Raw genomic sequence first — 72,089 nt, 5'->3', positions numbered from 1 at the left:
TGACTCGGTGAGTTGGGTGCGAGTGGACTCAGAGTTGTTGGAATCAGCAAGTCTCGGGATGACTCGGCGAGTTAGGTCGCGGATTGAGGGAAGTTCTGAGCTTGGGGACTCAGCGAGTCATCGGGTTGACTCGGCGAGTAGAGTCAGTCAGGGGTTGACTTTGACCTTGTCCAAGGGTTGACCAGTTGTCTTCCAGGGGTATTTTGGTAATTAAGGGTATTTATTGAGTTGAGTGTTTTGGTGTTCAGTAGAGGAGTTCATGTCGGAGTTTGGATCAGCGGGATCTTATCCTTTCAGCCGACAGTTTCGAGGTGAGTTATCCTTACTATATCAACAGGGTCTAAGGCACCAAGGCCGGCCCTTTATCGGATTGAGATCCGGGTATCTGTTGTTATGTTTTTGCTTTGATATGTTTGCATCCGAGTAGTTAGGATGGTATTCGTTAGAGACCTGGTTAAGGTCGGTATCCTGGTAGATAGGATGATGCTATGCTAGTGACCGGATAGGTCGGTATCCTGTTAGAGTATGTTGTGTTATGTGATCTGCTAGATCGGTTTGCCTGAATATGAATTGTTATGTGATTGTATGTTTATGTGCACATGGTTGTTTGGACTGGAGTTGGGTTGAGGCGGGTCCTGCTTCGTGCTGTAGGCCAAGATACCCAGGGCGGACCAGTTGTTCCGAAGGCCCAGCGAGCGGTCCGAATAGGCTGTAGGCCCCACGAGGGTGGACCAGACGTGCCGAAGCTTGGAGAGTGGACCAGGCCGACTGAAGGCCCGATGCGGGCGGACCAATCATACTGTAGACTCAGAGAGTGGACCAGGTGAGTTGAAGGCCTGGTGTGGGCGGACCAACCACACTGCAGACTCGAGGGACATGAATGGACTCGGAGGGTGGACCAAGTGGACTGAAGGCCCGACAAGGCGGACCAGTACAACAGTAGACCCGATATGCATGACTGTTCTGTGACTCGTTATGAGATAGCATGATATGTGTATGGTATATGTGGTTGGTATTTTGGGGGTATCTCACTAAGCTTTCGGGCTTACAGTTGTGGTTTAATGTTTTTCAGGTTCTTCAGGAGACCGTGGCAAGGCAAAGGCGTGATCATACCACTCCTCATGATTTTGTAGTAATGTGATTTTGGGAATACTCTAAATGATTTGTATTGAAAACCTTTTTGTAATAATTTAATGAAATCGGGTTGTTTTTGAAAAATTTAAATTGGTTGGATTTTTCGGTCGTTACAACATATATATATATATATATATATATATATATATATATATATATATATATATATATATATATATGTATATATATATATATATATATATATATATATATATATATAATTAGAATACAAAATAAAAAACAACAAAATAAGCAATAATTTATTAGATTCCTTGCCTTGCACAAATGTCGCCAAACATCTCTAAATATTTCAATAGGATTGTAATTTGCAAGAATCTCAAAATTATCATTTATCTCTGTGATAACGTGGCCAGTTTTTCTTGCAGAATTTACCGATGCTTCCCTAGCATCCCTCATTCTAACCCTATAGCGATCTTTCAGTGTATTCTCAAAACCTTTACGAATTATCCCTTCTTCATTTAGATCCCACAGTTGTTGAGTTTGTAAAATATAAAAAGTAAACGTTTAAAATTGCAAAATAACAGTGAATGAGAAATAGATATTAAAAATAAATAATTAATATATTACCCTGAAACGCTCAAACATTTGAGTGGCAACTTCTTTCGGAATTTTCTATAAGTAGTCCACGGTTAATTTATAGACTGCTAAAATATCTTTAAGATCGTCCGATGAATACTTTGTCTCCCAAACCTACAATATTGAAATAACCATATAAGGATAATTATAACATCAAAAACCATAAATTTATAATAATAAAAAAAAAGACTTACTTGTACCATTTCGTGTGATAAATGGCCTATGAGAGCTATTCGAATCTGCATCATTTGATCCACCATGTGTACCCGAATAATGGGGCATGTGAACCATTGGTGATTCAAGCTCATGCACAGACTCATGCCCATGCTCAGGCTCATTTTCATGCTCAGGCCCATTATAGAAAAAATCACTAACAGGGTCTTCATTGTTGTCTGTCATCTCATAACCATATACAATACCATTTCCAACATTCTATACCACCCCTGTATCTGCTATAGCATTAATCAAGCCCATGTGGGTATTTATGTCACCCATGCTACTACTCCCTGAGAATCCTGACCTTGTCGTGCTAACTGAAGTGTGTGAAAGGCCACTTGACAAAGGTAATCTGTAGGTAAATACCTACGAATTGCCTACAGATAAAGGTAATCTGTAGGCATTTACTTACAGATTATCTACTGTATTTTTTTATTTTTTAATTTTCAAAGGTCAAATATTGTTTTTTTCGTTTTGTTTTTTTTACAACTTAATTATACTTTGATTGCTTTCTTTTAACCAATTTATACATACCATAAACTTACAAACAAACGTATGCATCATTAGAAACCATTACTATATACATAATAAACAAAAAACTATTTATGTTTGCCTTTAAGCTACAATTAACATCATTAAACAAATACACGATATACTAAACATAGTACATACATATGGTGTGTATGTAAATGTGTGTACTTATTTCTGTTTGTGTTTAGAAAATAACTTTGATTAAAAAAAAAAAAAAAAACTTCTAAATGACTAATGGGTTCTAATGATACATACGTTTGTTTGTAAGTTTATGTTATCTATAACTTGGTCAAAACAAATAGAAACAAGAGAATTGTTGATGACCCATATTACTGATGGATTTTAGACCTTCGTCAATATCTTATTATCGATGTAGAAGAGACAAAGCTCACATTATCATGAACAACTTGGGATCAGATAATCCGTCACTTAAGTCATCGTTAAGGAAAAAATGCCCCTTGTTGATATTAGTGTTTTGGCTTGGCTCTTTTTCATCGCAATGTTGGTAATTAGAAACGTTTTTACGAGAGAATTATCGGTTGGATACCTTATTTTCTAATAGGGTATTTATCGATAGTACTATTAATATGAGAAATGTAAGTGACATGCTATTCTCCTTTCATAGCTATGCATATTAATATGTATTTTGTATTGTTAGTTAATTATATTATTTGTTTCTTATAGTCGTTAACAAATTATAGTATTTGTTGTGCATGTGCTTGCTCTACACATACTACTGGTTGTGTGTTGCTATTTTTGCATCACATCATTTAATTCGTTAGGGGAACCTTTGAAAATAGAAACATGTTATGTAACTTGGTATTCGTTATGGTTTCTAGGTGGAACCGTGTAATTTACTTCATACTAGACTTACTAGAGGTTGGTAGTAATTGTTGTCACTTAAATAAACCTTATCGAAAATGGTTCTACTAGCAGCAACACGTCATATAGGTTTTAATGCAGTGGTAAACCAAGTTTTATAATGGGCTCACATTCATTGACTTTACATTTGGCACAATCGTGATCTTGGGTCATACACTTCAATCTAGCCGAGTCATATGAAAATGGATTTAGTAATGAACGAAATGTTCTGCACATATTGTTTACCCAAGATGAAAAAATAACCAATTGATATCGGGAATAAATTGTTATATTTTATTCAATGATGTACCTCCTCAAATGAATTTAATCAACTCACTATAACCTATCTAATGATAAGTTGTAGGAAAAAAAAAACACTTTAGATCCCTCAAACTTGAATTGTTGAAAAAAATTGTTTGAAATGTTCCAAGCTTTAACATTTTGGAAGATCAGCCGGTGGAGGTAAGAGCTTTTGGTTAGGTAGTTCTCCATCCAAGACGAGCCATGCCATCTTCAAACCCCAACCGGTATGAACTTCCAAATGACAATGCATGAACCATACCCCTGGACAATATATACGAAGAATAATATATCAATAACAAACTAAAATACATCATATATATATGCACCAAATGCAAGAAACCAAACTGAAATTACATGCATGAGTAACAAACCTGGGTTGTCCGCTAGAAATCGTATAGCAACCCACCCACCAGAAGGCACACCAACCGTGTTTCTTTCAATAGGGTCCACAAGATTGAAGTTCTTAGGGTCCTTCTTAGGATCGTAGTTTCCAAACCCTTGACCAACAACAAAGAAATTGAAGCCATGGAGATGAAGAGGGTGGCTTTCAGCACCAAGAATGTTGGTATCTTGCATCACCAACTCCACACTAGTATTAAAAGGAAGAACCATGAGTTTTGTACCATTGCTCACAAAGGTGTTATTTGGAGGAGTTCCGGTATAATTAAACCAATGCAAAGGGTTGACTGGGAAATAAGGACTATAAACACCCTTCGATTTATTAAAGAAGTGGGACTGGAGAAGGGCAACACTTGGTTGTACGAACGACACATTATTTATGGATGCAGCGAATCTATCCCCATTCGGTCCTTGGCAAGTTCTATTTTGCGCACAAGGGGTCGTCCCAAGTCCTACTGTGAAAAATAAATGGTTGTCGATCTTCTGTGGGACATTAGCAGGAAATTTAGAGTTTGCTAAGCTTCGAAGTCTATTTGAAAACTTTGACACGAATGAAGTGTCATTTAAAGATGGTAATGTTGGTGTAAAGAGTGGAAGATTTTTCATCGGAACAGGCGACTCATATTCGAGAATACCAGCAACTGTGGAATTGTCGAAGGTTCCTTGACCCGTTACATATGGTCTAGCGGACATGAGAAAGTTGGCACCTGGAAATTTGGATTTGGTTTTAAGGAGGACGTTGGTGGTTTGACCAGGAGATAGTATAAGCGTTTCAGTTTTGAAAGGTTTTACATAAATGGCATCAGCCTCAACAACAGTGAGGGTGTGGTTTGCTATGCTAAAAAAGAGTTCATCATTGAGTGCTGCGTTGATCAGTCGAAAGAGGTACGTCTTCCCCGTCTTTACCTTCAGCTTGAATGTGTCTGCAGATTTCATGAGTCATGGTTTCTTTCAATACATATGTATACACGTATTCTATATAAATATGTATTCCAGGGGTGTACGTACGTACGTATGTAACAAAGGCTAGAAATACGGTACCTTTAGCAGAGCACTTGTACAAAGGTCCGGGAAGCCCATTGAAGGTATAGGCATCGGAAACATTTGGACCCCCACCGGTTTGTGTTGCTTGCGAAATTATAGCCTCTGGATCAGTATTGAACCACTCTCCTGTAGACATATAAAATTGTAATTACTCTCATGCATGCAAAACTGATGTAATTAATTAAGTACAACATAGCTACATGCTTAGAGATTAAAAGATTCAACAAAGTATATATGTACGTAGTTTTACCAAAGATGATGGGAACTTCTTTATAGGGCTTGGTAAAAGGGTAGGGGACATTAAGCTTTGGAAGAATGATGAGAGGGCCATAAACACTTGCTCTTAACCATGATATATGTGCATGCCAAAACAATGTTCCTCTTTGTCCAATAACAGTGTAGTTGTAGACATAACTCTGGCCAGTTTGTATGGGGCATTGAGTTATGTAAGCTGGCCCATCGGCCCATCCACTCCGAAGTTGTCTAATACCATGCCTGCATGTGTATATAGCATGCATCAGAATCATATATAGTACGATGAGGTTGTATCTAAAGTAATAATAATATATATCTTATAGAGCGTTAATTAGAAAATACAAAATGTACAGCTCTTAATTATACCAATGGATTGTAATGTTACTGGAGACATGGTTAGTAACTTTTATAAGAAGCCGATCACCCTCTCGAGCGACAATACGTGGACCTGGATATTTTCCATTGACCGTAACCATGCTTTTTGTGTGGCACAGTCGTGTCACGTTTTGCAGCTCGATCTGCATGAAAAAATAGATCAAGTTGTTGGACTACAAAAATGATAAGCATCATGGATATCTTATGTAATGAGACATACGTTAAACTCATAGCTCCTGGTAGTTCCACCAATTGTATACATAGGAAGCAGTGAAGTTATTGCTAACAATAACAAGAAAATTCCACCCATATCTTTGTCTCTCTCTTTCGTTGAAGAATATGAAAGCTTTTGCTACAGCATGAACCCAGCTATGAAATCTGAACATATATATAGGTTGATGTCTAAGGATGATTTTGGCAGAGTCAACAACTATTTCTATTGCATCACCAACCTTTGTTAAAATGCAACTTTAGAGTGCTATCAAAGAGATCATATTCATCTGTCCTTTCAAAACCTTTCCTTTGTCGTAAGGACTAGGTCCCAATCTTAATTGAATATAACATAATACTTTATCTAGTCAAATTGTTAAAAATAAACCTACTTTTAAAACCACCTACTAGAAAACTTGAAAAATTGAAAATACATATAATTAACAATATATATATGTTTGATCCCTTATTTTCGGGGATGGAGTAAGCCACGGATTTGTTTGCTGTTGCTTACTTCAGGAGAAAATAGCAAATACAACAAATACTAACAGAAATAACTCAAATAAATCAATTAATGTAATACATACACATAAAAAATTACAATTACGATGAGGTGATCAATTAATTTGATTATCTATAGGCTAGTAAAATAGTACCTGTTCCTTTCAAACAATCTTTTTTTTAGCATGCATGTGCCTACAATGTACATAGGAGGAAAACACACACAACCAAGTGTTTATATATATATATATATATATATATATATATATATATATATATATATATATATATATATATATATATATATATATATATATATATATATATATATTATTTTTGTTTTTTTGGATTTGATTATTAGAATTTTTATGTGTATTCCCGCACGGAGTAGATTTTTAAAATTGTATGTATTTCACATGTTCACTACTAGAAAACTAAGTAATTATCTACAATAGAATTGGGAGTAAATTCGTAGGAACAAGGCGTTACCTACCGATTTCCTACAAAAAACAGGTTGTAGGAAAAACCCTCGTGGGTAATTTTTTTCCTACAAATTAGCTACAAACGTTCCTACCAGAGCCGTTCCAAATGTATTTTGGGCTCAGGACGAGAGAAAAAAATGGGCCCTTAAAATACATAAATATCGTCAAGTTTATTATAATAACTCAATAATCAAAAGAAAATTATTTATGCTATCTTCTCAATATAATAATTTCCATAAAAAATTTGGGCTCTTTTGAAAGATAGGCGCTGGACAGTCGTCCCTATTGCCCACCCTCTGGGACGGGTCTGGTTCCTACAATATCTACGGAACACGTTAACTACAGAGTACTTACATATTACCTACGGGTTATTTAAATACGAAACTCCTACAAAATACATATGGATTAGTTTCCTACGAAATACCTACAAAATGATTTTCCTACAGAATACATACCAACTACTTTATCTACAGATTACCTACCAACATTTTTTCCTACGGAATACCTACAGTTTTTATTGGATTTTATTTACTATAGAATACCTACTGAATATTTATTTCCTACAAATTTTTTATGAATTTTGTACCAGTTTTTATTGCTCTATTAAATTTATAATTCCTACAGAATATCTATTTCTACAATTCAGTCAAAAAACTATTGTTATGTTAAATTTATAATTTAAAAAATATCAAAAATTTTTGCTAAAAAACCGAATAAATAATTAAAATAATAGTCATATAACATTACATTCATTACCATTAAAATAGTTACTAACATACCATTCATACATTCAAATACTCAAAATACCATTACAAAAACTAAGAACAAATCAATAACATAACATTAATTTAGTGTTCTAAAACAAAAACTAAGAACTACTTGGTGGATTACTGGACGGATTAATTTGTTTCATAAAGACCGCCAGTTGTCATTACACTTGCAATTCCATTTCATTTTGCATTTGTTGCATTTACAAATTCATTTCACTTTGCTTTTCTTCCATGGCTTGTTCCATGTTTGACATTTGTTGCCGCAACTCATTTACCTAAATATAGCAACACAAACACATGCAGTTAGTACATGTAATTCAACTTTAAACCATGATAGCAATATACTTTACTTTTAGTTCAATATAAAAACACACTATTGATAATAAAAATGTACATTGTTTTTAATATCCATAATAATAACTTTTAATATGCATAATAATAACATACTATATTTTTATCCATTATACCATTGTACTTCACATTTCCAATCCATAATATCAATGTACTTAAATTATTCTCAATAACAACAATTACTTTACCAAATATCAGTAATAGCAACATATTATAATTTTCACCCATTATAGCATTATGTTTTACCTAATTTAATAATAGCAACATAGTATCATTTTCAACCATAATAACAATACACTTTACCTAATATTAATAATGACAATATATTTCAATTTGCACCCGTAACAACGATGTACCTAACCAATATGAATATATTCTTTTTCAGCCATATTAAGTACCTCTTTAATTGATTTTGTTTTCTCTATAATATATTACGTAAATAATAGTACCTTCTGTTGTGACTTTGCAAAGTCAGCAGAAGCTGAAGTTGACTCATAAGAATATGCATCCGTCATCAGAAAGTGAAGATCTGAGTATGCTGCCCCATAGATAGGACCTTTTTGTTTCCCGCATTTCCTAAGCAATTGTGTTTGGGTCCACAATTCAGGATCATTCACATTATGTTGAGTCGGATCATCACCATATTTTTGAGATAAGGTTGTGTTATATGATTCCTACATTATACCAAAAGAAAGTTTTTGTTATCGTACTAAAAAGTAAAAACTAAAATTTGTAAATATATAAAAAGATAAACACAACTTACGATTGCCACCCTACATGTCACATTCACAAAATCCACTGGCGCCTCTTTATCTCCCCTAAAATATATATTTTTTTTTTATTCGGCGGTAAGATGTGTCTTATAATAAAGATCAATGAATGAGGGGTCTTCACCCATCAACTGTTTCTATATAAACGACACAACATAATTGATGTAATTAGTGGTGAAAGAAAAATGTATCACTAAAATCTATAATTAGGATTACTTACCAATTTAAGACGGGGCTCCTCAAATCCAATGCTACCACTCGTATGTCTGGCTGCCCCCCTCAAAATCAGTGTTACGATTTTTTTTTCCGCTTTTGGACAACTTTTTCCACTCATCTGTGTCCCATTTCTGTAATATATATATATATATATATATATATATATATATATATATATATATATATATATATATATATATATATAACATCCCAAAATATCAAGAGTAGAGTTGCAGGGCTAAAAGTATAAATTTTGAAGGGCAACTCGGCGAGTCCATGGATGGACTCGGCGAGTAGGGTCGCGACTTTTGTCGCGTGTCAAGTGGCATACTCGGCGAGTCCAAAGATGGACTCGTCGAGTAGGTGCTGAGTGGAGAAAACCCTAATTCTCGGGGTTGAGCCCTATATAAAGAACTTAACATCCATTCCCCTAGCCTCTTTACTCATCCTCAAGTCCAGAAACCCTTAGCATTCGTGTGTGAGTGGATCAAAGTGCATTTGGGAGCTTGAAGGGTATTTGTTAAAGGAATCTTGGGAGTTTGGAGGCTTGGAGCAAGGGGATTTGCTTGGATTTGAGTTTCATTGCAGTTGGGGTGTTCTTTTGAGGTAATATCTCGTTCTTGGGCTGTTACTCATATGGATTCATCATTTTAGGGTTTATGGGGAGCTTATCTTGGTATGTTTTGGAGTTTGGAGGTTAGATCTGAGGTTGCTATCTCAGATCTGGAATGGGGAAGGTCTAGAGTGCATTAAATCCCTGTGTTTGAGTGCTTAGTGAAGCCATCATGTCCCAAACCCTAGCTCTAAAGTGTATAAGGCCTAGATCTCTTTGGATTCACGTAAAATTTGCCACTTTACGTGATGGATGGGTTGTAGGAGGCTAGATCTATGTGTTTGGATCAATTGCATGGCCTGGAATGCTTCTGTATGGATTCAGACCGGTGGAACTCGGCGAGTCACATGGGTGGACTCGACGAGTTGCTTGAAGATGAGCTGGAACTCGACGAGTTGGATGAACAACTCGGCGAGTAGGTTGAAGATAGCCTTAGACTCAACGAGTCGGTTCTTGAACTCGACGAGTCTTGTCGAAGAGTTCCAATATTTTCTGGTTGAGTCTAGAATCGGTGAGTCAAGGGATGACTCGGTGAGTTCGGTGCGAGTGGACTCAGAGTTGTTGGACTCGGCAAGTCTTGGGGTGACTCGGCGAGTTAGGTCGCGGATTGAGGGAAGTTCTGAGCTTGGGGACTCAGCGAGTCATCGGGTTGACTCGGCGAGTAGAGTCAGTCAGGGGTTGACTTTGACCTTGTCCAAGGGTTGACCAGTTGTCTTCCAGGGGTATTTTGGTAATTAAGGGTATTTATTGAGTTGAGTGTTTTGGTGTCCAGTGGAGGATTTCATGTCGGAGTTTGGAGCAATGGGATCTTATCCTTTCAGCCGACAGTTTCGAGGTGAGTTATCCTTACTATATCAACAGGGTCTAAGGCACCAAGGCCGGCCCTTTATCGGATTGAGATCCGGGTATCTGTTGTTATGTTTTTGCTTTGATATGTTTGCATCCGAGTAGTTAGGATGGTATTCGTTAGAGACCTGGTTAAGGTCGGTATCCTGGTAGATAGGATGATGCTATGCTAGTGACCGGATAGGTCGGTATCCTGTTAGAGTATGTTGTGTTATGTGATCTGCTAGATCGGTTTGCCTGAATATGAATTGTTATGTGATTGTATGTTTATGTGCACATGGTTGTTTGGACTGGAGTTGGGTTGAGGCGGGTCCTGCTTCGTGCTGTAGGCCAAGATACCCAGGGCGGACCAGTTGTTCCGAAGGCCCAGCGAGCGGTCCGAATAGGCTGTAGGCCCCACGAGGGTGGACCAGACGTACCGAAGCTTGGAGAGTGGACCAGGCCGACTGAAGGCCCGATGCGGGCGGACCAATCATACTGTAGACTCAGAGAGTGGACCAGGTGAGTTGAAGGCCTGGTGTGGGCGGACCAACCACACTGCAGACTCGAGGGACATGAATGGACTCGGAGGGTGGACCAAGTGGACTGAAGGCCCGACAAGGCGGACCAGTACAACAGTAGACCCGATATGCATGACTGTTCTGTGACTCGTTATGAGATAGCATGATATGTGTATGGTATATGTGGTTGGTATTTTGGGGGTATCTCACTAAGCTTTCGGGCTTACAGTTGTGGTTTAATGTTTTTCAGGTTCTTCAGGAGACCGTGGCAAGGCAAAGCTGTGATCATACCGCTCCTCATGATTTTGTAGTAATGTGATTCTGGGAATACTCTAAATGATTTGTATTGAAAACCTTTTTGTAATAATTTAATGAAATCGGGTTGTTTTTGAAAAATTTAAATTGGTTGGATTTTTCGGTCGTTACAATATATATATATATATATATATATATATATATATATATATATATATATATATAATTAGAATACAAAATAAAAAACAACAAAATAAGCAATAATTTATTAGATTCCTTGCCTTGCACAAATGTCGCCAAACATCTCTAAATATTTCAACAGGATTGTAATTTGCAAGAATCTCAAAATTATCATTTATTTCTGTGATAACGTGGCCAGTTTTTCTTGCAGAATTTACCGATGCTTCCCTAGCATCCCTCATTCTAACCCTATAGCGATCTTTCAGTGTATTCTTAAAACCTTTACGAATTATCCCTTCTTCATTTAGATCCCACAGGTGTTGAGTTTGTAAAATATAAAAAGTAAAAGTTTAAAATGCAAAATAACAGTGAATGAGAAATAGATATTAAAAATAAATAATTAATATATTACCCTGAAACGCTCAAACATTTGAGTGGCAACTTCTTTCGGAATTTTCTATAAGTAGTCCACGGTTCATTTATAGACTGCCAAAATATCTTTAAGATCGTCCGATGAATACTTTGTCTCCCAAACCTACAATATTGAAATAACCATATAAGGATAATTATAACATCAAAAACCATAAATTTATAATAATTAAAAAAAAGACGTACTTGTACCATTTCGTGTGATAAATGGCCTATGAGAGCTATTCGAATCTGCATCATTTGATCCACCATGTGTACCGAAATAATGGGCATGTGAACCATTGGTGATTCAAGCTCATACACAGACTCATGCCCATGCTCAGGCTCATTTTCATGCTCAGGCCCATTATAGAAAAAATCACTAGCAGGGTCTTCATTGTTGTCTGTCATCTCATAACCATATACAATACCATTTCCAACATTCTATACCACCCCTGTATCTGCTATATGTAACAACGCAAATTTTCAAACAAATTTTCCATTGCAAATAAAGTGACTTTATTCAAATTAAATATAATTATTCCAAGTTTTAGGTCAAAATATAATCATAAAATCCCCAAGATCTCAAAATATCAAACAGTGTGTACGCATCACGCCGGCGCCTTCCCACGGTCCTCGCTAGTACCTGAAACACATACATAACAACTGTAAGCATAAATGCTTAGTGAGTTCCCCAGTATACTACTTACACATATACGCCTTTCCAGGCCCTGACCTTCCGGTCCACAACACAACGCCTTCCGGCCCGTAACATAATCGCCTTCCGGCCCATAACATATTCGCCTTCCGGCCCATAACATATTGCCTTCCGGCCCATAAAACATACACAACACATATAATAATTAACTTACCACATATAACACATATATCACATATCATATCCGACCTTCCGGTCACACAGTCAAACCCTTCCGGGTACAGTATAGTGAGAAGACTCACCTCGTGAATATCGAAAGCTAGCAACTCCTGAAATCACTCGTACTCGATCCGCCGAGCTACAGACTCCCTATAATATCATATATACCTTATTAACACTTTTATCATTCAAGACAACTGCCCCTAAGAAATCACATGTAGGTCAACTCTGGTCAACGGTCAACGGTCAACTTGACCGGACTCGGCGAGTGCTATGGCGACTCGGCGAGTCTAGACGTCTTCACCAATTCCCTGATGTTCCCTTTCTACTCGTCGAGTATCCTTCTTGACTCGACGAGTTCCTCGTGGAAGAATCGCGGGGCCACCCCGACTCCACTCGCCGAGTCTGAAGAACAGCTCGACGAGTCCCAGTTATTCTCCAAGCTACTCGCCGAGTCTGTTCATTGGACTTGGCGAGTCCATGCCATGCAGTCGATCAAACTGCTTCCTAAGATCAGTATTGTCCCGACCATTCATAGATCTGGTCCTCCTAAGCTGGTCCATCACGTAAGGCCTTCATTTAGGTGCTCATGCTACACCCCAAGACTTATAATTTACATTTTGACTTAAGGCATAAGGATTCCAATCCAAAACCTCTCTTAATTCCCGAAATGCACAGGCATGGGACATTCTGGACCTCTAAAGGTCCCAGTACAGGGTTCCAATCGTTTGGGGACTAAGGTACATTCAATCTAGCCACCAAAAGGGTTCCATAAACCCTAAATCGATATACACATCAACATGGAAGAGTGTAATTCGATTTATTACCTGAATAACGTGTTGTCTGCGTCCCCAAACCTCAGAACGTGATTCTCTTACTGTTCCTTTAGCAAAGCCCTTCTCTTCCTTGCTCAACAACTCTTCCAAACTCAACAATGATCTTCAATCCTTGCTCCAGATGCACACAATCGGTTTAGGGTTCTTCTCAGTAGGCTAAAACGGACAATGACGGCCTATAAGTCCATTTTATACGTTCCAAAACCAAACGGCTAGGGTTTCCGCTGAACAGCGCAGACTCGCCGAGTCCATATCTGGACTCATCGAGTCCAGTCGCGAACCCGCGACCAGGTCTGTGGTCCTACTCGGCGAGTCTGGCTCCAACTCGCCGAGTCCCCTCTTAAAACACCCCAAAAACATAATTATAACAATACCTGAAATTCCGGGCTGTTACAACTCTCCCCCACTAGGACTAGACTTCGCCCTCGAAGTCTCACTCTGCAAATAACTCCGGATGCTACTCCCGCATCTCACGCTCCGGCTCCCAAGTCATCTCCGATCCTTTCCGGTGTTGCCACTGAACCAACACCAAAGGTACCTCCTTGTTCCTCAGAACCTTGATCTTCCGATCCCTGATGGCCACTGGTCTCTTGGCGTAATTCAGGCTCGCATCCACCTGAATATCCTCTAATGGAACCACTGCCGATTCATCGGCTATACACTTCCTCAACTGCGATACATGAAAAGTATTGTGGATCTATCCCAACTCTGCTGGCAACTCCAACCGATAGGCTACCCGGCCTACCCTTGCAATCACACGAAATGGACCTATAAACCGGGGCCCCAACTTGCCCCTATTCCTAAACCGGATTACTCCTTTCCAAGGAGAAACCTTCAGGAGAACGAAGTCGCCAACCTGAAATTCAAGCTCGGACCGGCGTCTGTCCGCATAACTCTTCTGTCTAACCTGCTGAATCTACTCTGTCGTCTGAAGTACGATCTCTGTACTGCCCATCACTCTCTGTCCCACCTCTCCCCAGCAAATGGGGGTCCGACACCTCCTACCATACAACAACTCAAAAGGTGGCATACCAATGCTCGAATGATGGCTGTTGTTGTAGGAAAACTCTGCCAAGGGTAAATACGCATCCCAGCTACCCCCGAAATCTAACACACACGCTCGAAGCATGTCCTCCAGTGTCTGAATCGTCCGCTCGCTTTGACCGTCTGTTTGGGGATGGTATGCGGTACTAAAATGCAGTTTAGTACCCAGCTCCTCATGGAATTTCTTCCAGAACCTGGAAGTGAAGCGTACATCACGGTCCGAAACAATCGAGATCGGCACTCCATGCCGAGATACTACTTCCCTCACGTATATCTCCGCCAACTTCTCAGCTGATGAACTCTCGCTGATGGCAAGGAAGTGTGCACTCTTCGTCAACCTATCCACAATCACCCAAATTGCATCGACTCCCCTCGTAGTTCTCGGTAATTTGGTGATGAAATCCATAGTAATCTGTTCCCACTTCCACTCAGGAATCTCCAAAGGCTGCAACTTGCCATGCGGTCTCTGGTGCTCGGCCTTAACTCTACGGCAGGTCAAGCACCTCTCAACGAACCAGGCGACGTCTCTCTTCATACAGGGCCACCGGTATTCCTTCCTCAAGTCCAAATACATTTTCGTAGCACCGGGATGGATCGAGAATTTCGATCTGTGAGCCTCTTCCATCAAAGTAGCACGCGTGCCGCCCACGAACGGTACCCAAATCCGACCCTGAAACGTCAGAAGTCCTCGACCATCCTTAACGAACTCTGAAATTAACCCAACGACTCGCTCTTTCTTCTGCATCTCGGATCTCACAGCCTCGGCCTGTGCCCCACGAATAGCATCCAATACCGGAGTCATCACCGTCAGTCTCAGACATACATCTCGCAATGGAGTGCTCTCCGCCCTGCGGCTCAGTGCATCGGCTACCACATTAGCCTTGCCCGGGTGGTACAGGATTTCACAATCATAATCCTTGACCACATCCAACCACCTCCTCTGACGCATATTTAGGTTGGGCTGATCCATCAAATACTTCAAACTCTTATGGTCCGTGTATATCGTACATCGAACCCCATACAGGTAGTGACACCAAATCTTGAGAGCGAACACTACTGCCCCCAACTCTAAATCGTGCGTGGGATATCTCGCCTCATGAGGCTTTAGCTGTCTCGATGCATAAGCTATCACATGACCTCTCTGCATCAACACTGCACCCAGTCCCGAAATCGATGCGTCGCAATATACGACAAAATCTTCCATCCCTTCCGGGAGAGCTAGTACCGGGGCTTCGCACAGTCTCTGGCGAAGTGTCTCGAAGGAAGTCTATTGCTCGGGTCCCCATGAGAATGCAACACCCTTCCGAGTCAATCTGGTGAGCGGCACTGCGATCTTGGAGAAATCCATAATAAACCTCCGATAGTACCCCGCCAACCCAAGGAAACTCCTGATCTCAGAAGGTGACTTCGGTACCTCCCAACTCATCACAGCCTCCACCTTGGCCGGATCGACCAATATCCCTGCCTGATTAACAACATGTCCAAGAAATTGGACCTCCCGCAACCAGAAGTCACATTTGGAGAACTTTGCATATAGCTTCTCCGACCTCAGTACCTCAAGGACCTCTCGCAAATGTCCCTCATGCTTCTCACTAGATCGCGAATACACTAGGATGTCATCGATAAATACAATCACAGACCGATCCAGCATCGACCTGCATACCCTGTTCATGAGGTCCATGAACACCGCCGGGGCATTGGTGAGCCCGAAAGGCATCACCACAAACTCGTAATGCCCATATCGCGTCCTAAATGCTGTCTTCTGGACGTCCTCATTCCGCACTCTTACCTGATGGTACCCTGACCTCAGATCGATCTTGGAAAACCAAGATGCCCCTTGCAACTGATCGAATAAATCATCGATCCTCGGTAACGGGTAACGGTTCTTGACCGTCACTTTGTTCAACTCCCGGTAATCAATGCACATCCGGTGTGAACCATCCTTCTTCTTGACAAACAGAATCGGTGCTCCCAACGGCGAGCTGCTCGACCGAATAAATCCCTTCCCCAGCAACTCCTGGAGTTGCGAGGACAACTCTTGCATCTCTGGAGGTGCGAGACGATAAGGCACCTTCGCAATAGGTGCAGCCCCCGGAATCAGGTCGATACCAAACTCTACTTGCCTCGCAGGAGGTACTCCCGGCAGCTCCTCGGGAAAAACGTCAGGAAACTCGCGCACCATTGGGACCTCCTCCACTGACCTCGGTCTCTCGGAAGCCTCCCGCGTATCCATCACATACGCCACAAAACGCTTACATCCCTGCTGTAGACATTGCCTCGCCCTAGCGGCCGAACAAAAAGCTGATCCCGAACGGGTACCCTCGCCGTACACCGTAAGAACTCCCCCACTAGGGTCTCGTATAGTCACCAGCTGACGCTCACAGTCGATGACAGCGCTGAATCGACTTAACCAGTCCACGCCCACGATGACACAGACATCACCCATCGCAATAGGAATTAGGTCAATCGGAAACTCAACCCCGAAAATCTCTAGTACGCATCCCCGAAGAACCTCTATGGCACAAACCACCCTCTCGGCCGCTATAGAAACGCTCAGAGGCCGACTTAACGGCTCACGACTAATGTTGATATGCTGACTAAAAGCTAAAGATACAAAGGACCTACTCGCACCCGAGTCAAATAACACTAGAGCAGGCATAGAGTTCACAAGAAAAGTACCTGCCACAACATCGGGCGCAACGCGGACCTCCTCCGCAGTCAGCTGAAAGGCTCTTCTGCTAGCCCTCGGGGCCTCGACCTTAGCCGGTCGAGTCTCAGTAGTCCTGGTAGTAGGTGTAGATCCCTGACGAAGCTGCAGGCACTCGGCCTTCCGATGGCCTGTCTGGTTGCAATGAAAACAAACCATAAACCCCTTAGGACAATCCCTGGCAATGTGTCCTTCCTTGCCACACTTGTAGCAACCACCAGCTCGACACGCCCCATCGTGACCCTTGCCGCACTTTCCGCAAGTGCGGCCCTTCGGACCTCCCGTCCTCAAATCGGCGGACTTGGTCCGCTTGGCTGCCGGCTGAGACTGAGCCGGCCGCCGGTCCATCTGCCGAGACTCGGCCTCCTCCCTGGCCTGGGTCTCCAACTCGATCTCGTGTTTCCTGGCATTCGCCTGAAGCTCAGTAAAAGTACGATAGGTGGAGTTCGACACAAACTCCTGGATATCCCTCCTCAAAACACCCAAGTACCGACTCATCCGCGACTGCTCTGTAGACACCAGCTCGGGGCAGAACATCGCCCTCTCATGAAACTTCCGCGTGACCACCGCAACCGAATCAGTACCCTGCTTAAGGGTCAAGAACTCCTGAATCAATCGTTCCCTCTCCACTGGGGGAACGTACTCGTCCCTGAACATGGCAGTAAACCTCTCCCATGTCACTGCTGTAATCTCCGCCAAAGTGAAGTTCGTCGTCATGAACTTCCACCAATCCTTCGCTCCCAGACGGAGCTGGTTCAAAGCGAACCGTACTCTCAGGTGCTCCGGGCATGAGCAAGTGTAAAAGCACCCTTCAATATCGGTGATCCACCTCATTGCAGCAATCGGATCCTGTGTCCCATCGAACTCAGGGGGTCTCGTGTTGCTGAATTCCCGGAATAGCAACGAGTCGCCCCCTTGTGGCCTGGCAGCGGCCACGGCTGCGGTAGCGGCAGCGGCTGCAGCTTCAGTTAGTGCGGCGTACCGCTCTTCGAACGTCTCCATCAGGGTGGTCTTAATAGACCCAAACATCTCCGGGATCTCAGCCCGGATCGCTGCAGCTACCTCCTCTTGAATCATCTGACGAATATCCTCATCGCTCACACTGCTCGAACTCGCCCCGTGGCGTGTTGTAACCATGATGTCTCTGAAATACAACATAAAATTATCAGAGACTCTATCAAGTACAATTGCACTCGATAACGCAACCCTACTCAGTCTCCGATATCCAGGGATTCTTACTTGGGTCTCCCACCGACCCGGTGTCTTCGGTAGTACGGGCCCAATACTACCGACCACACCGTATCATCATTCGTCCCAAATCTTCCTCCCCAAACCCCGAAAAGTGAGTACTCTACTTTTGATATGCACTATCTACCTGCACGCTATCAAATATTTCATATCGGCAAACTCCCTAGACTAAGGCATCACAAATCAGGCCACTCTAGTCCTATCATGAATACCTAGTCTTATAGCATGCATAACAATTCATAATTCATTGCATAACATAACATTGTAAGGTATTCTGGGGATCTTTACCGTTCGGGCGCTGGCTGATCGTACACACTGCTTGTTTCTTGTTTACCACATGATCATTTGTAAAAGTTTACGCCTTTATTTATTTATTTTTTTTTTAAATTTACCTCGAATCCTCGGTTTGAGTTCAGTTACACCCGAAGGTACACCCGAATCCCTCAAACCTAGGCTCTGATACCAATTGTAACAACGCAAATTTTCAAACAAATTTTCCATTGCAAATAAAGTGACTTTATTCAAATTAAATATAATTATTCCAAGTTTTAGGTCAAAATATAATCATAAAATCCCCAAGATCTCAAAATATCGAACAGTGTGTACGCATCACGTCGGCGCCTTCCCACGGTCCTCGCTAGTACCTGAAACACATACATAACAACTGTAAGCATAAATGCTTAGTGAGTTCCCCAGTATACTACTTACACATATACGCCTTTCCAGGCCCTGACCTTCCGGTCCACAACACAACGCCTTCCGGCCCGTAACATAATCGCCTTCCGGCCCATAACATATTCGCCTTCCGGCCCATAACATATTGCCTTCCGGCCCATAAAACATACACAGCACATATAATAATTAACTTACCACATATAGCACATATATCACATATCATATCCGACCTTCCAGTCACACAGTCAAACCCTTCCGGGTACAGTATAGTGAGAAGACTCACCTCGTGAATATCGAAAGCTAGCAACTCCTGAAATCACTCGTACTCGATCCGCCGAGCTACAGACTCCCTATAATATCATATATCCCTTATTAACACTTTTATCATTCAAGACAACTGCCCCTAAGAAATCACATGTAGGTCAACTCTGGTCAATGGTCAACGGTCAACTTGACCGGACTCGGCGAGTGCTACGGCGACTCGACGAGTCTAGACGTCTTCACCAATTCCCTAATGTTCCCTTTATACTCGTCGAGTATCCTTCTTGACTCGACGAGTTCCTCGTGGAAGAATCGCGGGGCCACCCCGACTCCACTCGCCGAGTCTGAAGAACAGCTCGACGAGTCCCAGTTATTCTCCAAGCTACTCGCCGAGTCTGTTCATTGGACTCGGCGAGTCCATGCCATGCAGTTGATCAAACTGCTTCCTAAGATCAGTATTGTCCCGACCATTCATAGATCTGGTCCTCCTAAGCTGGTCCATCACGTAAGGCCTTCATTTAGGTGCTCATGCTACACCCCAAGACTTATAATTTACATTTTGACTTAAGGCATAAGGATTCCAATCCAAAACCTCTCTTAATTCCCGAAATGCACAGGCATGGGACATTCTGGACCTCTAAAGGTCCCAGTACAGGGTTCCAATCGTTTGGGGACTAAGGTACATTCAATCTAGCCACCAAAAGGGTTCCATAAACCCTAAATCCATATACACATCAACATGGAAGAGTGTAATTCGATTTATTACCTGAATAACGTGTTCTCTGCATCCCCAAACCTCAGAACGTGATTCTCTTGCTGTTCCTTTAGCAAAGCCCTTCTCTTCCTTGCACAACAACTCTTCCAAACTCAACAATGATCTTCAATCCTTGCTCCAGATGCACACAATCGGTTTAGGGTTCTTCTCAGTAGGCTAAAACGGACAATGACGGCCAATAAGTCCATTTTATACGTTCCAAAACCAAACGGCTAGGATTTCCGCTGAACAGCGCAGACTCGCCGAGTCCATATATGGACTCGTCGAGTCTAGTCGCGAACCCACGACCAGGTCTGTGGTCCTACTCGGCGAGTCTGGCTCCAACTCGCTGAGTCCCCTCTTAAAACACCCCAAAAACATAATTATAACAATACCTGAAATTCCGGGCTGTTACACTATAGCATTAATCAAGCCCATGTGGGTATTTATGTCACCCGTGCTACTACTCCCTGAGAATCCTGACCTTGTCGTCCTAACTGAAGTGCGTGAAAGGCCACTTGACAAAGGTAATCTGTAGGTAAATACCTACGAATTGCCTACAGATAAAGGTAATTTGTAGGCATTTACTTACAGATTACCTACTGTATTTTTTTATTTTTTAATTTTCAAATGTCAAATACTGTTTTTTTCGTTTCGTTTTTTTTTTACAACTTAATTATACTTTGATTGCTTTCTTTTAACCAATTTATACATACCATAAACTTACAAACAAACGTATGCATCATTAGAAACCATTACTATATACATAATAAACAAAAAACTATTTATGTTTGCCTTTAAGCTACAATTAACATCATTAAACAAATACACGATATACTAAACATAGTACATACATATGGTGTGTATGTAAATGTGTGTACTTATTTCTGTTTGTGTTTAGAAAATAACTTTGATTAAAAAAAAAAAAAAAAAACCTTCTAAATGACTAATGGGTTCTAATGATACATACGTTTGTTTGTAAGTTTATGTTATCTATAACTTGGTCAAAACAAATAGAAACAAGAGAATTGTTGATGACCCATATTACTGATGGATTTTAGACCTTCGTCAATATCTTATTATCGATGTAGAAGAGACAAAGCTCACATTATCATGAACAATTTGGGATCAGATAATCCGTCACTTAAGTCATCGTTAAGGAAAAAATGCCCCTTGTTGATATTAGTGTTTTGGCTTGGCTCTTTTTCATCGCAATGTTGGTAATTAGAAACGTTTTTACGAGAGAATTATCGGTTGGATACCTTATTTTCTAATAGGGTATTTATCGATAGTACTATTAATATGAGAAATGTAAGTGACATGCTATTCTCCTTTCATAGCTATGCATATTAATAAGTATTTTGTATTGTTAGTTAATTATATTATTTGTTTCTTATAGCCGTTAACAAATTATAGTATTTGTTGTGCATGTGCTTACTCTACACATACTACTGGTTGTGTGTTGCTATTTTTGCATCACATCATTTAATTCGTTAGGGGAACCTTTGAAAATAGAAACATGTTATGTAACTTGGTATTCGTTATGGTTTCTAGGTGGAACCGTGTAATTTACTTCTTACTAGACTTACTAGAGGTTGGTAGTAATTGTTGTCACTTAAATAAACCTTATCGAAAATGGTTCTACTAGCAGCAACACGTCATATAGGTTTTAATGCAGTGGTAAACCAAGTTTTATAATGGGCTCACATTCATTGACTTTACATTTGGCACAATCGTGATCTTGGGTCATACACTTCAATCTAGCCGAGTCATATGAAAATGGATTTAGTAATGAACGAAATGTTCTGCACATATTGTTTACCCAAGATGAAAAAATAACCAATTGATATCGGGAATAAATTGTTATATTTTATTCAATGATGTACCTCCTCAAATGAATTTAATCAACTCACTATAACCTATCTAATGATAAGTTGTAGGAAAAAAAAACACTTTAGATCCCTCAAACTTGAATTGTTGAAAAAAATTGTTTGAAATGTTCCAAGCTTTAACATTTTGGAAGATCAGCCGGTGGAGGTAAGAGCTTTTGGTTAGGTAGTTCTCCATCCAAGACGAGCCATGCCATCTTCAAACCCCAACCGGTATGAACTTCCAAATGACAATGCATGAACCATACCCCTGGACAATATATACGAAGAATAATATATCAATAACAAACTAAAATACATCATATATATATATGCACCACATGCAAGAAACCAAACTGAAATTACATGCATGAGTAACAAACCTGGGTTGTCCGCTAGAAATCGTATAGCAACCCACCCACCAGAAGGCACACCAACCGTGTTTCTTTCGATAGGGTCCACAAGATTGAAGTTCTTAGGGTCCTTCTTAGGATCGTAGTTTCCAAACCCTTGACCAACAACAAAGAAATTGAAGCCATGGAGATGAAGAGGGTGGCTTTCAGCACCAAGAATGCTGGTATCTTGCATCACCAACTCCACACTAGTATTAAAAGGAAGAACCATGAGTTTTGTACCATTGCTCACAAAGGTGTTATTTGGAGGAGTTCCGGTATAATTAAACCAATGCAATGGGTTGATTGGGAAATAAGGACTATAAACACCCTTCGATTTATTAAAGAAGTGGGACTGGAGAAGGGCAACACTTGGTTGTACGAACGACACATTATTTATGGATGCAGCGAATCTATTCCCATTCGGTCCTTGGCAAGTTCTATTTTGCGCACAAGGGGTCGTCCCAAGTCCTACTGTGAAAAATAAATGTTTGTCGATCTTCTGTGGGACATTAGCAGGAAATTTAGAGTTTGCTAAGCTTCGAAGTCTATTTGAAAACTTTGACACGAATGAAGTGTCATTTAAAGATGGTAATGTTGGTGTAAAGAGTGGAAGATTTTTCATCGGAACAGGCGACTCATATTCGAGAATACCAGCAACTGTGGAATTGTCGAAGGTTCCTTGACCCGTTACATATGGTCTAGCGGACATGAGAAAGTTGGCACCTGGAAATTTGTTCCTTGTTGCTTACATGAGGAGAAAATAGCAAATACAACAAATACGTACTAACAGAAATAACTCAAATAAATCAACTAATGTAATACATACACATAAAAAATTACAGTTACGATCAGGTGATCAATTTGATTATCTATAGGCTAGTAAAATATTACCTGTTCCTTTCAAACAATCTTTTCTTTAGGCCATCTCCAATGCATTGAACTCTTAAGAGTTCAATGGATTGCCACATCAGCATTCCACTAACTATATCATTTAACCTATTAAATTCTACACTCCATTCAACTCTTAAGAGTTCAATGGATTTCCACATCATCATTTTAATTTTTTTATAAATAATATTAATAAATAAAACTAGAATACTACATTAATTAGAAATTCAAAGTTACAATTACTAAATATTAATTAAAGATTACAATTTAGAAATTAAAAGTTACAAATAATACACTAAATAAAAAGTACGATATCTAAAATACAAATTTTACTTCATATTGTATTTTATCTTAATCTCGTCACAACGATTTCTCCAAATTTCACGTCCATCTTCCGACATGGTAGTGGGATCCATGAAAATGATTGAAATTTCATCATTCTTTACCTTTTCTTCTTTAATCTTCATCTTTCTTTCTTTCAATGCATTTTTCATATCCAAAGAGTTTTGATAGCGTTCAAAAGTCTTTTTATTTTCTTCTATATGTTTTTCAAGTATTTCATCAAGCCTATTACCAGATGACGAAGTGGAATTGGTAGCTTTCCCTTTTGCTGCTTTTTTTGCTGCATTCCTACCAATTGGACGAGTTGTAACTTCATCATTATCCAGGTTAATGAAAGATTCCGTATTTGATGAAGACATAGATGCCCCAGATGCAGTGAACCTTTCCATTTATGTTCATTTTTAACGATATTCCAAATATGTTCGTGCCTAAAATCGGCACCATATCTAGCATGATAATGCTCAAAAGTTGCACGTTTGAGATCATCCTCAGACCATCCACTGAGGTGTTGACTTTTCAACACTATATACATTTGATTAAATGCAACTGCAAATGGGTTCATGTAATGCCAATGCGTTTTGAGGTTGGCTTGAGTTCTTGCAACGTTCGACGTGTTGCTTTTTTCATAGTATGCAGTAGTTCGTCTCCAGAACTCTTTATCACGTTGTTGACTTCCAGTAATGCTATCTTCTGAAATTTGTAGCCAAGCTTTTGCCAACAACATTTCTTCTTCTTTGCTCCAGTAGTTTTTTTTTTTTTTTTTTTTTTTTTTTTTTTTTTTTTTTTTTTTTGTCGTTTGTTGGTAGGAGTTTCTGTTGGTGTTGGCTCATTTTCTGGAATATGGGGAGGATCCAGGCTGGTAGAATCTTGGTATGCATTTTGGTATGAATGTTGTGAATGATTATTTGGATTTGGGTATGGATATTGCGGATAATTGTTTGGACTTGGATATGGATATTGTAGATGATTGTTTGGATTTGGGTATGGATGTTGTGGATGATTGTTTGGATTTTCGGGATCATAAGAAGATAACAAGTGTGTATAGTAATTCGGATTCATGATTGGTGTATCAGATGGTTGGTAGGTGTGAATGAGAATATAATATGTTTGTCTTTATTTATAGAGTTGAACATCTTGTATGCATTTGCCTTTAATTTGGATTTCATTCCACTTTAATTTCAATTTCATTTGACTCCAATTTAAATTTTATTTAACTTTAATTTGGATTTCATTCCACTTTAATTTCAATTTCATTTGACTCCAATTTCAATTTTATTTAATTTTAATATGGATTTCATTCCACTTTAATTTCAATTTCATTTGATTCCAATTTCAATTTCATTTAACTTTAATTTGGATTTCATTTCACTTTAATTTCAATTTCATTTGACTCCAATTTCAATTTCATTTAACTTTAATTTGGATTTCATTTCACCTTAATTTCAATTTCATTTTACTTTAATTTCAATTTCATTCGAATATAATTTGGATTTCATTTTACTTTAATTTGAATTTCATTTGACTCTATATTTTTGCTATAAAAGAATACAACGTTTTTATTATTTCATACCTACCAATTCAAACTATTTCTTATATCTTTCTTATACGATGTCATCATCATCCTCAGACGATTCTGCTTCTGAATTCATAATCAACCATCTCACAAGTAATTTTACATTTCAACTATATAAGGAGCTAAAATGCTTGGAAGCAGAACAGTCGGATGCTGAAAGTTCAAGACGTCCTGGGCAAAGTCGAAGATATATAGATAGAAATCGTGAAGAAGGGCATAAACGTCTTTGGAAAGACTATTTCGATGAGCATCCTGTTTTCCCACCTCAAACGTTTAGACGAAGATTTCGAATGGGGCGAGAACTATTTGTTCAAATAGTTAACGGTATCTCTAACCATTCTATTTATTTTCAACAAAGAAAAGATGCCTTAGGAAACAATGGTCTTTCCCCTTTGCAAAAATCACTGCTGCCATATGCCAGTTGGCATATGGCACAACTGGTGACCTCTTTGATGAATACATACGAATTGGTGAATCAACTTCAATCGAATGTCTACAAAACTTTTGTCGATGCGTGATTGAGGTTTATTCAAGCCATTATTTGAGAAAACCAAATGCTAATGACATCCAAAATTTACTACAAAAACATTCAGAAAAGCACGGGTTTCCTGGTATGCTTGGAAGTATTGATTGCATGCATTGGCCTTGGAAAAATTGCCCGGTTGCATGGCAAGGTCAATATACTCGAGGTGATCAAGGTTGTCCAACAATTATGTTGGAAGCAGTTGCATCACAAGACCTTTGGATATGGCATGCATATTTCGGGGTTGTCGGGTCTAACAATGACATTAATGTACCTAACCAGTCACCGTTATTGAATGATGTATTACAAGGTTATGCTCCTGAATGCAATTTTACTGTTAATGGAAGAACATACACAAAAGGATATTATCTTGCAGATGGTATATATCATGAATGGGCTACAATGGTTAAAAGTTTTCCACATTCAGACAACCCAAAAAGGATCAAGTTTAATAAAATGCAAGAGGCTGCAAGAAAGGATGTGGAGAGAGCATTTGGTGTTCTTCAATCTCGTTGGGCAATTGTACGAGGTCCAGCAAGATCGTGGCAACTTAAAAACATAAAGGATATAATGTATACATGCATTATATTACATAATATGATCGTAGAAAATGAAGGAAATGCAATTAGTAATTTGTTAGATGATGTTGATCCTCCTATACGTGTGAATCGAGGACCTGTCGAAGAAGTTCAATATCAAATTCAAAGAAACTATGAACTACACGATAATGCCGTACAAAATGCTCTTCGACATGATTTAATTGAGCATATTTGGGAACGTTTTATTAATATGTAATATCACTATGTTGTATTATAATAAATAAGATGTTATCTTTTTAAAATGTTTTTAAGATTTATATTTTTTTTATTGTTTAGAATAAAAAATATGAAGTAACTTCATAAATTAAATTATTGAATATAAAACAAAATAAAGTATGATATATATATATATATATATATATATATATATATATATATATATATATATATATATATATATATTGTTTATTGTAAAAAAAATATTAAATATTACTTTCTATTGAGAAAGAAAAAAAAAATGTTTACAATAAAATGAGAAAAAAAAAAAAAAAATAAGCTTATATAATAAATTGAGAAAAAAAAAAAACATAAAAAAAACCATACCACGGTTGAATGGGGATTAAACCCCTCATTCAATCAACCCACTCCACAATGGTTTCTATATCCATTCAACTGCCACATAGGTTTTTTTTTTCCCATTAAACTCTCCATTAAATGCCCATTGGAGATGGCCTTAACATGCATGTGCCTACAGTGAACATAGGAGGAAAAGACACACAATGAAGTGTTTTTTTTTTTTTTTGGATCTGATTATCTGATTATTATAATTTTTATGTGTGTTCCCGCACGGAGTAGATTTTTTAAATTGTACGTATTTCACACGTTCACTACTAGAAAACTAAGTAATTATCTACAGCAGAATTGGTAGTAAATCCGTAGGAACAAGATGTTACCAACAAATTTCCAACAAAAAACGGTCTGTAGGAAAAACCCTCGTGGATAATTTTTTCCTACAAATTAGCTACAAACGTTCCTACCAGGGCCGTTCCAAACGTATTTTGGACCCAGGACGAGAGAAAAAAATAGGCCCTTAAAATACATAAATATCATCAAGTTTTTATTATAATAACTTAATAATCAAAAGAAAATTATTTGTGTTATCTTTTAAATATAACAGTTTCCATAAAAAAATTGGACCCTTTTGAAAGATGGGCGCTGGACAGTCGCCCCTATCGCGCACCCTCTGGGACAGGTCTGGTTCCTATAATATCTACGGAACACATTAACTACAGAGTACTTACGTATTACCTACAGGTTATTTAGATACGAAACTCCTACAAAATACATATGGATTATTTTCCTACGGAATACCAACAAAATGATTTTCCTACAGAATACCTATCAACTACTTTACCCACAGATTACCTACCAACATTTTTTTTCCTACGGAATACCTACAGATTTTATTGGATTTTATTTCCTATAGAATACCTACTGAATATTTATTTCCTACAATTTTTTTATGAATTTTTTACCAGTTTTTATTGCTCTATTAAATTTATAATTCCTACAGAATATCTATTTCCTACAATTTAGTCAAAAATCTATTGTTATGTTAAATTTATAATTTAAAAAATATCAAAAATTTTTGCTAAAAAACCAAATAAATAATTAAAATAATAGTCATATACCATTACATTCATTACCATTAAAATAGTTACTAACATACCATTCATACATTCAAATACTCAAAATACCATTACAAAAACTAAGAACAAATCAATAGCATAACATTAATTTAGTGTTCTAAAACAAAAACTAAGAACTACTTGGTGGATTACTGGACGGATTAATTTGTTTCATAAAGGCCGTCAATTGTCATTACACTTGCAATTCCATTTCATTTTGCATTTGTTGCATTTACAAATTCATTTCACTTTGCTTTTCTTCCATGGCTTGTTCCATGTTTGACATTTGTTGCCGCAACTCATTTACCTAAATATAGCAACACAAACACATGCAGTTAGTACATGTAATTCAACTTTAAACCATGATAGCAATATACTTTACTTTTAGTTCAATATAAAAACACACTATTGATAATAAAAATGTACATTGTTTTTAATATCCATAATAATAACTTTTAATATGCATAATAATAACATAATATATTTTTATCCATTATACCATTGTACTTCACATTTCCAATCCATAATATCAATGTACTTAAATTATTCTCAATAACAACAATTTACTTTACCAAATATCAGTAACAGCAACATACTATAATTTTCACCCATTATAGCATTATGTTTTACCTAATTTAATAATAGCAACATAGTATCATTTTCAACCATAATAACAATACACTTTACCTAATATTAATAATGACAATATATTTCAATTTTCACCCGTAACAACGATGTACCTAACCAATATGAATATATTCTTTTTCAGCCATATTAAGTACCTCTTTAATTGATTTTTTTTTCTCTATAATATATTACGTAAATAATAGTACCTTCTGTTGTGACTTTGCAAAGTCAGCAGAAGCTGAAGTTGACTCATAAGAATATGCATCCGTCATCAGAAAGTGAAGATCTGAGTATGCTGCCCCATAGATAGGACTTTTTGTTTCCCGCATTTCCTAAGCAATTGTGTTTGGGTCCACAATTCAGGATCATTCACATTATGTTGAGTCGGATCATCACCATATTTTTGAGATAAGGTTGTGTTATATGATTCCTACATTATACCAAAAGAAAGTTTTTGTTATTGTACTAAAAAGTAAAAACTAAAATTTGTAAATATATAAAAAGATAAACACAACTTACGATTGCCACCCTACATGTCACATTCACAAAATCTACTGGCGCCTCTTTATCTCCCCTAAAATATATTTTTTTTTTATTCGGCGGTAAGATGTGTCTTATAATAAAGATCAATGAATGAGGGGTCTTCACCCATCAACTCTTTCTATATAAACGACACAACATAATTGATGTAATTAGTGGTGAAAGAAAAATGTATCACTAAAATCTATAATTAGGATTACTTACCAATTTAAGACGCTGCTCCTCAAATCCAATGCTACCACTTGTATGTCTGGCTGCCCCCCTAAAATCAGTGTTACGGTTTTTTTTTCCGCTTTTGGACAACTTTTTCCACACATCTGTGTCCCATTTCTATAATATATATATATATATATATATATATATATATATATATATATATATATATATATATATATATATATAACATCCCAAAATATCAAGAGTAGAGTTGCAGGGCTAAAAGTATAAATTTTGAAGGGCAACTCGGCGAGTCCATGGATGGACTCGGCGAGTAGGGTCGCGACTTTTGTCGCGTGTCAAGTGGCATACTCGGCGAGTCCAAAGATGGACTCGTCGAGTAGGTGCTGAGTGGAGAAAACCCTAATTCTCGGGGTTGAGCCTTATATAAAGAACTTTACATCCATTCCCCTAGCCTCTTTACTCATACTCAAGTCCAGAAACCCTTAGCATTCGTGTGTGAGTGGATCAAAGTGCATTTGGGAGCTTGAAGGGTATTTGTTGAAGGAATCTTGGGAGTTTGGAGGCTTGGAGCAAGGGGATTTGCTTAGATTTGAGTTTCATTGCAGTTGGGGTGTTCTTTTGAGGTAATATCTCGTTCTTGGGCTGTTACTCATATGGATTCATCATTTTAGGGTTTATGGGGAGCTTATCTTGGTATGTTTTGGAGTTTGGAGGTTAGATTCGAGGTTGCTACCTCAGATCTGGAATGGGGAAGGTCTAGAGTGCATTAAATCCCTGTGTTTGAGTGCTTAGTGAAGCCATCATGTCCCAAACCCTAGCTCTAAAGTGTATAAGGCCTAGATCTCTTTGGATTCACGTAAAATTTGCCACTTTACGTGATGGATGGGTTGTAGGAGGCTAGATCTATGTTTTGGATCAATTGCATGGCCTGGAATGCTTCTGTATGGATTCAGACCGGTGGAACTCGGCAAGTCACATGGGTGGACTCGACGAGTTGCTTGAAGATAAGCTGGAACTCGACGAGTTGGATGAACAACTCGGCGAGTAGGTTGAAGATAGCCTTAGACTCAACGAGTCTGTTCTTGAACTCGGCGAGTCTTGTCGAAGAGTTCCAATATTTTCTGGTTGAGTCTAGAATCGGTGAGTCAAGGGATGACTCGGTGAGTTGGGTGCGAGTGGACTCAGAGTTGTTGGAATCAGCAAGTCTCGGGATGACTCGGCGAGTTAGGTCGCGGATTGAGGGAAGTTCTGAGCTTGGGGACTCAGCGAGTCATCGGGTTGACTCGGCGAGTAGAGTCAGTCAGGGGTTGACTTTGACCTTGTCCAAGGGTTGACCAGTTGTCTTCCAGGGGTATTTTGGTAATTAAGGGTATTTATTGAGTTGAGTGTTTTGGTGTTCAGTAGAGGAGTTCATGTCGGAGTTTGGATCAGCGGGATCTTATCCTTTCAGCCGACAGTTTCGAGGTGAGTTATCCTTACTATATCAACAGGGTCTAAGGCACCAAGGCCGGCCCTTTATCGGATTGAGATCCGGGTATCTGTTGTTATGTTTTTGCTTTGATATGTTTGCATCCGAGTAGTTAGGATGGTATTCGTTAGAGACCTGGTTAAGGTCGGTATCCTGGTAGATAGGATGATGCTATGCTAGTGACCGGATAGGTCGGTATCCTGTTAGAGTATGTTGTGTTATGTGATCTGCTAGATCGGTTTGCCTGAATATGAATTGTTATGTGATTGTATGTTTATGTGCACATGGTTGTTTGGACTGGAGTTGGGTTGAGGCGGGTCCTGCTTCGTGCTGTAGGCCAAGATACCCAGGGCGGACCAGTTGTTCCGAAGGCCCAGCGAGCGGTCCGAATAGGCTGTAGGCCCCACGAGGGTGGACCAGACGTGCCGAAGCTTGGAGAGTGGACCAGGCCGACTGAAGGCCCGATGCGGGCGGACCAATCATACTGTAGACTCAGAGAGTGGACCAGGTGAGTTGAAGGCCTGGTGTGGGCGGACCAACCACACTGCAGACTCGAGGGACATGAATGGACTCGGAGGGTGGACCAAGTGGACTGAAGGCCCGACAAGGCGGACCAGTACAACAGTAGACCCGATATGCATGACTGTTCTGTGACTCGTTATGAGATAGCATGATATGTGTATGGTATATGTGGTTGGTATTTTGGGGGTATCTCACTAAGCTTTCGGGCTTACAGTTGTGGTTTAATGTTTTTCAGGTTCTTCAGGAGACCGTGGCAAGGCAAAGGCGTGATCATACCACTCCTCATGATTTTGTAGTAATGTGATTTTGGGAATACTCTAAATGATTTGTATTGAAAACCTTTTTGTAATAATTTAATGAAATCGGGTTGTTTTTGAAAAATTTAAATTGGTTGGATTTTTCGGTCGTTACAACATATATATATATATATATATATATATATGTATATATATATATATATATATATATATATAATTAGAATACAAAATAAAAAACAACAAAATAAGCAATAATTTATTAGATTCCTTGCCTTGCACAAATGTCGCCAAACATCTCTAAATATTTCAATAGGATTGTAATTTGCAAGAATCTCAAAATTATCATTTATCTCTGTGATAACGTGGCCAGTTTTTCTTGCAGAATTTACCGATGCTTCCCTAGCATCCCTCATTCTAACCCTATAGCGATCTTTCAGTGTATTCTCAAAACCTTTACGAATTATCCCTTCTTCATTTAGATCCCACAGTTGTTGAGTTTGTAAAATATAAAAAGTAAACGTTTAAAATTGCAAAATAACAGTGAATGAGAAATAGATATTAAAAATAAATAATTAATATATTACCCTGAAACGCTCAAACATTTGAGTGGCAACTTCTTTCGGAATTTTCTATAAGTAGTCCACGGTTAATTTATAGACTGCTAAAATATCTTTAAGATCGTCCGATGAATACTTTGTCTCCCAAACCTACAATATTGAAATAACCATATAAGGATAATTATAACATCAAAAACCATAAATTTATAATAATAAAAAAAAAGACTTACTTGTACCATTTCGTGTGATAAATGGCCTATGAGAGCTATTCGAATCTGCATCATTTGATCCACCATGTGTACCCGAATAATGGGGCATGTGAACCATTGGTGATTCAAGCTCATGCACAGACTCATGCCCATGCTCAGGCTCATTTTCATGCTCAGGCCCATTATAGAAAAAATCACTAACAGGGTCTTCATTGTTGTCTGTCATCTCATAACCATATACAATACCATTTCCAACATTCTATACCACCCCTGTATCTGCTATAGCATTAATCAAGCCCATGTGGGTATTTATGTCACCCATGCTACTACTCCCTGAGAATCCTGACCTTGTCGTGCTAACTGAAGTGTGTGAAAGGCCACTTGACAAAGGTAATCTGTAGGTAAATACCTACGAATTGCCTACAGATAAAGGTAATCTGTAGGCATTTACTTACAGATTATCTACTGTATTTTTTTATTTTTTAATTTTCAAAGGTCAAATATTGTTTTTTTCGTTTTGTTTTTTTTACAACTTAATTATACTTTGATTGCTTTCTTTTAACCAATTTATACATACCATAAACTTACAAACAAACGTATGCATCATTAGAAACCATTACTATATACATAATAAACAAAAAACTATTTATGTTTGCCTTTAAGCTACAATTAACATCATTAAACAAATACACGATATACTAAACATAGTACATACATATGGTGTGTATGTAAATGTGTGTACTTATTTCTGTTTGTGTTTAGAAAATAACTTTGATTAAAAAAAAAAAAAAAAACTTCTAAATGACTAATGGGTTCTAATGATACATACGTTTGTTTGTAAGTTTATGTTATCTATAACTTGGTCAAAACAAATAGAAACAAGAGAATTGTTGATGACCCATATTACTGATGGATTTTAGACCTTCGTCAATATCTTATTATCGATGTAGAAGAGACAAAGCTCACATTATCATGAACAACTTGGGATCAGATAATCCGTCACTTAAGTCATCGTTAAGGAAAAAATGCCCCTTGTTGATATTAGTGTTTTGGCTTGGCTCTTTTTCATCGCAATGTTGGTAATTAGAAACGTTTTTACGAGAGAATTATCGGTTGGATACCTTATTTTCTAATAGGGTATTTATCGATAGTACTATTAATATGAGAAATGTAAGTGACATGCTATTCTCCTTTCATAGCTATGCATATTAATATGTATTTTGTATTGTTAGTTAATTATATTATTTGTTTCTTATAGTCGTTAACAAATTATAGTATTTGTTGTGCATGTGCTTGCTCTACACATACTACTGGTTGTGTGTTGCTATTTTTGCATCACATCATTTAATTCGTTAGGGGAACCTTTGAAAATAGAAACATGTTATGTAACTTGGTATTCGTTATGGTTTCTAGGTGGAACCGTGTAATTTACTTCATACTAGACTTACTAGAGGTTGGTAGTAATTGTTGTCACTTAAATAAACCTTATCGAAAATGGTTCTACTAGCAGCAACACGTCATATAGGTTTTAATGCAGTGGTAAACCAAGTTTTATAATGGGCTCACATTCATTGACTTTACATTTGGCACAATCGTGATCTTGGGTCATACACTTCAATCTAGCCGAGTCATATGAAAATGGATTTAGTAATGAACGAAATGTTCTGCACATATTGTTTACCCAAGATGAAAAAATAACCAATTGATATCGGGAATAAATTGTTATATTTTATTCAATGATGTACCTCCTCAAATGAATTTAATCAACTCACTATAACCTATCTAATGATAAGTTGTAGGAAAAAAAAAACACTTTAGATCCCTCAAACTTGAATTGTTGAAAAAAATTGTTTGAAATGTTCCAAGCTTTAACATTTTGGAAGATCAGCCGGTGGAGGTAAGAGCTTTTGGTTAGGTAGTTCTCCATCCAAGACGAGCCATGCCATCTTCAAACCCCAACCGGTATGAACTTCCAAATGACAATGCATGAACCATACCCCTGGACAATATATACGAAGAATAATATATCAATAACAAACTAAAATACATCATATATATATGCACCAAATGCAAGAAACCAAACTGAAATTACATGCATGAGTAACAAACCTGGGTTGTCCGCTAGAAATCGTATAGCAACCCACCCACCAGAAGGCACACCAACCGTGTTTCTTTCAATAGGGTCCACAAGATTGAAGTTCTTAGGGTCCTTCTTAGGATCGTAGTTTCCAAACCCTTGACCAACAACAAAGAAATTGAAGCCATGGAGATGAAGAGGGTGGCTTTCAGCACCAAGAATGTTGGTATCTTGCATCACCAACTCCACACTAGTATTAAAAGGAAGAACCATGAGTTTTGTACCATTGCTCACAAAGGTGTTATTTGGAGGAGTTCCGGTATAATTAAACCAATGCAAAGGGTTGACTGGGAAATAAGGACTATAAACACCCTTCGATTTATTAAAGAAGTGGGACTGGAGAAGGGCAACACTTGGTTGTACGAACGACACATTATTTATGGATGCAGCGAATCTATCCCCATTCGGTCCTTGGCAAGTTCTATTTTGCGCACAAGGGGTCGTCCCAAGTCCTACTGTGAAAAATAAATGGTTGTCGATCTTCTGTGGGACATTAGCAGGAAATTTAGAGTTTGCTAAGCTTCGAAGTCTATTTGAAAACTTTGACACGAATGAAGTGTCATTTAAAGATGGTAATGTTGGTGTAAAGAGTGGAAGATTTTTCATCGGAACAGGCGACTCATATTCGAGAATACCAGCAACTGTGGAATTGTCGAAGGTTCCTTGACCCGTTACATATGGTCTAGCGGACATGAGAAAGTTGGCACCTGGAAATTTGGATTTGGTTTTAAGGAGGACGTTGGTGGTTTGACCAGGAGATAGTATAAGCGTTTCAGTTTTGAAAGGTTTTACATAAATGGCATCAGCCTCAACAACAGTGAGGGTGTGGTTTGCTATGCTAAAAAAGAGTTCATCATTGAGTGCTGCGTTGATCAGTCGAAAGAGGTACGTCTTCCCCGTCTTTACCTTCAGCTTGAATGTGTCTGCAGATTTCATGAGTCATGGTTTCTTTCAATACATATGTATACACGTATTCTATATAAATATGTATTCCAGGGGTGTACGTACGTACGTATGTAACAAAGGCTAGAAATACGGTACCTTTAGCAGAGCACTTGTACAAAGGTCCGGGAAGCCCATTGAAGGTATAGGCATCGGAAACATTTGGACCCCCACCGGTTTGTGTTGCTTGCGAAATTATAGCCTCTGGATCAGTATTGAACCACTCTCCTGTAGACATATAAAATTGTAATTACTCTCATGCATGCAAAACTGATGTAATTAATTAAGTACAACATAGCTACATGCTTAGAGATTAAAAGATTCAACAAAGTATATATGTACGTAGTTTTACCAAAGATGATGGGAACTTCTTTATAGGGCTTGGTAAAAGGGTAGGGGACATTAAGCTTTGGAAGAATGATGAGAGGGCCATAAACACTTGCTCTTAACCATGATATATGTGCATGCCAAAACAATGTTCCTCTTTGTCCAATAACAGTGTAGTTGTAGACATAACTCTGGCCAGTTTGTATGGGGCATTGAGTTATGTAAGCTGGCCCATCGGCCCATCCACTCCGAAGTTGTCTAATACCATGCCTGCATGTGTATATAGCATGCATCAGAATCATATATAGTACGATGAGGTTGTATCTAAAGTAATAATAATATATATCTTATAGAGCGTTAATTAGAAAATACAAAATGTACAGCTCTTAATTATACCAATGGATTGTAATGTTACTGGAGACATGGTTAGTAACTTTTATAAGAAGCCGATCACCCTCTCGAGCGACAATACGTGGACCTGGATATTTTCCATTGACCGTAACCATGCTTTTTGTGTGGCACAGTCGTGTCACGTTTTGCAGCTCGATCTGCATGAAAAAATAGATCAAGTTGTTGGACTACAAAAATGATAAGCATCATGGATATCTTATGTAATGAGACATACGTTAAACTCATAGCTCCTGGTAGTTCCACCAATTGTATACATAGGAAGCAGTGAAGTTATTGCTAACAATAACAAGAAAATTCCACCCATATCTTTGTCTCTCTCTTTCGTTGAAGAATATGAAAGCTTTTGCTACAGCATGAACCCAGCTATGAAATCTGAACATATATATAGGTTGATGTCTAAGGATGATTTTGGCAGAGTCAACAACTATTTCTATTGCATCACCAACCTTTGTTAAAATGCAACTTTAGAGTGCTATCAAAGAGATCATATTCATCTGTCCTTTCAAAACCTTTCCTTTGTCGTAAGGACTAGGTCCCAATCTTAATTGAATATAACATAATACTTTATCTAGTCAAATTGTTAAAAATAAACCTACTTTTAAAACCACCTACTAGAAAACTTGAAAAATTGAAAATACATATAATTAACAATATATATATGTTTGATCCCTTATTTTCGGGGATGGAGTAAGCCACGGATTTGTTTGCTGTTGCTTACTTCAGGAGAAAATAGCAAATACAACAAATACTAACAGAAATAACTCAAATAATAAAAAATTACAATTACGATCAGGTGAATTTGATTATCTATAGCCTAGTAAAATAGTACCTGCTCCTTTCTTTAACATGCATGTGCCTACATTGTACATAGGAGGAAAAGACACACAACGAACTGTTTTTTTTTTTTTTTTTTTTTGGATTTGATTATTAGAATTTTTGTGTGTGTGCCCGCACCGAGTAGATTTTTAAAACTGTACGCATTTCACATGTTAATTGGAGGAACAAACTAAAATTTGGCGGTTTTCATGTTAACGACGCTTTGTTGGCATGATGGCATACATGCCATATCATCTATGCATAGATATTATAATTATTTTTAATTTTTTCAAAATTTATAAAACCATATTAACCCTAGATGAGTGGCCTCCTTCACACCTTTCTTCTTTGCGGCTCCTCCTCTAAAGACCTCATCATCTTTTCTACTCCTCCCCATATATGACAATGTCTCCTTTCTAGTGCCTATTTGATCCCATCTAGGAGAACTTGTCAATTGGAAATCCTACTGTGTGGTACTTATTCAATCCTTGTACAACGTATGTTTTCCTTGTGAGTTAGGTATAGAGAAAGAGTTAGAGGGAGAAAGTGAGTGAGCTCAAAACAGGTTCTTCCTATGTGAATCTTTAAGGTGTTTAGATAATCTAGAAATGTCGTATTTTTATTTTTGATAATCTAAATCATAAAAAAAAAAAAACATGAAATTCAATGAGGAAAAGAAAAAAAATTAATAAAGACATTAAATCCCACTCTCCAACTAAGCTTGGATTCAAACCCATTACTGGATTCAATAAAGGTAATGGATCTGGGTCTTAATTTTTTTTTTTGTGGTGGATGGCGATGGTGAAATGTAGTGGTGGTGATTAATATATATGTTTTAATCTTGTTATTTTGAGTTACCAATAGTTCAGAGGAGACATTTTTTACTTACAAGTTGGTAGGGACCACTTTGAGATGGTTAACGTCCAATTGTACGGCTAATTCGAGATGAATACCCTTCCGAAGAAATAAGAAACGAGAATATAGATACTTTACTAAAAATAATTCTCCTTTTATAACACAATGACATAATATTTAATTAGTAATGGAAATGCTAGAAATAAGGGATTATTGGTGTAATAGGATTCTATGATCCTAGCTAATGAGAAAATGCTACGTAATTAAGGTGGTGGGGAATTAAACTCCATGCAAAGATACAACGACAACCATAAAAGTGTCACTAAGTTGTTTCACCAAAGAATTTGACCATGGAGGTTGCCAAATGTATAACCTCAGACACATATCAATTCCTTGATCCTTAAAACAGACCATGTACTCGAGGCCTAGGAAGTAAGCTCGAATATTAATTAGAGTGGGAAATCAATGGTTGTACAAACAAAAAGGTGAGGTTGACCATTTGAACATGTATCTAGGTAGTTTTGAGAAGCGACTACTAGAGTGGTTACTTGTGTGATGGGGTTGACAATGATCACGGTCTCGATCGAGTTCATAGTGGTAGGGGTGATTACTTTGTTGATAGGAGTGAAGATGCTATGGTTGTTTTGAGGGGGCTATTGGTGGTGTAGGTGGTAACGGTTTTTGTTTTCATTGTTGGTAGAGACATTGTGGTTATGGTAACGAGGGTGATGACGTAGTACTCGTCGTAATGAGGAAATGTTACGTAATTAAGGTAGTGGGGAGTTAAATTTGATGCAAAGATATAACGATAACCAAAAAATACCACTAAGTATATTGATAGGAAAGGGTGAGCTGCTTAACTACTTGGAAGACATGGTGGGCAGTCGTGTTACCATAAGGCAAGAAATCAAGATTGAGAAAGTTCGGTCCATTTGAGTTTGAATTTGTCGTAAACTTTGTTTTTGACAAATTCACATGGATAGAAACACATACACCATTAAATCTAAGTATCATAAGATTTCCTCCTTCATGAAAATGACTGTGAGGAAATGCTTTCACTGAAAAGAGATTTCAATAAGATAGTGAGTGTGAAAATTGGATTCTCGAATTCGATTATGGTTACGGTATCCCTTTCCATGATTCGAATTGTGAGATTTGACAATTAGTCTGAATTGTTTAGACACACATATGAGTTATCTAAGGCAAATGTGTATAAGTTTGAGAAGCTTTGATAAAGGATTATCATAGCATTAAGTATTAGAAACATGAACTTAAGAAATTTAATAGATATTGTTTTTCTGAAAGTTAAGCTGTTTCTGAATACATGTCAAAGCTAGTGGGAGCATAAGTGTTATGTTTATAATAATCATCATGATAGTGGGAGCATAAATGTTATGATTGTATGATTATTAAGGCAAGTATTGCAAGTTAGCAATATTAATTATAAAAAACAAGAGTCATACTTTGCAAAGTAGTAAGGATGTAATGTTGTTTTGCTATAATTAAGGGAGTGAATATTATGCTTCGTTTCAAATCTAAAGGTTTAGGTTGTGGAATGTTAATAATTTTAGTCAAGGATATATGGTGTGTTCTTAAATTTCAATTATGATTACGGTATTCCTCTTCATAATCCGAATTGTGAGAACATAGTACATAAAATATTATGGCAGAAGATTGATAAAGTATCGAATCCTTATGTAAGACATTATGCATCGTGTCCCATACGCTTCGGGTATAGGATCGATTGCAAATACTATAATATTTGACCATTCTAAAATTTTCCAAATGTCTAGCGCATTTAGAGGGAAAAAGGAATAGAATCGGTTTTGACTAAGATAATTAAACAACTATCAAAGGACGATACAAAGCTTACTGAGGATTGGTCGCTTGTGAGTTGTTGGAAGTATAGTATTTGATGGACCATATCGACATTATTATGAATAGATAAGATTCTATTAATAATGAGTTGTCATATGGAAAATATGGAAATGTTTCCATATTGGGAGTTAGATATTGAGAATCTATGTCTAGATTATAAACTTTTATGCAAAAGGATGTTCAAAGAAAGGTACTTTGAGTGAGAGACATCATATCTATGGAATTATCTTGTAATAATTTCCGATAGAGAGCTTTGTAATTTCGTTGGCAATAGTCATTGTGACTTTTGTGCTATGATATTACGAAAGGATCATTATAAAAAATGTTAGAATCTAGTATATTCTATAAGTGGCAAGAATTTGATATTCTTTCTCTTGTAGAAAGGATTGGGAGTTGTGAAATGAGTATGATTGGTAATGTGTTCATTTGATTTATTTCACAAAGTAAGAACCATAGGTAAACATTGTGTGCATGCTAAGAGCATGGGACAAGTGTGGTAATAATTCAAGTAAGTAGTTGATTACCTGAAACGACAAATAATGAGTAATCGATATGTTGATAAATAAAAGGTATTTTATTTATACTCAAAGGTTTGAGGCCATATGGGATTAGTATTATCCTTGTGTTTCACTTTGCATGTTTTGACTTCCTGAATAATTTAAATGGTTAAGAACAGTGAAATTATTCGAACGAACCACAGTCGTTCATATGTTGGAAGTAGGTATGAATGAATAGTGTCGTGAATTGGTGTGTAGATTGTCTAAAGAGCATTAGACATAAGCAAATGTTTGTTGCAACGTTCATGAGTGCTTATGAATATGATTTGAGCATTGGATTAAACCCACGCTCACTTGGATCATTTCATGGATTTTATCACGAGTGATTGGTGAGATGATAACATCTTATATTCTTGAAACCGAGATGTGTGAGTTGTATCTTGCGAGTCGGTTGCACATTGATAATATGTAAACGCACCAGTAACTCGGTGTTATAGAACATATTATTGTGTGTGATTTGGTGAGTGAGTGCAAGCGAGCATTGAGTTAAAGTTTATCCGTTCCTTTTATCCAAGTAGGGTAAAAGCGATATCTGTGGGTCCCTCGATGATTTAGTGATGGCACCTAAGCGCTTGGCCAAGCCGAGACTAAATTGATGTGTTCAATTGTAGTCTGTTGTCAGTCGTCATGAATCTGAATTTGGGAAATAGCACATAGACAGAGAGAATGACTTAGATCCATGTCTCAGTCTATACGATATCTAGAATGGAGGAATATATGATCCATTATCTAAAGGACACGCGTATCTGATAAGATCAGAGTTGACAGCGGCTTTAGAAAGCTACGATTGTAGATCAGGATCTGAAGTCATACGCATAATAGTTGTTAGACTTATCCAAGTGGGAGATTGTTGGATTAGTGTCTAAGTCCATAACTATTTTGGTATGTACTTGACCCGATAGTGCATGGTCCTTTTGGGTTGCCTTCACCAAAGCAACTTGATAGGATGAATTATGGAGAGAGAGAGAGAGAGGATTAATTATGATTTATTAATATATTATAACAATAATATATTAAAAGAGAAATCATATTGTTTAATTAATATTAGTCAAGAATTAATTGATAATTAATTTTGTGGCTAAAAGATATTAATTAAACTTAAGGGACTGAAACTGTAATTATAAGATAATTGCATTTGGGCTATGGATTACTTAATAATATATAAGTTGGACGAATTCTATGGGGAAGCCCATTAGAAATTGTCCAAGAGATATACCAAAGGAATCCATGGGCTGCTTAGGGCTTAAGCAGTCAGAATAGGGTTTCCTAGTTTAAAACCCTAATAGCCTACATGTATAAATAGGACCCCTAATCCCCAAAAATGTGGTGATGAGATCCTCTAGGGTTTTGGACGATTTTGGGTAGCCTCCCGTCTCCTTGTTCTTCATCCTCTTGCTCTTGGTGTTTGTGAACCATTAGAGGAGTGACATTTGTGACTCTAAGCTTTCTAAAGTCATTACAAGAAGGAATTGTGATTGTTATTGCTACACAACAATCAAGGTATGATCTAAACCCTTATTCATATGTTATATTGATTATCATATACTAGATCTAGGGTTTATAGTCTTGGATGAATTGCATGTACAATAGAGAAACCTAGATCCAAGCATTAGGGTTTGTATGAGCACATAGGATGTTCTTATGGCTAAAACCCATCATGTAACGACCCAAAATTGAAGACCAAAAATTTCTTTTAATAAAATATTACTTTAAGCAAAGTCATCATTCCAAAACATAATCTAAGTATAAGTTTTCAAAACACATGTTCATTATCAGAGTAAACATTCCCAGGTTGTCTAATCTATGGTGTGTGTCATGCGATCACCCCGAGCTCTTCCCTCCGCTACCGGCAATACCTGAAACCAAAACTGAAAACCGTAAGCACGAAGCTTAGTGAGTTCCCCCATCGTACCACATACCATACAAACACATAACATACATACTGACAGGCTATTCTGGGGTGCCTGACTACCCGGTACAGCCATTCTGGGGTGCCGACTACCCGTGCGGCCATTCTGGGGTGCCATCCTACCCGTGTCAAGCCATTCTGGGGTGCTGACTACCCGTGCGGCCATTCTGGGCTGCCTTCCTACGCGTGTCAAGCCATTCTTGGGTGCTGACTACCCATCGGTCCTAACAACCGATCCTCGGGGACTATTTCACCCCCCCTACTGCTACTTACACATATATCATACATAACTTGTTATCATACATATCTGGGTATCTGGGCTACCCTTCGGTCCTAACAACCGAACGCGGGGACTGGTCCCCTCCTACTACCTCTATTGCATATAACATAACAAGCCAGCATGCAACCATATCATCACATACTATCAGACGTACCTAGGGTGTCTGACTACCCTTCAGTCCTAACAACCGAACTCTACTACTATCACATACAACATATCATGCTAGCATATAACATATCAGGCCGTAGCAAACCTAGATGATATCACAAAGACAATCATCTATCATACGTCTCCTATTGGTGGGCCGGCATTGTGGCCTTAGACCCACCGCTACTGGAAGGTAACTCACCTACACTTCCTGAACTAGCTGATGATCTCACTAGTTGCTGCCCAGCAACTCACTGAACTCCTGCTCCCCTTGCTCCCCGAACTACCAATATCACAGCAACATTGAGTCTAACTGACCCCCAAAAGACAACCAAGTCAACCCTGGTCAAAGTCAAAGTCCTGGTCAAAGTCAACATTCCAGGTCAACCCTACTCGCCGAGTCACCCTACTGACTCGTCGAGTTCAAAATGTTCAGATTCTTTCCATTCGCTTCTCGACTCGCCGAGTCAGTCCATGACTCACCGAGTCTACCGATTTCTGAGTCCTGACCTGTCCAACTCACCGAGTCTCCACCCGACTCACTGATTCGAGTCTCAACTCGAAGGGTTTGGGGTTTCGCAACCTGACTCGCTGAGTCCAAGAACAGACTCGCCGAGTACAAGGCAATCTTCATCTAACTCGACGAGTTGTTCATCCCACTCGTCGAGTTGCTCAACAACTTCATGCTACTCGCCGAGTCCACTCAAAGGACTCGCCGAGTCTGTTCAAATCCCTTTACATGCAGAGGACTTTTGAGTCATGCATCAACTCCAAACTGTAGATCTACCCTTCCCAAGCCCATTCCTCATGTAAAGTTGCAAACTTTACGTGTAGAGAATGAGATCTAGGCAAAATACGCCATGAACTAGGGTTTAAGGCAAAGAGGCTCCATGATCCACTCAAGGGCTGATACTTTACGGGATTTTAGACCAAAATAAGCATGGATCTGAGGTAGCAACCTTAGATCTGAACCCCTAGCTTGAAAGGTTACTCTTGTGCCAAGAATGCCCAAAACACACACATAGATCTAGGTGTAAAGGAGGGAAAATAGCAGCTTGTTACCTACAAGATGAACACCACTAAAGTAGATCTCGGATCTATGCCTCCTCCTTTGAAGCAACCTTCTTGATCTTCAAGTTCCTTTCCCAAAGTTTCCTTCCTCCAAGCTATTTCTCTATAATGATGGAAGCTCACACGAAATCAAGGGTTTACTGGTCCTCTAGGATGATATGGGGGCTGAGGGAGGGACATAACACCCTTTAAATAGGATACAACTCCCAAGATTAGGGTTTTCCTCGTTCAGACCAGACTCGCCGAGTCACCTTGGCCGACTCGCCGAGTCGGTCACTTACTCCTCGACCCGGATCCCGCTCGGACTCGCTGAGTCCCTCCTTGGACTCGCCGAGTCGACCCTTAAAATTAGGGTTTTCTTTCCTTTCTTGGCCTTCAAAACTTTGGGTGTTATAACTCTCCCCCACTTAAATTAAACTTCATCCTCGAAGTTTGCTATGCTCCACTGCCTACGATCTGCCTCCGATACCCCACCAATTATTCTAACACCAGCTGCCTACCATCTATGGCCTTCCGTTCAGTCATTCAGACTAACGTCAACCCTTGCGGATAATAATATTGGGTCAACCCTGACCCAGAACATCCTGGAAACACAACTTACCCAACCGACAATCCTTCTGATGGTGTGACAACCTGAAATTTCCCATTCTAATCAAACCATTTCAATCCAATAGAAGTAGAGCAGTTACAATGAAAATTCAGACTTAGAACATAAGTTTGGCAGTTTTAGGGTTTTACACCAAAAAGGGGTATTAGGAGAGTGGTTGCACTAGGATTTTGTGCAACACTGTAAATTCCATTACCCTAGAATCATTAGAATCCATTCCGAGATTAGAAATATTTTCTGCCAAAAATCTCAGGACTATAAATAAAATTCTGGACCAAATTGGTTCATTATTTGATTTATAATTAGAGAAAAGCCAAATACTCTCTCACGGATCTTCGGGTTTTCATCCCAGATTGTGAGTCTACTTCCCTAAATGTGTTTTAATACTTGTTATATGCGTTATAACATTGTTTACATGTCCAAAACACAAGATCCGGGAGTTTACCGCCCAAGAACGTTCTTGGGGAGTAAACTCCAAAATCAAGCCTAAAGGCCACCTAGTCCCATTTCCGTGTTAGGAAACTAACTAAGGACTTAGTGTATGATCATTAGAGGCTAGAAACAAATCAAAATCACTTAGTTTGAGGAGTTTACGGCCAAGGAACAACCTCTTGGGCCGTAAACTCCAAGTAAAGGGCACAAATGAGTGCCTAGTGATCCTTTAGCCTTAGAACAAGAACCTAGAAGCCTTAAGCAAGTGTTTTAGACCAACAAAATAATTAGAAACCCACTTTGGAAAGGAGTTTACGGCCAAGATGCTCCTTAGACTGTAAACTCCAAGTTTTTAGTGCCAAAAACCACTTCAAACTCTTCCTAAGGCTTAGTCTCATTTTTGGCAAGTACCTTAATGTGTTTAGGACCTAGATAACACATGAAAAGCATAAGTGTTGAAGAGTTTACGGCCAAGAGTATTTCTTGGGTCGTAAACTCCTTTAATGGGGTCAAAGAGCACCCTAAACACTTCCTAAGGCCAAGAGACTTTTAGGGCAAGTACCTAGATGAGATATGGACTAGTTAAAATTCTTAGGACCTCATGTGTGAGGGAGTTTACGGCCCAAAGAGTTCTATGGCCGTAAACTCCATCAAATGGTCCCATTTAGTGCCATAAATCTTCCTTAATCCAAGTATTGAAGCCTAGACTTGTTCCTAGAATTATTAGAGACTTGAAAGGACAATAAGAACCCTCCCAAGGGAGTTTACGGCCGTAAACTCCAAGGGAAAAGGGGTCTTTGGGCCGTAAACTCCCCAAAGGAGTCAATGTGGTGCCCAAACACTTGTATAGCCTTGAAACAATTCCCCTCTAAGGTTGTAGTACTTCTAAACTCCATTTCATGACTTGGTTGGGAGTTTACGGCCAGGAGCTTACTCCCCTGGGCCGTAAACTCTAATGAATATGGTCTTTTGACCTTAAACTTCCATTAGGGGCATTGCACTTCTTTGTTGCAACCCATTAGCCTCCTAGCACTTGACCAAAAGTGTTGACCTCGCGCTTAAATGTTATTACTTGTATAATTAGTGTTATAATCACTAATTATTTATATACATATGTTTTTATATGTAATTAGGATCATTGTGTGTGTCTAAGTCTCCACTTGACACCAAACACTTGTCCGATCCTTCCGTACGATAACAGTCCGTTCAATTCCAGTCACTTACCGCAGGTGAGTTCATACCTCTTAACTAATGTTTTAAACTCTTTTTAAATGTTTTATGGGGGGGATAAAAGTAGAATCATGCTACTTATTATGTCAATCACATGTGATTAGTAAGTGGGATTATATTACTTATTACATCAATCACATGTGATTAATATACAGCATCAAATGATTTGGCTACTCATTAGCCGTTTTACCAAACAGTTTCCTTCAAATGACTTTTTGTAACATTTTATACGTTTTAAACTCCTTTTTACACTGTACAGCTTACTCCGTACATTTCCTTTCAAACTTATTTACAACTGTGTTTCAAACAAATGTTTCCTTATACTTAAACTGTTTTATTAAACTTATGCCTTCAAATTGTTTTATAGATTGACACCAAGTCGATCTTTTCTTAAAATAATACTTATATTTCAAATGTCTTACAAATCTTATTTATGCTTTTATATTATAAATTGCATGCCTCTATATGTATACTTATATAAGAAATGTTTAAAAGACTTAGGAAGGCTATCCACCCTATTTCCTTTTCGCGCCTTGAGATGTGGTCTGGTGGGATTTTGGGTATTCGTCCGAAGGTCGTTTAAATATTAGTTATATATCATGTACACATATATAGTCATAAAAGGTCCTTCCAGTTCATCCTATGCCCTTGGGTAGCAAGGGTATACATCCATGTCCATACGTACACTTAGATTACTAGAAAGCTACCATATGGGTAGTTCAGGAAGATACTAGAACCATTGCTAGAACGCGATATCATTCAATGAGTCAGTTCATTCATGAGTCAATACTTTCTAGAACATTACTGTACATTACATATACAACTATACTAGAACGTTTACATTACTATACTTGCTAGATAGAGAGAACACACATTACAGCTAGCACACATAGACCATTACAGTTCATTACATTACTATACTTGCTAGAACAGTTCATTACATTACAGCTAGAACAGTACATTACATTACATATACGAGAATACGTGAGTTACTGTGATTTAAATCGGAGCATGACTTAAAACCTCATGACTTGAGTTGCGGCCAGAATTCTCTTGAAGGGAGAGCGTGAGTTTGCGTATAGATCTATACTGGATTGACAATCCTACACCTTGCTGCTAGCTACAACCGGACCTGCAGGTCTGCGGGTGCCAAACGTCATTCCGTTATTACGATCATTCATTTGTCGTTGTTACTAGTCGATAGTATGGTGCAATTTATCACAGAATGCCTTAGCCTAAAATACGGTTTAAGGTAGTTAGTACGGTAGTAGTCCTTTTAGAGCTACGTTTTTGTACTACGGTAATTTTTCCATTTACATATTTTTAGTGATAACCTCCCTTAAACATAAATGTGCAAACTATATCTTCGGATAATGATAGTTATACTTTGGAAAATACATCCTCTTACAAGAGACACACACATGTAGAACAGTTAGGTCTTGGTAGAAGACTACATTCAGAACAGTTAGGTCTTGGTAGAAGACTCCTTTTGTTATTAATAGGAATCATAGAGATTCTAGGGTTTTTCAAACACTTACAGTTCATATACACTTTCAATACTTTTAAGTACATATACTTACATTTTCTCACATACAAGTTAAGACACTAAATACTTATGATCTCACCAGCTTTAAAGCTGATACTCGCTTTCAAAATTACTTGTATCCTCAGGTCATCATAGACAGGTACCGACGCAAGGAGAAAGGAAGATGGAGCTTGTTCAAGACTTATCTTTCATTTTGATTTATGCTTTAGTGTTTATCAAAATTTGACAGAACACATTTGTATAATAATTATATTATTAATGCAATGGATAATGTTGTTGCTTGTTTACTACTTTACATAGTTGTTGATATTATACATGACGTCCTCCGTCCCAGAACATTTCCGCCGTTCCTGGTTTTGGGGTGTGACAGATTGGTATCAGAGCATTGTTTATAGTGAACTGAGTATATCAACCCATAAAAGATATACTAACTATAAATACATAAGGGATTAAAAATACTCTGACCAAGAGTTTATACTTTAAATAGTAAAATATTTAAGTAGGTATACGTGCTGCATCCATACTAAAATCAGTGTCACTAGGACAGTACAAAAGAATTACGATTGTTGGACAACACAAGTGGGCTTAGAGACATATGGTCAAAACTGGGAATATATAGCCTGATCGCCTATATTATCCGAGGGTTGACTAGCATGTGCCTAAGTTTAAGTGTGTGGTTGCAACAATGCTAAAATCTTACCAACCCTACCACAATGAGAACAATAGAACCTAACAATAAATTTAAAATACCATAGGTGTATTTTGGTGTTACTATGAGTACTTTATACTTGAGAATTAAAACGGGATCTTCATTACTAAGTTGATAGTTGCTAAGTGGATACACTAAGGCTGCATGTAATTAGGATGTTATAGACTTAGAATCTGTGATAATTTTGCCTTACCCCTATTCTGTGTGAATTTGGAATTAAGGTCACTTATTCGAAGGTCTATCCTATTTAGATTACACATAGCTGGTATGCACTTCACAAATAGCGATGTAACTGATGAAGATTTTCTACATAATTATCTAGATAGATCATCTAATAATTATTCTTTTACCCTAAATTCTCGCATAGAAAACATAACTGGACTCCATCCCCTCGATAGCCAGTACCTTCCGAATGAAGTCATAGCTGGTTGGTTTGGAGAATAACCAGAGAATGATCATCCTGTTCCCCTTGAATGATCACCATGATGAAGGCCCTTCGTCTGATGCTAACTCCGAACCAGAGTTTGAGAACCTACCCCGAGCAGCTCCCTTTCCAATTCCTAACCCTCATCCGGCTTTTCATGACCCGACCCTGAGTGAGTGGAATGCTTGCAAACATGGAGCCAAGGACAAGATCAGCTTATGCTATTTGATGGCGACCGAAGCTTTTACGACTTGAGGAATGAGGGCTTAGCAGATATAGTCTTGCCAATCTTGGCAGCAGAGTGGCCCGAAATGAGATTCAAGGCAGGACAGCCCTACATCAAATTACAGAAGTTGTCGCCTATGCTAGAATGCATACCCTCCACACCATCCATCTAGAAGATGCACACGAGAGATCAGAGAGAGACCATGAAATCCTTCTGCAAGCACTGGCTGAATCACGAGCCGAAGTCATAGAGCTCCAGGTACGCCAGATGGTGCGTGAAAGACACCTACTTGACATGGAACGTCAATTGGTTGAACTACGAGTTCACCAGAGGGATGACCGTCGCCAGTTGTAGACGCTTTACTTTATTTCCCTTATAAAAAAGGAATCGTATTTTCTGTCTATGTCGGATGTGGCATTTTCTATGAAATTATCTTGTACCGTAAGTACTTTAGTTAGGTCTTTATGCTGTCAGGAACTATCTTTAGTGTATATGATGTAAGACCTTTCCAAGGTCATTTTCCAGAATTTTTACATCGTGAATATCACAGATATTGACAGCCGGCTAACTTCTGTGTCATTCTTCATTCAAGTACTCTTTTCATTCATTCATAAGAGTCTATCTGAATCATGCTTTAGTCAAATCATTGGACTATAGCGATTTATCTCCAGAGGCATTTCCAAGTCTCTTTCAGTGGTTGGATCTTGTTATTCACTAACCCACCATACCTCAGCTCGAACAACAAACGTCTTGAGACCATTCTACGAACATACTTCCATTCTATACTAGGATTGCATCATAGGGATGTAGGTCAAACCTTAGTGAACATACTTTCATTCTTTACCAGGACTGCATCATAGGGATGTAGGTCAAACTTTCGAGATAATACTCTTACTGTTTCATGAACAATCTAAGTACATCAGGGTCAACCAGAATCACTCACAAAATCTTTATTCTTTCGTGTCAACAGAATCATGTCGTCATCCGGAAACAACCAGCCAAGCAACGAGACCTCTACTTTTTCGATGGACGCCGCTACCTTTCAAACGACATTAACAGCTGCTGTAGTGGCTGCCGTAACCGCGGTCATTGCGCACCGTAGCGCTAGCAGCACAGTCGATACTGCTGATGGGAATGAAGTTCCCAATCGTGATATCCATCCAGGAAATCACCAAACAGGAACAGTCATAGGCTCGCAAAGCCAGAAAGTAGAGAACAAGAAACGAAAGCGTCAAGCCCGGAAGGAACGCAAGAGAGCCCAAAAGCTGGCTATACAACAGCAGCAAGTGGAAACCCCTGCCATCCCAGTGTCGAGCAGACCATACGAGGGAAAACTCCCGAAGTGTGATACTTGTGGTTTCCATCATCATGGAAATTGCCATGAGATGCAATGTTGCAATTGCCTAAACATAGGGCATCATGCTCGTGATTGTGGAGCACCGAAACGACCCATCACTCAAGTCCCTTTCATCGAGACTAACCCTGCGCGCAAGATGAGTTATAGTGCAGAACGATTTAAGAAACAATTTCCAAGGTGGAGTAACGAGGAAGGCACTCGTGTCCACATAACTTTGGCTAAACACCGCAATCCCTTCGCCAAAGCTAGTACTACCCAGGCATGCCACCAATGCGGGGAAATAGGGCACTTCAAGAAAGATTGCCTGATAACAAAGAACTCTAGTGAAGATGGGAGAATTCTCAGGATCACAGCTGCAGGAGAGCCTGCTCCGAAACCACGTTATATATAAATTAGGCGTTTTCGTTGTAACAGACTTATAAACTATCTAGAACTAGTGCAACTAGAGTCTTACCTTTTGCGAGATCCTATCTGTATAAGGACTCTCGTGCTGCGTATACTTGTCTTTTGTAGTATACCTTATTCGCAGCAATAGTCTTGTGGTAAACCTAAAGTACTGTAACTCTGTTCATGGTTGCACGGTTGTGTTTTGTCTGTAAACATCTTATGTTCAAATCTAATGTCTTTAAGTTTCGGTATGATTTCGACATTATCATACGACTCGATTCAATTTGATCCTCACGAAAACAGCTTCATACGTACACCCCTTTCTTCTAGATCACTTTTCCAGCGAAACCGTCACATCAGAACGCCGAAGTACTCATGCCATGAGTACCTATTAGTTATTTTCTTTCCGAAGAAATCCCCGAAGTACCACTCGTGTAGTACGTCAAGTTTAATCCAGGGATTCATGCGGTTGATCTATCACTGAAGAATGTATGCATAAGAGTGATATATAATCAAGGTTCTACAGGTTTAGAATTGATGATTTCACTTAAAAAAAAATTTTTCCCCGATGGGATGTGAACTTAAAGAAGAACCAGTTATTCGACTACCTTTTTAACCTTAATTATATATGACTCGTATACACGAAAGGGTAACTATGAAACTAGGTATGAATCCTAATATGAACTTCAGGACAGAGAACTGCCTAAGTACGAGTAATCACATCGTCATGAGAACAAGCATAGAACCCAGTACGACTCCCGAAAACAGGTCGCCCTATAGTTTAAACACCCACGGAGATACAAGAACAGTTTGGACAACTTAGCGAACTACACATAAATAGAATTAGAAGACTAGGTTTCTCACCCTAGAGAACCTCGGTCATATTCTTCCAGAGATCGACGAGTCGCATTGCATGTACCTCGATTATTGAGGACCCCGTCGAGATTTTTCATTAGAAATCGTTATCTCTGCCGCGCGTAGACAAAATGGTTGAGCAATCGCAAAGAAAGAAACTACTTCCAGGAATGAATCCGGGATCCGAATATCACCAGTTCGAGTGTTAGGGAAAGATGTCCGGAAGACTATCTCCCGAACTCGATACGGACACTTCGAGTCCGTAGTGATACCCTCCGGATAGGACCAATGCGCTCATAGCTTTCATGAGCTAAACGAGTAGGGTACGTCTTTCTTACCTGGATCAGTTCGTCATTTCTCCTTGTAATGACTTACTTATCTACCCTTGTAGTAAGAAGGTATCGATATCAGAGACGCCGACATTCCTTCGCCAAACTCTAGGTCTTACCGACCTACCGCCTTAGTTCATTCAGAACTCCTCGCAAACTACAAAAACTCGTACGACTTTGACCCAGCAAGGGGTAGCCTTTGACTGGGAAGTTACGCAAGAAAGGGAACCTTTGAGATTCCAAGTGAGTGACCAAGTTCTTTAGAATAACTCACTCTGGGAATGGCATTATGCGCTTCGTAAAGTGTGGAAAGCTAAATCCAAGTTAGACAGGACCTCCTAGATTCTTATCAGAATCGGTCTTGTGCCTCGCACAAACTCGATCTACTTCGCGAGCTCAGTAACATACTTTCTACTCTTCGCATCTTGATCGTGAAACTATATCTTTCCGTAGGACTCTTGCAAGTCCACTCGTCGAGATCCTTGCCTTCGTATCAGAACCGTAGTGACCCTCGACCGAGAGGTCAAGCGGACGAAGCAACGTCGTCGCCAGTTAGTGAAGGTTTGTTGGAATGCCAAACGAGAGCCCGATTTCACTTAAGTGCGCTAGAACCAATCAATTAGGAAGTTTTCTCCTCACGTCTCGATCATTCGCGCATACTTCCTTGCCTAAATTCTAATTTCGGGACGAAATTCCCTTTAACAGGGGGATGATGTGACAACCTGAAATTTCCCATTCTAATCAAACCATATCAATCCAATAGAAGTAGAGCAGTTACACTGAAAATTCAGACTTAGAACATAGTTTGGTAGTTTTAGGGTTTTACACCAAAAAGGGGTATTAGGAGAGTGGTTGCACTAGGATTTTGTGCAACACTGTAAATTCCATTACCCTAGAATCATTAGAATCCATTCCGAGATTAGAAATATTTTCTGCCAAAAATCTCAGGACTATAAATAAAATTCTGGACCAAATTGGTTCATTATTTGATTTATAATTAGAGAAAAGCCAAATACTCTCTCACGGATCTTCGGGTTTTCATCCCAGATTGTGAGTCTACTTCCCTAAATGTGTTTTAATACTTGTTATATGCGTTATAACATTGTTTACATGTCCAAAACACAAGATCCGGGAGTTTACCGCCCAAGAACGTTCTTGGGGAGTAAACTTCAAAATCAAGCCTAAAGGCCACCTAGTCCCATTTCCGTGTTAGGAAACTAACTAAGGACTTAGTGTATGATCATTAGAGGCTAGAAACAAATCAAAATCACTTAGTTTGAGGAGTTTACGGCCAAGGAACAACCTCTTGGGCCGTAAACTCCAAGTAAAGGGCACAAATGAGTGCCTAGTGATCCTTTAGCCTTAGAACAAGAACCTAGAAGCCTTAAGCAAGTGTTTTAGACCAACAAAACAATCAGAAACCCACTTTGGAAAGGAGTTTACGGCCAAGATGCTCCTTATACTGTAAACTCCAAGTTTTTAGTGCCAAAAACCACTTCAAACTCTTCCTAAGGCTTAGTCTCATTTTTGGCAAGTACCTTAATGTGTTTAGGACCTAGATAACACATGAAAAGCATAAGTGTTGAAGAGTTTACGGCCAAGAGTATTTCTTGGGCCGTAAACTCCTTTAATGGGGTCAAAGAGCACCCTAAACACTTCCTAAGGCCAAGAGACTTTTAGGGCAAGTACCTAGATGAGATATGGACTAGTTAAAATTCTTAGGACCTCATGTGTGAGGGAGTTTACGGCCCAAAGAGTTCTATGGCCGTAAACTCCATCAAATGGTCCCATTTAGTGCCATAAATCTTCCTTAATCCAAGTATTGAAGCCTAGACTTGTTCCTAGAATTATTAGAGACTTGAAAGGACAATAAGAACCCTCCCAAGGGAGTTTACGGCCGTAAACTCCAAGGGAAAAGGGGTCTTTGGGCCGTAAACTCCCCAAAGGAGTCAATGTGGTGCCCAAACACTTGTATAGCCTTGAAACAATTCCCCTCTAAGGTTGTAGTACTTCTAAACTCCATTTCATGACTTGGTTGGGAGTTTACGGCCAGGAGCTTACTCCCCTGGGTCGTAAACTCTAATGAATATGGTCTTTTGACCTTAAACTTCCATTAGGGGCATTGCACTTCTTTGTTGCAACCCATTAGCCTCCTAGCACTTGACCAAAAGTGTTGACCTCGTGCTTAAATGTTATTACTTGTATAATTAGTGTTATAATCACTAATTATTTATATACATATGTTTTCATATGTAATTAGGATCATTGTGTGTGTCTAAGTCTCCACTTGACACCAAACACTTGTCCGATCCTTCCGTACGATAACAGTCCGTTCAATTCCAGTCACTTACCGCAGGTGAGTTCATACCCCTTAACTAATGTTTTAAACACTTTTTAAATGTTTTATGGGGGGGATACAAGTAGAATCATGCTACTTATTATGTCAATCACATGTGATTAGTAAATGGGATTATATTACTTATTACATCAATCACATGTGATTAATATACAGCATCAAATGATTTGGCTACTCTTTAGCCGTTTTACCAAATAGTTTCCTTCAAATGACTTTTTGTAACATTTTATACGTTTTAAACTCCTTTTTACACTGTACAGCTTACTCCGTACATTTCCTTTCAAACTTATTTACAACTGTGTTTCAAACAAATGTTTCCTTATACTTAAACTGTTTTATTAAACTTATGCCTTCAAATTGTTTTATAGATTGACACCAAGTCGATCTTTTCTTAAAATAATACTTATATTTCAAATGTCTTACAAATCTTATTTATGCTTTTATATTATAAATTGCATGCCTCTATATGTATACTTATATAAGAAATGTTTAAAAGACTTAGGAAGGCTATCCACCCTATTTCCTTTTCGCGCCTTGAGATGTGGTCCGGTGGGATTTTGGGTATTCGTCTGAAGGTCGTTTAAATATTAGTTATATATCATGTACACATATATAGTCATAAAAGGTCCTTCTAGTTCATCCTATGCCCTTGGGTAGCAAGGGTATACATCCATATCCATACGTACACTTAGATTACTAGAAAGCTACCATATGGGTAGTTCAGGAAGATACTAGAACCATTGCTAGAACGCGATATCATTCAATGAGTCAGTTCATTCATGAGTCAATACTTTCTAGAACATTACTGTACATTACATATACAACTATACTAGAACGTTTACATTACTATACTTGCTAGATAGAGAGAACACACATTACAGCTAGTACACATAGACCATTACAATTCATTACATTACTATACTTGCTAGAACAGTTCATTACATTACAGCTAGAACAGTACATTACATTACATATACGAGAATACGTGAGTTACTGTGATTTAAATCGGAGCATGACTTAAAACCTCATGACTTGAGTTGCGGCCAGAATTCTCTTGAAGGGAGAGCGTGAGTTTGCGTATAGATCTATACCGGATTGACAATCCTACACCTTGCTGCTAGCTACAGCCGGACCTGCAGGTGTGCGGGTGCCAAACGTCATTCCGTTATTACGATCATTCATTTGTCGTTGTTACTAGTCGATAGTATGGTGCAATTTATCACAGAATGCCTTAGCCTAAAATACGGTTTAAGGTAGTTAGTACGGTAGTAGTCCTTTTAGAGCTACGTTTTAGTACTATGGTAATTTTTCCATTTACATATTTTTAGTGATAACCTCACTTAAACATAAATGTGCAAACTATATCTTCGGATAATGATAGTTATACTTTGGAAAATACATCCTCTTACAAGAGACACACACATGCAGAACAGTTAGGTCTTGGTAGAAGACTACATTCAGAACAGTTAGGTCTTGGTAGAAGACTACATTCAGAACAGTTAGGTCTTGGTAGAAGACTCCTTTTGTTATTAATAGGAATCATAGGGATTCTAGGGTTTTTCAAACACTTACAGTTCATATACACTTTCAATACTTTTAAGTACATATACTTACATTTTCTCACATACAAGTTAAGACACTAAATACTTATGATCTCACCAGCTTTAAAGCTGATACTCGCTTTCAAAATTACTTGTATCCTCAGGTCATCATAGATAGGTACCGACGCAAGGAGAAAGGAAGATGGAGCTTGTTCAAGACTTATCTTTCATTTTGATTTATGCTTTAGTGTTTATCAAAATTTGACAGAATACATTTGTATAATAATTATATTATTAATGCAATGGATAATGTTGTTGCTTGTTTACTACTTTACATTGTTGTTGATATTATACATGACGTCCTCCGTCCCAGAACGTTTCCGCCGTTCCTGGTTTTGGGGTGTGACAGATGGTCTCCGAGTACTGCAACATAGGGGTTCACCCCTTCTCCCTGCGCGATTTCCTTGCCTTCCCAAGGCAACGCTCCATAACCATCTATCTCCTCTGCCACTGTGAAGATCCTGTCTTCACCCAATCTATTACTCCCGCTACTCCCAGTACGGCTCATCGTTGCCAGTATCCACTGGGCATTCTTTCTACTATCATTTGGTGTCGAGCACCCCATGATCAACTGACTGAATCCTACCATACGCTGCATACTCGCACTGCTACTGACTGAAAATTCTGCTATTCCATATCTGGCTTCCGGATGAACTGAGACCACTCTGGTCCCTACCAACCTATCAATATCTGGGTTACCGGCTACCGCCGATCGCTGACCCAACACAACCACTAGTCGCTCCCAGCGACAGTCGAAGAAACTTTAACCTCCCCCCCCCCCTAAACTGCTCAATCTATTCTACCATGCTGACACTACAATTTCCTGGGATCCCCGATCCCCTATCCTGATTCTAAGATCCCTACCAGGTCTCACCCAACCTTACTACTGAGCAACCCTGCTCTCAGGTCTCACCTATACTGCTATTCTCATACATTACCCATTCCTGATCCCTATCTGAATGCTACGAGGTAAGGGCCTCGCCCCGACTCCGCCGACGAAGCTACTACGGAATGCTACGGCTTACCTGCAGTCTTACATCACCTTTTATCGTCTTCTGCTAGTGAATGCTATGGCTGCCCCGTAGTCTGACAACACTTCCCACTACTGACTGCCGCTGAAGAAAGCTGAGGCTCTCCCGCCACTCTTCCATGCTCTACATGTTGCTTCTGCCACTGACTATTAACACGAAAGCACCCCATGCTATCTGACCTCAAGACCTTCATTCCGACCCACACGAGTCCTACAGGCGACCCTCCAACCTGAATCCGAACCACATACTCACCATCACCGTTTACATGCCCGGACTGATGGGGAGTTTCTCAAACTCCCAACCCTGAACTACTCAATCCATCAAACGTTGAACTACTCCTTTTCCTTCTCAGAAATCACGTACTCGTTCTGGATTGCGTGCTCTTACCCTTGAGCATTCGGAGGGTTCTCCCCCACTTCGATCCTACTCACACCTTGCTGCTCAATGAATAGAAATCCCAACCCTTGCTACCATCCCATAATCAATCTACTGAGGAATCCCACGCTTACCATAGCTAGGGATCTAACCAGTCTATTTCTAAAACTTATACGGCTCCGAACTAGCGAGACATGCCGAGTCCCTCCAAGGCATGCTACAGTTACTGCACCCTAAGTAACCTTCTCCAATAGAAACCATCCCTTAACTACTATCCAAATATCCAAGGTATGCAGATGGCATATAACTCAATCACAATCAAACAGCTCAAAATAAATGCTCATACCGATAATGATGCAGAGCCATAACAATATAATATCATGAACAAACAGAAGAACTGAAAACGGAAATCGCATACCTGCAATGTCCGGTGCTGCTCGCGTCTCCAAAGTAGCTATCTGAAAAGCCCTGCCTCCTACCGCAGGCGCCTCCGCACGGCCCTGACGGCCGTCCGTGGTCCTCAAGGTTGCAGGGGCAGGTGCCATCACCCGTCCCGCTGGAAACAAACTGGGGCACTGGGCCTTCTTATGGCCCCGCTGATTGCAGTGAAAACATATCAAGTTTGATCCCTGAGTGACGGTAACAGTACAATCCCTGCTAAAATGACCAGTCCGACCGCACCTGAAACAGCCAAACTCACCACCACTACCACTCCTGTACGCGCCCCTGTGCGCCCTGCCACACTTTCTGCATCGACTGCGGTCCTGATAACCCCTTGATCACGAATCCGATCCCTTGGGCCTTTTGCCCAAACTCGCGGCTACCTAAACCTCATCCGACTTCCTTTTCCGGATCTACTCCAAATCAATTTCCTTCTCCCTGGCCCGAGAAATCATATCTTCCAGCATCTTACAACCGGACCTGCTCACGAACTCCCTGATGTCAACCCTCAGCATCTCGTGATATCGGGCCTTCTTCATTTCCTCATCCGCGACATACTGCGGAACGAGAATAGCCCTTTCCCTGAACTTGGCGGTGATCTCCGCCACAGTCCCAGTAGTCTGCGTCAAATCCTGAAACTCCCGGGCCAGCTGCTACACCTCAATAATCAGTGAAAACTCCGCTCTGAACCTAGCTGAGAAATCGCTCCAAGTCATCGCGTCCAACGCGGCATCATCACCAAAAGCATGACCAATCTCTTCCCACCAATCCCTCGCTCTGTCCTTCAGAAGACAGGAAGCGAGTCTGACCTTGTCCTCCTCAGGACACCAGCTTATACAGAACGCGTTGGCAACATCAGCCAACCATCTGCTGCTAGCGATGGGCTCCCTAGCCCCATGATAATCTGGTGCCCCGCAAGCCCTAAACTCCCTAAATGTCAAGGTACGCGCTCCCATCAATGCCATCATCTCAATACGGAAAGCTCCCAGCCTCTCATCCAAAATCTCCAATATACCCTCCTTGACCGTGCCAAAGATCACAGGAGTCTGAGCTATAATACTGCGTGCAACCTCAGCTGATATCAACTCTCTCATCCGCTCCTCGAGCTGCTCGGCCCCTGAACCCGAGCCTGATCCCTCTTCGGTGCCTGACCCACCCACTGGTCTCTCTCGCAATGCCACCATACTGAAACATATAACATAACCATTAACGGAATACTCCTCACTATTGCGAGACCAAACATACTCACTACCAGGTTCCCAGTCTTGTCTCGGCCTTTCCCGAATCGAGTACGGATCCTCTGCTTTCAGTAGTACGGGCCAATACTACCTTCCACATCTATCTGCACTTTCCTCATGAACTGCTTCGACTCCACTAGGTCCCTTTTCTACTACTACTGCTCCCAGCACTACCTCATCCTAGGCTTACCCTAGGGAAACCTCTGACTCAACTCAAACCAGCCCTCAGCTGCTGAAGGCCTCTTGGTGATGCCAATTAAATATTACCTGAATACAATCACATGTGATGAGGCTCGGATAATCCTTCGAGTAAGGGACTCATCTCTATAACGGTTAGGACTCAAAAAAGAGCTACACAATAGAGTCAAATCCAACACTCTGAGATTATTCAACCCTGATCACATGTGACTTTAAGGTATTCACCTAACAGTTAACTCCCATCACTTCAAAGCCCACATAGCACGAAGCAAACATCATTTGGACATAAGGAAAACAATCTCAAGCAACTCTATCCTCATAGAGAGAACTGAACTAGCATACAATGCTAAACTCGTACTATCAGGAATAACATAAACATGCTACCCTACTGCTGTCTACTCAACTCTAGCATGCAACTCTTTCATATAATGAAGCACATAAAGCAGGCACATAAGGCATCACTCCTAAATCCTTAGTCCTATTCTAGCATGTTGTTCTACAGAAACTGATAAACATAAATAAACATGTATGGGTACATTGGGGAATACTTACTTGAGCTCGGTTGATTGCATGCACCACACCTCTTTTCTCTTTTCAAAGTTCTTTTCTTTCTGAATTCTTTTTGCTTTTCTAGAACCGTTTTCTTTCTCAAAACTCCCTTTTTACAAAACTGTCTTTTCGTTTTGAAAACTCCCATACCAATCCATCAGTTTGAGATCAGACACACCCGAGGGCATGTCCGAATCCCTCAAACCAAGGCTCTGATACCAACTTGTAACGACCCAAAATTTAAGACCAAAAATTTCTTTTAATAAAATATTACTTTAAGCAAAGTCATCATTCCAAAACATAATCTGAGTATAAGTTTTCAAAACACATGTTCATTATCAGAGTAAACATTCCCTGGGTTGTCTAATCTATGGTGTGTGCCATGCGATCACCCCGAGCTCTTCCCTCTGCTACCAGCAGTACCTGAAACCAAAACTGAAAACCGTAAGCACGAAGCTTAGTGAGTTCCCCCATCGTACCACATACCATACAAACACATAACATACATACTGACAGGCTATTCTGGGGTGCCTGACTACCCGGTACAGCCATTCTGGGGTGCCGACTACCCGTGCGGCCATTCTGGGGTGCCATCCTACCCGTGTCAAGCCATTCTGGGGTGCTGACTACCCGTGCGGCCATTCTGGGCTGCCTTCCTACGCGTGTCAAGCCATTCTTGGGTGCTAACTACCCATCGGTCCTAACAACCGATCCTCGGGGACTATTTCACCCCCTACTGCTACTTACACATATATCATACATAACTTGTTATCATACATATCTGGGTATCTGGGCTACCCTTCGGTCCTAACAACCGAACGCGGGGACTGGTCCCCTCCTACTACCTCTATTGCATATAACATAACAAGCCAGCATGCAACCATATCATCACATACTATCAGACGTACCTGGGGTGTCTGACTACCCTTCAGTCCTAACAACCGAACTCTACTATTATCACATACAACATATCATGCTAGCATATAACATATCAGGCCGTAGCAAACCTAGATGATATCACAAAGACAATCATCTATCATACGTCTCCTATTGGTGGGCCGGCATTGTGGCCTTAGACCCACCGCTACTGGAAGGTAACTCACCTACACTTCCTGAACTAGCTGATGATCTCACTAGTTGCTGCCCGGCAACTCACTGAACTCCTACTCCCCTTGCTCCCCGAACTACCAATATCACAGCAACATTGAGTCTAACTGACCCCCAAAAGACAACCAAGTCAACCTTCCAGGTCAACCCTACTCGCCGAGTCACCCTACTGACTCGTCGAGTTCAAAATGTTCAGATTCTTTCCATTCGCATCTCGACTCGCCGAGTCAGTCCATGACTCGCCGAGTCTACCGATTTCTGAGTCCTGACCTGTCCAACTCACCGAGTCTCCACCCGACTCACTAATTCGAGTCTCAACTCGAAGGGTTTGGAGTTTCGCAACCTGACTCACCGAGTCCAAGAACAGACTCACCGAGTACAAGGCAATCTTCATCTAACTCGACGAGTTGTTCATCCCACTCGTCGAGTTACTCCACAACTTCATGCTACTCGCCGAGTCCACTCAAAGGACTCGCCGAGTCTGTTCAAATCCCTTTACATGCAGAGGACTTTTGAGTCATGCATCGACTCCAAACTGTAGATCTACCCTTCCCAAGCCCATTCCTCACGTAAAGTTGCAAACTTTACGTGTAGAGAAGGAGATCTAGGCAAAATACGCCATGAACTAGGGTTTAAGGCAAAGAGGCTCCATGATCCACTCAAGGGATGACACTTTACAGGATTTTAGACCAAAATAAGCATGGATCTGAGGTAGCAACCTCAGATCTGAACCCCTAGCTCGAAAGGTTACTCATGTGCCAAGAATGCCCAAAACACACACATAGATCTAGGTGTAAATGAGGGAAAATAGCAGCTTGTTATCTCCAAGATGAACACCACTGAAGTAGATCTCATATCTACACCTCCTCCTTTGAAGCAACCTTCTTGATCTTCAAGTTCCTCTCCCAAAGTTTCCTTCCTCCAAGCTATTTCTCTCAAATGATGGAAGCTCACACGAAATCAAGGGTTTACTAGTCCTCTCGGATGATATGGGGGCTGAGGGAGGGACATAACACCCTTTAAATAGGATACAACTCCCGGGATTAGGGTTTTCCTCGTTCAAACCAGACTCGCCGAGTCACCTTGGCCGACTCGCCGAGTCGGTCACTTACTCCTCGACCTGGATCCCACTCGGACTCGCCGAGTCTCTCCTTGGACTCGCCGAGTCGACCCTTAAAATTAGGGTTTTCTTTCCTTTCTTGGCCTTCCAAACTTTGGGTGTTACACATCAGTTAATACCAACACTATTTTTCCAAAAGATTCACTTGGTAGACATTTTTCATTTGATTTTTTTATTTGAAAATTAAGAAATGGTGATTCTTTTGATAGAAAATGGTTAGTGTATTCAAAAGAACTTGATAACGTTTTTATTATAAGTTGTTTAAAATCGTTCGAACTAAAAGTAGTTTGGCAACAGAAGAAATTAAAGATTGGAAGCATCTTAATGAAACATTAAAACAACATGAAAATAGTTCCGATCATATGGATAATTTAAGAACTTGGAATGAAACGCGAATTAGATTAAATAAAAACGAAACAATTGACAAAGAAATTCAAGAAATGATTAAAAAAAAGATACCGAACATTGGAAAGAAGTTATGGGTATAATTATTTCAGTTGTAACATGTTTAGCAAAAATAACTTGGCTTTTCGTGGTACAAATTAAAAAATTTATGAAAACTCAAATCACAATTTTTTAAGTGTAATTGAATCGATTGCATAGTGGGATCTGGTAATGAAAGAACATTTTTGAATGATTCAAGACAAAGAAACACATAATCATTATCTTAGTTATAAAATTCAAAATGAATTAATTGAAATGTTAGCATCCAAGGTAAAATGTGCAATTATTAAAAAATTAAAAAAAAAAAAAAAAAAAAGACAATATTTTTCTATAATTCTTTATTGCACTGTATGCTAGTCACCAAGAACAAATGAGTTTGATTATAAGATGTGTAAATTTGGAAAGTGTTCCATTAAAAGTTGAAGAGTTTTTAATTGTAGAAGATACATCCGATCTAGGTCTTTTTGATGTTTACAAGATGCCCTAAAATCTTTTGATTTGGATATTAATTATGTTCGTAGTCAAGGGTATGATAATGGGGCAAATATAAAAGGTATACACTAAGGTGTTCAAAAACGAATGCTTGGTATAAATAACAAAGCTTTTTATATGACTTCATGGTTTAAATTTGGTTTTGTGTGACATGACAAATTCTTGCCAAAAGGCAAAAACTTTTTTTGGTACATTTTAAACGATCTATAATTTTTTTTCTAATTCAACCAATAGATGAAGTGTTTTACTTGAGTTTATTGATGATCTAAGACTTAAATCATTATCAGCTACTCGTTGGGAAAATCATATTGAATGTGTTAACACAATAAAGCACAATTTTATCAAATAAGAAAAGCTTTAAAAAAAATTATCTAAAATAAGTACTAATGGACAAGTGTGTAGAGATGCTATTTCACTAGTAAATGGTGAATTTTTTAGTTTTGAATTTATTTTAAGTTTAGTTATACAAAATTAAATCGGTAAGCAAAAAGTTACAATCCAAAGAAATGCTTCTTGATGTTGCTGTAAAAAATTTAAAGTGGTTAATTAATTATACTGAAGGATATAGAAAAAGTGGGTTTGACTTTGCTATTAGTGAAGCAAAAGAAATAACAAATAGTGTTAAAGTAAAACCCGAATTTCCTCAAAAACGCAATTATAAAATATTTTTGTTTTTGATGAAATTCCAAATACCGAAAGAGAATACAAATCTTCTCAAGAAGCATTTAAAAGAGATTATTTTATTATTCTTGTTGACATGATTATTGTTCAATTGAAAAGTAGATTTGAACAAATGCAATATTTTGAATCGATATTTGGTTTTTTGTTTGATGGTTCCAAATTAGTTTCTTTAATTGATGATGAATTAAAGAAATGTTGTTTAAATCTTGAGTCCATTTTGAAAAATGGTGAAGATTATGATATTTATGGAAATGGTTTATTCATTGAGTTACAAATTTTGTAGAAAATGTTATTGGATAAAACATAAAATAGTGGAAGTCATTAGATATCTATTCAAATAATGGAGTATGCAAGAAGAATAGATATGTTCCCTAATGTGTTGTTTGCATATATGATATTATTGACGGTGCCAGTTACGGTTGCTTCCGCGGAAATAAGTTTTTCAAAAAGTGAAGCTTTTGAAATCGTATCTCCGAAGTACCATGACTTAAGAAATATTGAATGGATTATCAATTTTAAGTATTAAAAGTGATTTTTTTTAAAATATTGATTATTGTAAAATAAGAGATGTTTTTGTTTCAAAAAATACACGAAGACATCGTTTTAGGTGATTTTTTGTACATTTTGATTGTATTATTTGTTTGAATATAAAAATTACAACATTTTTTATATTAGAAATTACTGCATTTGTTTGATTATATGTTTTTGTTATTGTACAGTACACACATAAGGGTATAATTTTTTTTATCTCGTCCTGGGTAGTAAAAACAATGAACCAACCATGATAGCAATGGTTGAATAGTTATACTCATATGTAACTGAAAAGTAATGGTTGGATATGTATAGCTAAACATAACTAATACTGTAGTTAGTAAGCATTTAAATGTAATGAAAATCATAAATTGTATATCATTGAACAACTGTAACCGACTATAAGTCAAATAGTCATTAATAGATGTGAGTTGAGATTGAGTATGGACGAAAAGTTTTAGTTGAATATAACAATTATCGTCATTTATAGTAGATAGTTAAGATAGTGTATAGCTCAATATAACTTATTTAGTTATTGTATTTTGGTCAAATCTAATAAAGTTATTTCTAAATCAAATCTGAATCTGTTATGAAATATTAGTTTGTGAATGACCATTGGATTCTCCATTTCTCCCATAACTCTCCATCATTATTTAGCATTAGTAACAACCGTTTCAATGTGTTTTATGAATGTAATAATACACCATCATAATGTGCATTCATATTATAGCTCATCTTTCTTCTTATTTGGATAGTATAAATAGTGAGTCATATGTATTAGGAACTTGATGATTTCATCACAAGTATTGGAATAAAAGTTCTTTCTACTCTTATTTCTTTCTTTACTTTATAATTTATATTGTTATTTGATCATATTTTATAACACGTTATCAGCACGAGGCTCTACCATATAGTTCCAACTTCTTGTCGTTCTTGTCGTTGTCAGGTATATATATAATTTTTGTTTTCAAAGTTCATATGTATAATGCTCACAAGTTATATAATGCTCACAAGTAATCTTATGATACTTCTTAACTAACAATCCTCTAATATACAACTCTTTATTTTGATTAGTACTTTCACTATGGAAAACATTAGCAAACTTGACTTTATGGCTCTTGACATTAGTGGAAAAAATTATTTATCATGGATCCTTGATGCTGAAATCCACCTTGATGCTATGGGTCTTGGAAACACCATAAAGGATGTAAATCCTTTAAATGAAGCATCAAGCCAAGAAAAGGTTAAGGCGATGATTTTCCTTCGCCACCATCTCGATGAAGGATTTAAAGTTGAATACCTCACTGTCAAAGATCCAGCTGATCTTTGGAATAATCTAAAAGAGAGGTATGATCATCAAAAAACGGTGATACTTCCTAGAGCTCGTTTTGATTAGTTACACCTTCGGCTACAAGATTTTAAATCTGTGAGTGAGTATAATTCAACCATGTTCAAAATTACTTCCCAACTAAAACTATGTGGTGAGACTATAACTGATGAAGACATGCTAGAGAAAACCTTCTCTACTTTTCATGCCACTAACATGCTCCTGCAGCAGCAATATCGTGAGAAAGGTTTTAAAAAATATTGTGAATTAATCTCATGTCTTCTTGTGGCTGAACAAAATAATGAGCTCTTAATGAAAAATCACCAATCACGTCCGACCGGTTCTAGTCCATTCCCTGAAGTGAATGCGACATCATCTAATCATAATAGTCATGGGTCTAACCGACGTCGTGGAGGTTATTACAATTATCATAACAATAACAAGATTACAAGTAACCACCAGAAGTTGGAAAATAACAAAAACCCACATCCTAATGATAAAAGTGGTCAAGGCAAAAAGAAAGTTGAAAATGTTTGTCACCGATGTGGAATGACCGGTCATTTGTCGCGTACATGTAGCACTCCAAAGCATTTTGTTGATCTTTATCAAGTTTCTCTAAAATATAAAGAAGGAAAAAATGCGGAAACAAATTTTGTTCAAAATTTGTTTTTCGAAGATCAACTAGAAATGGGACATTTGGATGTCGCCGATTATCTTCCCTACACGGAAGGGATAAACGATGCTATGGATGGTGATGGAAGTACCTAATTTTTCCCATAAAAGGAGATGGATATGCCATATCATGAAATTGTTGGTTTTCTAGTATCATTTTATTTTTGCATTATGTTTGTTTAAAGTCATTGTCATGGTCAAGAATAATATGTAGTTTTGTTTAATGTCGTTTATGATTTTTATGTTATAGTCATTTCATGAGAAGAGATCTCGATGATTCTTCTCAAAATAATAATATATGACTTTATTTATCTAAGTTGAATATTTCTTATTTCTTATTATTTTATTATATATATTTATATTTTGAAGAGAAATATGGATATTCGCAAAAGAAATGAGGAAGATATATGTCTTGCAGACAGTGCAACAACACATAGCATTTTTAATAATGAAAAATATTTTGTTTACTTATCAATTGGAGAAGCAAATGTTAATACAATAACGAGTAGTGCAAAAATGATTGAAGGCTCCGGAAGAGCGAATATCATATTACCACAAGGGACAATAATTACAATTGGAGATGCATTATTTTCATCAAAATCACCAAAAAAATTATTAAGTTTTAAGGATATTCGGTCCAACGGATATCATGTTGAAACAACCAATGATTGTGATAAAGGGTATCTCAATATTACAAAAATGATATCGGGTAAGAAAAGTTTTTTGGAAAAATTATCTGTGTTGTCCTCCGAATGTACTGTACATATATTACAATGATTCATGCTATTGAAAATAAAAAATGTATGATAACACCTACAAAGTTTGGCATTACCGGTTAGGCCATCCCGAATCAATTATGATGTGCAAAATAATTGAAAGTTCAAGTGGTCATTCCTTGAAAAACCAGAAGATTTTTCAAGCTATTGAATTATCTTGTGTTGCATGTTCTCAAGGAAAATTAATTTCCTATCCATCATTGAATAAAGTTGGGTATGAAAGTCCTAGTTTTTTTAAAATGAATTCAAGGGGATATATGTGGACCAATTCATCCACCATGTGGACCATTTAGATATTTTATGGTCTTAATTGACGCGTCAACTAGATGGTCACATGTGTGCTTGTTATCTAGCCGTAATCTCGCTTTCGCAAGATTACTAGCACAAATAATCTGCCTAAGGGCACATTTTCCCGATTACCCGATTAAGAAAACTTGACTTGACAATGCTGGAGAATTTACATCACAAGATTTTAATGACTATTGCATGTCGATTGGGATAACTATTGAACATCCTGTTGCATATGTTCATACACAAAATGGTTTAGCTGAGTCATTAATCAAACGCCTTCAATTAATTGCAAGACCATTACTAATGCATTATAAACTTCCTAATCAACATAAGGGCATGAAATTTTACATGAAACATCAGTTATATGCATAATGCCAACTAGTTATCATGAGTTCTCCCCTATTCAACTAGTTTGCGGCCAGGAACCAAATATTTATCATCCAAGGATGTTTGGATGTACAATTTATGTACGCATTTCTCCACCTCACTTCACAAAAATAGGTCCTCAAGAAGAATGAGAATTTATGTTAGATATGAATCTCCATCTATAGTAAAATATTTAAAATCATCAATCGGAGATTTATTTATAGCTATATTTGATGATTATTATTTTGATGAATCATATTTTCCAACATTTGGGGGAGAAATAAAGAAGCTGGAAAATAAAATCTCTTGAAAGGAATTGTCACTTTCAGTTTTAGATCCTCATTCAAGTCAATGTGAAATTGAAATAAAAAAAAATTCCTTTACAAAATGTAGCAAATCAATTGCCAGAAGCATTTACTGACCCTAAGTGGGTAACAAAGTCTCATATACCAGCTATACTTACTCAAGTTAGAATTGATATCCCAGAAGGAAGAAAAAAAAAACAACTGCAAATGAATCTTAGGCACGCCTGAAGTGTGGAAGATCAGCCGGTTCCAAAGATAAAAATCCTCGAAAAAGAAATGAAGCAAATACAATTGATGGTCCAAAAGAGAAAACAGAATCTCTTGAAAAGATTAATGAAGCTCTAGAAGAGCTTAATGACATAACAAAAGAAAATAAGGTACTTGAAAAAAATGAAAATGACAAGATCTCAATAATTATGTCATGACAAGAATAAGATGGAACCAAAATAAGATAGATGTCGATGATAATTTTTCATATCATGTTCCACGCGCGATTATAAAGAAAATGAGGATCTTGAACCTAAATCTATTGAGTAATGTATGAATAGAAAATATTGACCAAAATGGAAATATGCAATCAACAAAGAGCTTAATTCTCTTACTCAACGAAAAGTTTTTGGACCTGTAGTCCGTACACCAAACGGAGTAAGACCAGTGGGACACAAATGGGTATTTGTGTGCAAAAGAAACGAGAAGAATGAAGTTGTGAGATATAAAGCAAGACTTGTGGCACAAGGTTTTACCCAAAGGCCCGGAATTGATTATGAAGAAACATACTCTCCTGTGATTGATGCAATTACATTTCGTTATCTAATAAGTCTGGCAACACATGAAAAATTGGAGATGCGTCTGATGGATGTAGTTACCGCCTATTTATATGGTTCACTTGAGATTGATATTTATATGAAAATCCCAGAAGGGTTTAAGGTGCCAGAAGCACAAACTCCTAATTCTCGTGAAGTATATTTGGTAAAATTAAACAAATCTTTGTATGGATTGAAACAATCTGCCCGTATATGGTTCAATTGTTTAAGTACATTTCTTTTAAAAAGAGGGCTATAAAAATGATCCATTAAGCCCATGTGTATTCATAAAAAGATCCGGATCACAATTTGTGATAATTGTTGTTTACGTAGATTATTTGAACATAATTGGAACTCCTAGAAAATCGGAAAATGCCACTTCTTGTTTGAAAGAAAAATTTGAAATGAAAGATCTTGGTAAAACGAAATTTTGTTTGGGTCTTCAAATTGAGCACACCAAAAATGGAGTTTTTATACATCAATCTAGTTATCTAGAAAAAGTGCTTAAAAGGTTTTATTTTATATGGATAACTCACATCCATTGAGTACCCCGATGGTAGTAAGGCATTTAGATGCCAAAAAGGACCAGTTTCGGCCTTGTGAAATATGAAAAACTTCTTGGTCCCGAAGTACCATATCTTAGTGCTATTGGTGCACTAATGTATCTTGCTAATAATACGAGACCTGGTATATCTTTTCTTGTAAACTTATTAGCAAGCTATAGTTCTTGCCCAACAAGAAGACATTAGAATGGAGTCAAACACATTCTTCGATATCTTCGAGGTACAATGGATATGAGTTTATATTATTCAAATTCATCAAATGCGGAGTTAATTGGTTATGCAGATGCTGGATAGTTTTCTGATCCACACAAAGCTCGATCCCAAACAGGTTATTTATTCACTTGTGGAGATACCGCAATTTCTTTGCGTTCTGTTAAACAAACTTTAGTTGCTTCTTCTTCTAACCATGCAGAGATTATAGCAATTCACGAGGCAAGCCGTGAATGTATTTGGTTAAGAAATTTAACTCATCACATTCGTGAGAGTTGTGGTCTAACTTCTAACAGGGACGTTCCAACCATACTATATGAAGATAATGTGGCTTGTATAGCCCAATTCAAGGAAGGGTTTATCAAATGAGACAGAACTAAACATATATCATCAAAGTTTTTTTTCTTACTCATGATCTTCAAAAAGAGCGTGACATCAACATCTAGAAAATTCAATAAAGTAACAACTTGGCAGATTTGTTCACTAAAGCGCTTCCTACATCCAAATTTGAAAACATGGTACAAAATATTGGAATGTGACACTTTAAGGAAATCAAGTGATGTGATGATCAGGGGGAGTTGGAAATACATTGTACTATTTTCCTTAGCTATGTTTTTCCCACTGGGTTTTCTTAGCAAGGTTTTTAATGAGGCAATTGTTCCAAATATCTATTATTAATCATGTACTCTTTTTCCTTAACAAATGGTTTTTCCCATGAGGTTTTACCTATTAAGGTTTTAACGAGGCATGATACAATCGTCATTCAAGGGGGAGTGTTATGAAATATTAGTTTGTGAATGACCATTGGATTCTTCATTTCTCCCATAACTTTCCATCATTATTTAGCATTAGTAACAACCATTTCAATGTATTTTATGAATGTAATAATACACCATCATAATGTGCATTCATATTATAGCTCATTTTTCTTCTTATTTGGATAGTATAAATAGTGAACCATATGTATTAGGAACTTGATGATTTCATCACAAGTATTGGAATAAAAGTTCTTTCTACTCTTATTTCTTTCTTTACTTTATAATTTATATTGTTATTTGATCATATTTTATAACAGAATCTTCATTTTAGTCGTTGAATATTAGTATTTTGGTTATAGAATAATGACAAATTAGAGACCTAGTATAGTATAGCTAATTATAATAGGGACAACATAATTGTTAGACCTAGTATAGTATAGCTAATTAGTGATGGATTAGAGACCTAGTATAGTATAGCTAATTAGTGATGGATTTTAGACCTTCCTCAATATCTTATTATAGACGTAGAAGAGACAAAGCTCACATTCTCATGAACAATTTAGGACCAGATAATCCGTCACTAAAGTCATCGTTGAGGAAAAAATGCTCCATGTTGATATTAGTGTTTTGGCTCTTTTTCATCACAATGTTGGTAATTAGATACGTATTTACGAGAGAATTATCGGTCGGATACCTTATTTTCTAATAACGTATTTATCGATAGTAATATTAATATGAGAAATGTAAGTGACATGCTATTCTACTTTCATAGCTATGCATATTAATATGTATTTTGTATTGTTAGTTAATTATATTATTTGTTTCTTGTAGCCGTTAACAAATTATAGTATTTGTTGTGCATGTGCTTGCTCTACACATACTACTGGTTGTGTGTTGCTTGCTCTACACATACTACTGGTTGTGTGTTGCTATCTTTGCATTACATCATTTAATTCGTTATGGGAACCTTTGAAAATAGAGACATGTTATATAACTTGGTATTGGTTATGGTTTCTAGGTGGAAACGTGTAATTTACTTCTTAGACTTAATTCCTAGACGTTGGTAGTAATTGTTGTCACTTAAATAAACCTTATCGAAAATGGTTCTACTAGCAGCAACACATCATATATATAGGTTTTATTCAATGCAGTGGCAAACCAAGTTTTATAATGGGCTCACATTCTTTGACTATACATTTGGCACAATGGTGATGTCGGGTCATATATACAGTTCAATCTAGCCAAGTCATATGAATATGGATGTAGTAATGAACGAAATGTTCTGCACAAATTGTTTACCCAAGATGAAAAAATAACCAATTGATATATGGAATAAATTGTTAGATTTTATTCAATGATGTACTACCTCCTCAAATGAATTTAATCAACTCACTATAACATATCTAATGATAAGTTGTAGGAAAAAAAAATACTTTAGATCCATCAAGCTTCAATTATTTAGAAAAATTGATTGAAATGTGTGAAGAAATGGGAACTTTTAACATTTTGGAAGATCAGATGGTGGAGGTAAGAGCTTTTGGTTAGGTAGTTCTCCATCCAAGACAAGCCATGCCATCTTCAAACCCCAACCGGTATGAACTTCCAAATGGCAATGCATGAACCATACCCCTGGTCAATATTTAACAAGAATAATATATCAATGACAAACTAAAATACATTATATATGCACCACATGCAAGAAACCAAACTGAAATTACATGCATGAGTAACAAACCTGGGTTATCCGCTAGAAATCGTATAGCAACCCACCCACCAGAAGGCACACCAACCGTGTTTCTTTCGATAGGGTCCACAAGATTGAAGTTCTTAGGGTCCTTCTTAGGATCGTAGTTTCCAAACCCTTGACCAACAACAAAGAAATTGAAGCCATGGAGATGAAGAGGGTGGCTTTCAGCACCAAGAATGCTGGTATCTTGCATCACCAACTCCACACTAGTATTAAAAGGAAGAACCATGAGTTTTGTACCATTGCTCACAAAGGTGTTATTTGGAGGAGTTCCGGTATA

The 72,089-nt window shown here is 38.3% G+C and overlaps 5 protein-coding genes across 5 annotated transcripts in view; 1 reads left to right on the top strand and 4 right to left on the bottom strand.

Annotated features, from left to right (window-relative positions):
- Positions 1-3,453: 3,453 nt before the first annotated feature.
- Positions 3,454-6,063, bottom strand: LOC144996985 (laccase-17-like). The gene is made up of 6 exons (XM_078956800.1): positions 5,936-6,063; positions 5,707-5,858; positions 5,336-5,580; positions 5,083-5,211; positions 4,014-4,964; positions 3,454-3,903 (listed from the first exon to the last, which is right to left on the bottom strand). Exons 1-6 carry the CDS (start codon positions 6,023-6,025, stop codon positions 3,773-3,775), a joined length of 1,698 nt encoding a protein of 565 aa, XP_078812926.1. The 5' UTR covers positions 6,026-6,063; the 3' UTR covers positions 3,454-3,772.
- Positions 6,064-21,909: 15,846 nt separating this feature from the next.
- On the bottom strand, positions 21,910-23,210 carry LOC145044904 (laccase-17-like). The gene is made up of 2 exons (XM_078993255.1): positions 22,471-23,210; positions 21,910-22,358 (listed from the first exon to the last, which is right to left on the bottom strand). Exons 1-2 carry the CDS (start codon positions 23,189-23,191, stop codon positions 22,228-22,230), a joined length of 852 nt encoding a protein of 283 aa, XP_078849381.1. The 5' UTR covers positions 23,192-23,210; the 3' UTR covers positions 21,910-22,227.
- Positions 23,211-33,944: 10,734 nt separating this feature from the next.
- Positions 33,945-36,554, bottom strand: LOC144996980 (laccase-17-like). The gene is made up of 6 exons (XM_078956796.1): positions 36,427-36,554; positions 36,198-36,349; positions 35,827-36,071; positions 35,574-35,702; positions 34,505-35,455; positions 33,945-34,394 (listed from the first exon to the last, which is right to left on the bottom strand). The coding sequence occupies exons 1-6, from the start codon at positions 36,514-36,516 to the stop codon at positions 34,264-34,266; spliced, it is 1,698 nt and encodes a 565-aa protein (XP_078812922.1). The 5' UTR covers positions 36,517-36,554; the 3' UTR covers positions 33,945-34,263.
- Positions 36,555-65,438: 28,884 nt separating this feature from the next.
- Positions 65,439-66,086, top strand: LOC145045837 (uncharacterized). Its single transcript, XM_078994142.1, has one exon. The coding sequence runs from the start codon at positions 65,439-65,441 to the stop codon at positions 66,084-66,086; it is 648 nt and encodes a 215-aa protein (XP_078850268.1).
- A 5,281-nt stretch (positions 66,087-71,367) lies between these two features.
- Positions 71,368-72,089, bottom strand: part of LOC144997005 (laccase-17-like) — a 2,493-nt gene continuing 1,771 nt past the window's right edge. The window contains exons 5-6 of the mRNA XM_078956820.1: positions 71,798-72,089; positions 71,368-71,691 (exon numbers count right to left, since the gene is read on the bottom strand). The exon at positions 71,798-72,089 is cut by the window's right edge and continues 659 nt beyond it. Coding sequence (XP_078812946.1) covers positions 71,561-71,691; positions 71,798-72,089 — 423 coding nt within the window. The 3' untranslated portion in view covers positions 71,368-71,560. The remainder of the gene's footprint in view (positions 71,692-71,797) is intronic.

The sequence above is a fragment of the Lactuca saligna genome, chromosome 5 (assembly GCF_052625555.1).
Source record: "Lactuca saligna cultivar CGN05327 chromosome 5, ASM5262555v1, whole genome shotgun sequence".
NCBI lineage: Eukaryota > Viridiplantae > Streptophyta > Magnoliopsida > Asterales > Asteraceae > Lactuca > Lactuca saligna.
This window is presented reverse-complemented; position numbering and strand designations above follow the sequence as displayed.

What these genes read in the sequence shown, in the direction of transcription:
- LOC145044904 (XM_078993255.1), bottom strand. Translation starts at nt 23,191, where the DNA reads ATGTCCGCTAGACCATATGTAACGGGTCAAGGAACCTTCGACAATTCC. An exon ending in ATTTCTAGCGGACAACCCAG is followed by an intron (nt 22,359 to 22,470) that starts GTTTGTTACTCA and finishes TATATTGTCCAG; the next exon opens with GGGTATGGTTCATGCATTGT.
- LOC144996985 (XM_078956800.1), bottom strand. Translation starts at nt 6,025, where the DNA reads ATGGGTGGAATTTTCTTGTTATTGTTAGCAATAACTTCACTGCTTCCT. An exon ending in AGAAGTTCCCATCATCTTTG is followed by an intron (nt 5,212 to 5,335) that starts GTAAAACTACGT and finishes ATATGTCTACAG; the next exon opens with GAGAGTGGTTCAATACTGAT. An exon ending in ATTTCTAGCGGACAACCCAG is followed by an intron (nt 3,904 to 4,013) that starts GTTTGTTACTCA and finishes TATATTGTCCAG; the next exon opens with GGGTATGGTTCATGCATTGT.
- LOC145045837 (XM_078994142.1), top strand. Translation starts at nt 65,439, where the DNA reads ATGTTCAAAATTACTTCCCAACTAAAACTATGTGGTGAGACTATAACT.
- LOC144996980 (XM_078956796.1), bottom strand. Translation starts at nt 36,516, where the DNA reads ATGGGTGGAATTTTCTTGTTATTGTTAGCAATAACTTCACTGCTTCCT. An exon ending in CCAGGAGCTATGAGTTTAAC is followed by an intron (nt 36,350 to 36,426) that starts GTATGTCTCATT and finishes TTTTTCATGCAG; the next exon opens with ATCGAGCTGCAAAACGTGAC. An exon ending in AGTAACATTACAATCCATTG is followed by an intron (nt 36,072 to 36,197) that starts GTATAATTAAGA and finishes ATACACATGCAG; the next exon opens with GCATGGTATTAGACAACTTC.